This window comes from Vulpes vulpes, chromosome 12 (assembly GCF_048418805.1).
Source record: "Vulpes vulpes isolate BD-2025 chromosome 12, VulVul3, whole genome shotgun sequence".
Classification (NCBI taxonomy): domain Eukaryota; kingdom Metazoa; phylum Chordata; class Mammalia; order Carnivora; family Canidae; genus Vulpes; species Vulpes vulpes.
This window is the reverse complement of record NC_132791.1, coordinates 58,946,364-59,018,452: the sequence shown is the minus strand read 5'-3', so window position 1 is coordinate 59,018,452 and position 72,089 is coordinate 58,946,364.

Here is a 72,089-nt window from a genome sequence, read left to right as displayed (position 1 = left end):
ATTATTATTATTATTATTATTATTAACCCCAATTATTAAGGGTCTATTATGTCCCTAGCTAAGCACTAAGAGTAAATGACATTCAAAGTAAACATAAGTCTTATTTTAATATTTTTCTCAAAATCACGTAGGTACCAAGGGGGCACAGCTAGTATTTGAACCCAAGTCCATAAGAATACAACAGAGATTCTCAACTTTGACACTATTGACATTTTAGGCCAAATAATTCTTTGGTGTTGAGTGGGCTGTCAAGTGCTCCTACTCAGTGAATGCCAGAGAAACCCCTCCCAGTTGGGACAACCAAAAATTACTCCAGATATTGTCAAATACCCCATAGTGGGGGTGGGAGGGCAGGGGTAAAATCTCTCCCACTCCCTGCCTTTCAATGCCACACCTATCTCAACCCATCATCCCCATTCCCATAAAGAACCACTGGAACACAATGCCCAGTTTCTTTACTATCATTCCTTCCTCCATGAAGAAAGAAGCCTAAGAGTCCAGCATTCAAATTTTACCTATTCTTAGTATTTACTAAATTTAGTATTTAATCCTTTTTTTTTTAGTATTTACTAAAATTGTAAAAATTGATTATACATTCATATGTCAATTTAACCAAGCAAACTTCTACCTTAAAGAGATATCCCAGATAAACCAAACTTCACAAGGGAAGGTACTAAGTTACTGTGAAACTAAATTTCTCAGGCATTGTTTGGTAGTGCTTAAATATTGGAAAAGCAAAGGGGAAAAAATGGACAAAAACCAGAGTATAGTGACATTTTCATTTGCACGTTGCCTCTCTTTAAGGAATTCACGGAGTTTACTAGAATTAAATCTACGAGTTAAGAATGAGAAACAGAATTTGATTCATGGTTTATTTTCCAGTGATTTTTTCTGAAGTGGTGTTTACCCTGAAATAAGAGTCATGAGTGTTGTTTCTTCAGGTGATATATCTTCCACCACTTTTATCTAACATCTGAGGATCACAATTCCAAATGATTTTTCTAATTGAAGAAATTGATTAAAATGACACCTTGGAATTTTGAAAGGTAATTTCCCCACCTTTAATTTTTAAAAAAATTAACTTGTTTCTCACACACAGAATATACTGCTGTGTTTTGATTTTGCTTTTGTTTTTGGCAATCCTGATTCCCAACATTTGTATACAGTAAATGAATTTCAAAAATTAACTATCAATAACAGTGAGACTTTGGCTTCTCACCATCATGAAGGGACTGGTATCCATGAACCCTCCTGCAAAAACAACTCTAAAACTGGACAACATATGGCAAGTATTTTGGGGAAGTGGACAACACACAGGCAGCTAAGAAAAGGAAGATACGTGAAATTGCCTCCAGGTACTTTCTGGACAGTGCACAGAAAAGCAGCCCCAAGCACAGAGTGATGAGCTAGACAATCTGAGTTGAGGAGAAGAGGTGAGGTTTGGGTCTGCGGAAATGGCAGACTTTCTAAGATAGAAGAGCAAAAAAAGAGAAGGAAGTACAAATCCAAGGGCCCAGATATCAATGTGACAGGTTGCCTGAGGTCCTCAGCTGAGAGCAGGGCCATGTGTGTAAGCAGTGAGATTGCCCAGATAGAGCGATGCAAAGAGAGACTGGAGTGCCAGCCAAGCCACAGGCAGGAATGTCACCATGCACATTTGCCATTCTATGGAGATCCCAAAAGATCCCACCTTACAACTCAGGACCAGGCCCTAGATTGAAGGCCATGACCAAGGACTTAGGACAAAATGGAAATAAGCCTAAAACCAAGCCCAAAAGTCTAAGAGGATTCACTAATAACTGCCTGCTGAAAGAAGAAAAAGCAAAAGAAAAACACCAACATTCAAAGGAACACAACATAATCCAGTGGCCAGAGGAGTAAGGAATTCTAAATGTGTATAAACATACCAACAAAGTTCAAAAACTCAAAAAGAAAAAATGGAATCAAATCCAAAACATTGGTGGACATGCTTTAACTAATTAATGTATTATGAAATACAGAGTTTAAGTGTTCATTTGAATTTTGATAATTATGTATACCTACCCCCATTGTTGCCACACAGGTACACACAAAAAACAGGGTGTAGCACATGTTCATTACTCCCAAAATGTCCTAATACCCTTTTCCAGTCAAATAGCTACCTCGATCCCAAACAACCACTCTGATGTTGTTACCATAGATAAGTTTGTCTCTGGAATTCTTGTAAATAGAATCATGTAGCATGTACTCTTTCCATGTTCAGTTCTGTTTGCATAATGTAACAATTAAACATTAAATTCAAACACCTTGTTGCATATATCTATAGCTTTATTGACGTATATGCTTTTCCATGGGTGAACATATCACAGTTTATCCATATTCTTTTTGAAGGACATCTGGGTTGTATCCAGCTTTTGACCATTATGTACAAGGCCACTATAACATTCTCTTACAAGTCTTTCTGTGAACATGTTTTTATTTCTTTTGAAATATACCTAGGAATGAAATTGCTGAGTCATAGGAGATTTATGTTTAACTTTATAAGAAACTGACAAATATTGTTCCAAAGTTGTTGTATTGCTTTAAACTCCCATAAAAAAAAATGTGGGAGAATTTCAGGAGCTCTGCATGTTCACCAATATTAGGCATTTTTAGATAAAGACATAGTTACAGCCATAGATAAAGATATATAGATATGTTGTTAGATATATAGATATCTCTTCTTTGCTATTCTAATAAATGTGAAACTGTGGTTTGAATTTTTTATTTCCTTGGTGAGAAATGATGATAAACATCTTATTATGTGTTTAATGAATGTTCATGTATCATCTTCTGTGAAGTGTCTATTCAAGCAATTTGCTCATTTTTAAAATCTGGGACATTCATATTCCTATTATTAAATTTAAAGTGTTCTTGTATTTTTTATGCAAGTCAAACATATGTGTTATGACTATTTTTCCCAGTTTTTGGCTTTTATATTAGGTTTTTTAATATTAGTTTTATATTTTATATTTATTTCATGATATTTTTCAGTGAAACTTACTTTATCAATAATTTCATTGAAACTTTATGCTTTTTATGCATCAACCAAGAAATCTTGGACTCCACCAAAGTCACAAAGATATTCTCTCTTATTTTCTTTTTCTAGCAAAAGCTTTATGCTTATATTTTAAATTTTCAGGAAATTAGTCATCACAAATTATTTTATTATTTTATGTTTTTATTGAAATATAATGAACATATTACGTTTGTTTCAGGTATACAATATGATGGATTCAACAATTCTATACATTGCCCAGTGTTATCGAGATAAGCGTACTCTTAATCTCCTTTATCTATTTCACACTTCTCTCACCTACCTCCCCTCTGACAACCACCAGTTTGTTCTCTTTATTTAAGAATGTTTCCAAAAAAAAAAAAGAATGTTTCCTTGTCTCTTTTTTTTCTTTCTTCATTTGAAAGTTTCTTAAATTTCACATGAGTGAAATCATATGGCATTTGTCTTTCTCTGACTGATTTATTTCATTTGGCCTTATACTCTCTAGCTCCATTCATGTTGTTGCAAACAACAAGATTTCATTCTTCTCTATGGTTCAGTAATATTCCACTGTGTGTGTATATATACCACAACTTCTTTATCCATTCACCTATGAATGGACACCTGGAATGTTTCCACAGCTTGGCTATTATAAATATGCAACAATAAATATAGGGGTGCTTATATTTTTTGAATTGGTGCTTTCATTGTCTTTGGGTAAATACCCAGTAGTGGAATTACTGGATCTTGTAGCAATTCTACTTTTAATTTTTTGAGGAACCTCCATACTGTTTTCCACATTAGCTGCACCAGTTTACATTCCCAACAGTACACAAGGGTTTCTTTTTCTCTGCATCCTTGCCAACACTTGTTATTTCTTGTCCTTTTGATTTACACCATTCTGATAAAGTGATATCTCATTACGGTTTTGATTTGCATTTCTCTATTAGTAATGTTGAGTATATTTTCATGTGTGTGTTGGCCATCTGTATGTCTTTTTGTAAAAAACATCTATTCATATCCTCTGCCCATTTTTTAAACATTTTTTTAAATGTTACTTATTTATTTGAGAGAGGGAGAGCACAAGTCTGGGGGAGGGGCAGAGGGAGAGGAAAAGGCAGACTTGCCACTGAGCAGGGAGCCTGACACAGGGCTTGATCCCAGGACCCCAAGATCATGACCTGTGCCAAAGACTGAACCACCCAGGTCCCCCTGCCCATTTTTTAAACAGACTGTTTCATTTTTTGGTATTCAGTTGTAGAAATTATTTTTTTTTAAGATTTATTTATTTATTTGAGAGAGAGAGAGAGAGCACACATGCATGGTTCACAGAGGGTCAAGAGAGGAAGAGAGAGAATCTCAAGCAGACTCCCCACTGAGCAAGGAGCCCAAAGTAGGTCTTGAACCCACAACCCATGAGATCATTACCTGAGCCAAAACCGTAAGTCATTACCCAAACAACTAAACCACCTAGGAGCCCAAGTTGTTTAAGTTCTTTATATATTTTTCACTAACCCCTTATCAGATAAATCATTGGCAAATATCTTCTCCCATTCAGTAGGTTGTCTTGTCATTCTGTTGATGTTTCCCTTGTTATGCAAAACTTTCTTCTTTTTGCATAGTCCTAATAGTTTACTTTTGCATTTATTTCCCTTGCCTGTGGAGACATATCTAAAAAAATGTTGCTAAAGCTGGTAACAAAGATGTTACTGCCTGTGTTTTCTTCTAGGAGTTTTATGGTTTCAGGTCTCACATTTAGGTTTTTGATCTATTTTGAGTTTATTTTTATGTATGGTGTCAGAAAGTGGTCCAGTTTTATTCTTTTGCATGTAGCTATCTCACATAAATTATTTTTGCATAAAAATTTGAGATAGAGGTCAAGGTTTCTTTTTCTCATTGATATCCAGGTATTACAGCTATGTTTTTGACAAATACTTTGTTTTTTCATTGATTTAACTAAACACTTTGATCACATATCAATAAGCTATGTGTGCATTTGCACACACACTCATATTGTTCTATTTCTAGATTTACTTTTCTGTTTCATTGCTTTAATATATTCTATATTCATTTATATAGAAATGTATATTTGTATATATTTATCATACATATATATGGAATTGGGTGTGTATATCACATACATATGTCTTCTGGACTCTCTATTCTCTTCCATTAATCTACCATCTGAACACATACTAATGATGCATTGTCTTATCTCCCATAGACTTATAATAAATCTTGAGCCCAAGTGCAATTAAGGTGATTTTGGAATCACCTTATTATTTCTCCAAAATAGACTGCAGGGATTTTGATAGAAATTAGACCTATAGGGATCCCTGGGTGGCGCAGCGGTTTGGCATCTGCCTTTGGCCCAGGGCGCGATCCTGGAGACCCGGGATCGAATCCCACGTCGGGCTCTGGGTGCATGGAGCCTGCTTCTCCCTCTGCCTATGTCTCTGCCTCTCTCTCTCTCTCTCTCTGTGTGTGACTATCATAAATAAATTAAAAAAAAAATAAAAAAAAAAAAGAAAGAAATTAGACCTATAGATCAATTTAGGTACAACAGAGAACTTAACAATATGACCTCTCCAATTCATGAACAAGATATCATATATTTATTTAGGACTTTATGTGAGTGGGGGGGACTTTATTTCTCTCAGCTGTGTATCATAGTTTTCCATGTAGGGGTCTTACAAACCTTTCATTAGATCTACTCCTTAGAATTTTATGTTTTTAAATGCTATTATTTTTTTAAATACTATTATAATGGTATTGATCTTTTAACCTAATTTTCAAATGGGTTTTGAAACTGTATAGAAATATAATTGATTTATATATTAATATTATATTCTTGGACTTTCAAAATACACTTTTTAGTGTAATTATTTTTCTTATGAATACCACAGAGTTTTCTGGAACCACAATCATGTTATCCTCAAATAATGACAGTTTTACTTGTTTTTCAATCTGTATTTTGTTTATCTTGTTTTACTGCCCTACTGAATTTGTGTGGACTTCTAGCAAAAGTTGAATAAAAATAGTGAGAATAGATATTTTTGCTTTTTTCCAAAATTTAAGGGAAAAGGATTAATGTTTTAACATTTAAGTATGATACTAGCCATAGATTTCTCATAGATGACTTTTATCATATTAAGTCACTTCCCTTCTATTTGATGAGAGGTGATGTTTTTAAACAATATCAAATTTTGTTATATTCTTTTTTGCATATAATGGATGATTACATGGATTTTTTTATTGTATTCTGTTAATGAGATGAATTATAATGTATAATATTAAAATGGCAAATCAACCTCACTGATTCTTGGGATGAATTCATTCATCATGTTGTATTATCCTTTTTATGTGTTACTAGATTTGATTTGCTATTTTTTTAAGAGAATTTCGTGCCTGCTTTCATAACAGATATTTGTCTGAAATTTTATTTTTTTGTCTTTAAGAAGTTATAGTATTTAGGTTATACTGGCCCTAAAAAAAAAAAAAACAAAGAAAATTATTAAACATTCCTCTATTGGCTATTTTTCTTAAAAAGCTTATATATATTGTAATTGTATCTTTTAAAAATATTTGTTAGAATGCTTGGGGAAAGACATCAAGGATGGAGTCACCTGCAAGGAGGAAAGAGGGATTTAGTCATCAAAAATTCAACTTCTTGGATGCCTGGGTAGCTCAGTTGGTTGAGCGTCTGCTTTCAGCTCAGGTCACGATCCGAGGGTCCTGGGATTGAGCCCCTCATTGGGCTCCCTACTCAGCAAGGAGCCTGTTTCTCCCTCTTCCTCTGCCCTAAAAGAATTCAACTTTCAAAGTAAATAAGGCACTATTCATATTTTCTATTTCATTTTGTGTTAATTTTGGTAATATCTGCCTTCCAAGAAACTTGCCCATTCATCCAAATTGTAGAATTTATTGGCATAGAGTTATCCATAATATCTTATTATTTTCATTTTGACATCTATAGTTTATAAACCTATTGATGCCCTCTTTCTGATTCCTGATGTTGATAATTTGTGTGCTTTCCTTTCTTTTCCCCTTGACAAGTCTTGCTAAGGATTTAAAATTTTATTACTTTTTTAAAAAACACTTTTTATTTTGTTAGAAAAACAAGACTAAATTAAACTTGAATAAATAGAATGAAGTCAGCAAAGACAAGTGGAAATCATTGACAAAGATCATATAGAAAACTTTAATAAAGCCGTACGTTAATACTTTGAAATTTTTTAAATGATTAAAAAATACCTAGTAAGACTGATCAAGGAGAAAGGACAAAATTCAAATTGTCAGTATCAGGAATATCACTACATATATTACATATGTTAAAAAGTATCTTTATAATAAAATTGACAGCTAAGGTAAAATGAGCAACTCCTCAAAATACACAAATTACCAAAGGGACATAAGAACAAAGAAAAATTTTAAATAGCCATATGTCTGTTAAAAATGGACTTTTCAGTTAAATACTTTCCAGGTCCATATCTTTTCATCTGTGAATTCTATCAGATATTTAAGAAGTAAAAAGGTTAGTTTAAGTGGCTTCTCTAAAGAATTTTGTCAAATATTTGAAAAAAAATTAATTCTTATACATACTAGAAAAAAATACAGGAGAACATATTTCCTAACATTTTTGTGAGGATGATATAACCATGATACGAAATCTAGTGAAGATATTATTTAAAAATAACTATATACCAGTATCTCTCATGAACATAAAAATCCCCCAAAAAATATTACCTGATCATATCTGAAAATCTGTAAAAAGAATAACATAACATGACCAAGTGAGATTTATCCCAGGGATGCAAAATTAATTTGCCATTTGTATAAATTGATGTCATTCATCATATTGACTGAATAAAAGGAAAAACATGAATATGTCAACATTGTAGAAGAATTTTTAGCAAAATTTGGCACTCATTCACCAATAAAACAAAAACCCCATTATCAAACCAGAAATATAAAGGAATCACCATAATCTCATAGAGGGCACCTATTTCTTTCTTTTTTTTTTTTAAGATTTATTTATTTATTCATGATAGACAGAGAGAGAGAGAGGCAGAGATACAGGCAGAGGGAGAAGCAGGCAGAGGGAGAAGCAAGCTCCACGCCAAGAGCCCGACGTGGGACTGGATCCCAGGACTCCAGGATCGCGCCCTGGGCCAAAGGCAGGCACCAAACCACTGAGCCACCCAGGGATCCCCAAGGGCTCCTATTTCTTAAAAACATCTACAGCTAACATTATACTTAATAGTGAACCAGTGAATTCTTTCCCCTTAATTTGTGAATAACACTAGGATATTGACTTTTAAGAAGTCTATGTGGCACTGTACTAGAGATCTTAGACAACATGTAAGATCTTAGACAACCACCTAAATGAAATTTATGGAGACTGAAAAAAAAAGAAGTAAAATTATACTTGAATCCAATCTTTTGTTGTGGGATGTTGGAGTAGCCAATTATATTGGGGAATACTACCCATCAATAGAAAAACCAAACTGAGTATATATACAACATAAGTAAATCTCAAAAACTTTGTGATGAACCAAGAGAGGCCAAATACAAGAATATGTACTGTACAGTTGCATTTATGTGAATTTCAAGAATTTAATCTATAGCAAAAGATTTCGGAGAAGTGGTTGCTCTCAGGAAAAGGGTTGCTTTCTCTTTTTGGCTGGAGAAACAACAATGAAATCTGGGGTTATTGGAATGTTTTATATTTTGATAAGAGCTATTGGGTATGTGGTTGTGTGCATTTCCCCAAACTCATTCAACTGTACCATTTAAGATTTATTTCACTAGTGTGGGAAATATCAGGAAGGGAGACAGAACATAAACACTCCTAACTCTGGGAAATGAACTAGGGGTGGTGGAAGGGGAGGAGGGCGGGGGGTGGGGGTGAATGGGTGACGGGCACTGAGGGGGACACTTGATGGGATGAGCACTGGGTGTTATTCTGTATGTTGGTAAATTGAACACCAATAAAAATTAATTTATTAAAAAAAAGATTTATTTCACTAAACATAAGTTATACCTCAACAAAAAATATAAATGCACAAAAAAGTTAATAAATCAGGCAAAATGAATTTACTGTGGTAAAAGTCCAGATAGTGGTTATACAGCATATGGAATTGTGATGTGAGAGAGAAACGAAGCAGCTTATACAGGACTGATAATGTTCTGGGTCTCAATCTGGGTACTGTTCGTGCGGATCTGTTTACTTTGTAAAATTTCAAGTGCATTGATGATACTGGCATTTTTTAGCATGTTCAATATAATTAGCATTTCAAATTTTTGAGGCTAGTCATCACAAAAGGCCTCTCCATCAATTCCTAGTTAGAAATGCATATACTGTGTCATTGGTACAATGGGATGTAAAGAGGTTGCTAGCTGTACCACCCTATTGTGCATAATAACCTCTGAGTGGAAACGCTTTAACCTGTTACTATGACAGCATGCTTTGACTACGGCATTCACAGAGAATAAATCTTTTCAATTTAATCTGTCCAGTTGCTTTGTTATTAAAGATGACAAGGAAGCAACAGTGAGCATCACTAGAGAAATCACAGCAATATACATCTGTCACATTATAATACAGTGGGATCGGAGATCATTCAGGAGTGTCATAATTGTAATTTCAGAAAACCAAATACTATTTACGCGATAACATCCACCTGTATCTCTTTAACGTGTATTTTCAATTTGCTGCCTGTTTACATCTATTCAAAACTGAAGTGCTGCCTGTCATTAAATGCTATGTAAATAAGTCAGGCCTAACTGTGAAGCTAACAGGGAAATTTCAGCATCTGGGGCCAGAAGATTCTATTTTAACAACACGCATATGGTCCTTGAAGCAGAGCTCAAGCATTTGATAGACATGCCAAGATTCAGTGAAGGAGACAGACTTTTGCCACAGATGAAACTATCTCACAGTGAAAGAGAATGGATTAATGGAAGTGTCAAGGTTCTTTGGTTGCAATCTACAGAAACTTGTTCTGGCTAACACATGCAAAAAAAAAAGAGAGAGAGAGAGAATTCATCATAAATAGATCTCAGAATGGCTCATTAGGTGAGGAGGAACAACAAGGTATCCATGAGGCTTTGAAAAGGGGCACTGATGGAAATGTGGCTTAGAGATGACATAGCCCCACTTCACATCCTCTTGGGTCAACTTTTTATTCCAGTCATTGCTATAGAATACAACTACATAGGTATAATGTGACAGCCCCTTCTGTACGGGGGCTTCTCGGCTCCATAGTATGCTCGTGAGAGCCCACTCAGGCACATGCACAAAAATATGGAGATGTGAAAGAATAGCAATTCATGTGGCAAATAATGAGATGTGAACCGCTGAAAAATATGACCCTCTTCTATACCCCAACTGGGTAATTTTGAGCTGCTTCCCACATGGCTCCACATATGGTCCCTAGCAAGATTCAATCTCAGTCGCCTAAGGCAGTGATCAGGAGAAAATGCAGCTCTAACTGAACTCTCCCTCCTTCTGTCCTCTGCAACTTTTGCTGAGAGCCACCTCCTGAGACATACTTTCTGCCCACAAGCCCTGTGCTAGGTTCTACTCTTTCAGGGAAATCTAAGCTAAAACAAAAGTTATATGCAGGGTCCTGTGGCTGCCACAGGAGATAAATTTCAAATCTATTCAGTCATGTTTGTTCCTCTGCTCATGGTTCAAATCTTGAGAGAGAGAGCACACACTTGGCCAAGCTTGGGTCCCACGTTCACCCCCTTTCCAAACGAAGAAGAGAAAATTACCCTTCATGTACCTTTCTGTGTGTCCAAAACGTTGCATTAAAAACCTGAGAAGCAAAATCAGTAGAGTGAAATTATTTAAGTTATATTCCTAAATCACCAGCACATATAATGTCATATTTACAATGAATTTATTTCACTAAGTGTTTGAAATTACAGGTCTCTTATACTTATGGTGATTGACAAAAAATTCATCAAGAATCTGAAGATGTTTAGGTTAGAACCTCATAGCCTACTCACTTTTTTACAAAGTAGGATATACACTGCCACCAGAAAGGAACCAAGCCTTCTAGACAAGATGGAGTAAGCACATTCCACAGTGCTAATCTCAGTAATTACAACTCAACAGTCGAAACAAAACACACAGAGCAACTATCAGAAGACAGTGAGGGATAGATAAGGCAAACTACCTAAGAACCTGTAGCTTCAAGGAACAATGTGGTGGTGAGTTCCCTCGTTTGGTTTGGTTTGGTTTAGTTTCCTCTATTTCTTGGCCTTGACACTAGAGCAGCCTACACCCCAAAACAACCCAACACAAATGCAAAAGTTAAATGAGAGACTGCTCTTGCTAGCCAAAGCATGGGGAAGAAGGCACCCCTCAGGACAGACCGATTTAACCCATTAACCCTACCTCCCTTACTATAGGCAAACACCTCAAAAGAAACTGCCAATACCTCTTCCCACCAGGCATTGCAGAGGCTCTGCGGCAGAGCCAAGTCAAACACCCCACATTGCACTGATCCAGCAGAGGCTGCATTGTGTTCTCCTCCCTGCCCCTCCCTGGGTGCTGTGGATACTCTGGAGTAGAGTCTTGCCAACCAACCCTACTACGTAATAACTACAGAAGAGGCTGAGCCCTCTCCCCTGCCCTACCCAATAGCCCATCTTGCTCTACAAGAATATAAACAGACAGCATCACTCCTTCTTCTGCATCAGGCAGTATGAAGTCCCTGCCCTGAACCAAGGAAGGGTCAGCCAAAAAGAGCCTCTCCACCTCCTCCTGATCAGACTGGGGAGATTAGGAGATCAGATTAAGGAGAGAAGCCGGCTAGGGAAAGAGATTCTTCTGTCTTAGCATAAACTCACAGTCACACCCCCAAGCAACCCATGTGTGAAACTGACTAACATCAATACAGCTAACGCTTTGAAAAGTGAACTGTACAATAGCACTCAGGGGTCCACCTGGCCTCAGCAGCACAAGCAGGATAATCTAAGTAACACTGTAAAAGTCTCAAAACTAAATTGACATTGGAACTACAATTCATCTACAAAAGTAGGCCAAGTCATGCTTTCTGAACCTCAACAGGTCTGTTCCCTGGTAAAATACAAGATTTAAACAGCATCCAGAGCATCACAACCTAATACTTTAAAAGTCCGGAATGCAATCCAAAATTATGTGTCATACCAAAAGCCAATAAATTCTCAGTTCAAGTGAGAAAAGATTATCAACAGATGCCAACATTGAGATAATTCAAATGCTGGAATTATCTGACAAGAATTTTAAAGCAGTTATCACAAAAATGTTCCAACAAAAAATTACAAACACTCTTGAAACAAATGGAAAAATACCGAGCTCCAGCAAAGAAACAGGACATAACAAAGAGCCAAATAAAAATTTTAGAACTAAAAATAAAATAAAATACTGGGTGGCTCAGTAGTTGAGCATCTGCCTTTGGCTCAGAGCATAATCCTTGGGCCCTGGGATCGAGTCCTACGTCAGGCTCCCTTCAGGGAGCCTGCTTCTCCCTCTGCCTCTCTCTATGTCTCCCACGAATTAATAAATAAAATAATTAAGTAAGTAAGTAAGTAACTGAAATTGAAAAACTCCCTAAATTGGCTCAGGAGCAGAATGAAGATAACAGAGGGGAGGAACATCAGTAGACATAAAGATATATCAATAGACATTACCCAATTTGAACCAAGAGAAAATGGATGAAAAATGTAAATTACATAGCCTCAGGAATGGTGGAGCAATAATTAAAGATCTATCACTTGGGTCACTGAGATCCCAGAAGGAAACAAGGAAGAGGTTGGGGCTAAAAAAATATTTGAAGAAATAGTAGCAGGAATCTTCCCAAATTTGAAAAATGACATGAATCTATTTTTTAAAAAAACCATAAACAGGATAAATGCAAAGAAATACATCCTCTGATATATCATAATCAAAATTCTGAAAACTAAAAAAAAGTAGAAAAAAATGTAAAAACAGCGAGAAAAACAATATGTTACCTCTAAGCAACAATTCAAATCCCCAAATATTTCTAACCAGAAAAAAACAGAAGCTAAAAAGGAGTTTTCCAACATTTTTTTAAGTGTTTAAATAAAAGAACTATCAACCTGGAGTCCTACATCCAGTGAAAATATATAGGGAGTTTCACAAAAAAGGAGAGGAGGAGGAGGGGAAAAGGGAAAAGGAGGGGCAAAGGATGGGAAGAAAAGAAGAAGGAAGGAAGGGTGGGAGGAAAGGAGGGAAAGAAAGGGAAAGAGAGAGTAGGGGGAAAGAAGGAGGGAGGGAGGTAAGAAGGAAAGAAGGAAAGAAGGATCATATATTTCGCTTTGCATGAAAAATCTCAAAAACTGGTCATTAGGGCCTGAATTCTCACAGTGCAAAACAATGGTCTTGAGGTAGAGATGCTCCCTTTAGAGGACACATGCATTCCCTATATTCTCTATTTACCAGAACATCTATCAATAGCCTCTAACCCGGGGACTGTTTCAGCCCTCTAGTCTACTTGCCTGACTGTTGCAGGCATTAAGTTATGAAATCCAGACTATTAGCTCTAAAGTCTTCTAGAGACTCTATCAAAAGCTATTCATCCTCAGAAAGGAACCCATACAAATAATTTTGCATTTACTTTCAAAGGTCATCAACCCATATGTTCCCAAGATTCTCCAGACTCCACTTTCAGAACCCTGATTCCAGACAGCTCGAGTACTGTTCTACTTGCATACATAATGAGATCATTTCTGGGTTAGTGCTATTTAGAAATGACTCTTATATTGTCATATGTGTTTGCTGTATTATTTAGGGATATTCGATTCTATTATAGAGAGTAAGACAAACAAGCAAGGAACATAAATGAAACTAAATATAAAAGCAAGGACCTTGTGAAACATATTAGACACAAAAAGGAGTAAAAGGACCAAATAGCTACTAAATACTCATGAGGCATCCAACAGTTTTTGGCATGTAATTTATAGAATGAATGAATGAATGAATGAATGAATGAATGAATGCTCAGCTTCACAGGCTCAACTTCTCCATCACATGATACCTCTCCTTCTTCCTCTAATATATTACTATTTTTTCCTTACTCATTAGTGCATCTCTGCCAGGTAATAAATACATTTATTGGAGATAAAAGAGCCATAAATTATGTTGTGCACATGGCAGTAGTTAATAAGTATCTAAAAGCAGTCTCACACATAAAGCAGTGATTCTTAGACTCAGCAGTATAAGACAGTTACCTTGGAAACTTGTTTAAAAGGCCACTCCCAGAACTTTTGATTCAGTAATTTACAGATGTGATACAAAAATGTGCATTTTTACCCAAACTCCCACTACGCTTGGTGGTAGGGGCTCCATCCACAACATACTGACAGCTACTGAATAGGGAATGTGGAAAGGTTGGAGTACATGGTAATCTCTACTTTCTCTCATATAGTGAATATCATAAAATAGATTAAAATAAACATCAGAGCAGCCTGAAAGACACTGAGGCAAAGGTGGACTCAGCTCCTTCATGTTAGGTGCTGTGATTTGGGAGATGGGAAGGGAGGGATGGAGAATCTTGCTATCTCTATATGAAAGAGAGAGAGAGTGACCACCACAGAAAAGTGCAAGGGGATTTTTCTCCTTTTCCTTATTGTTTTACCAGCTGGTAGAGCTTCTATCCAGCCAGCTGCCTCTTTGTTACCATTGTATGGTCAGAAGAGAGGGAGAAGCAGGACCGACAGCTTCGTTCCTGAGGCACTTGCTCCATTTTGTCACCCCAAGGGTTGAACAGTTTTGCCTCTTGTTTGATTTCATACCACTCATCCTTTCAGCAGGCATTTACTGCATGCCTAATTAAAGTTAATAGCAGATGTAAAATTTTAAATTAATATTTAGATTTTTTTGAATTTAAATATTACCTTTGGACAGCCGCAGATTGAGGATGCACATTAAGATCATCAGAGATTTTTAAGGTGACGCTTGAAAAGGCAGAAAGAATTTTCAAGCTGAGCAGTTACTTTATGTGTGTTCTCAGAGGTAGTTGAAATAAGTAGCCTGTGGATTTTCTTCACTTCTGCTTTACTTTATGAAAATTTTGCGTAGTGCTTTTCAACCCTGCTGCCACCTAACAGTGGGTTTGAATCCACTTATATATTCTAATCCCTAACCTCTTCAAACGTTGCCAATCTAATATACTCAAGCTTTAATTTCTGGAACACATAACGGTCAATTTGGAATTCTGGATAATATATGTAATAATGCAATGTATCAGTCAATTAGGAAGAACTCTTCTACATATCTAGAAAATGTTTATTTACTGTTGTTGAATCTGCATAAAATTGGATTAGAATTCCAAACTTCTTGAGTCTTTGAAAGGCAAAGAAATCCACAATTAATAGAAAGTACCATAAACATTTGTATGCTAAGTAAAGGCAACTGTCATCTTGCACAAGCTCTTGTTTTCCCAAACCAAACAGCAGTTTGCAAAAAAACAGCTAACCTAATGATAAAACAGATGGAGCATTTACTGCCTCCTTACCTGACATGATACGACCCAAAAAATAAGAGCTGAGTTCAGTACTAAGGATCATTAAAACAGTAATAAAAATATACAATAGGTATAATTCTCTATTAACTGACTGGACCTTACTTACATGAATTACATAGGTGATAACTCCAACATTTTGATTTTTCATCCAATAAGACAGTATACAAAAAGAAAGGTAAAAATTGTAGTATTATTTAATGCTATACTGAGCCAGACCCAGGCAGCTATACAAAAGACAAATAAACCACTGATCTAATACAATAAATCAGCTTCAGGCTATACTGAGTAATGCAAAGGAAAGGTGCCCCCACCAGGAAATATTACCCTCCCACCTCATAGGAATCATTCAAAGACAATTACACACTGACATGACCCCTTTGAGGTTTAGTCAATGTTTTTACCTTGATTTCATACTACTTTTCTTCTTTTATATTTAGATAAAAGCTAGGGAAAAAAATAGTAAGTTTCTTTCAAGTTTGCTACTGATATATGACATAAGAAGCATTTTCCTGATTTCACTATTGATGACTTACTGAATTTACTCTTATCCTCATTGTGCGAGAGTTTTATCCCATGAGAAGGGTTATTTGTCTTTTCAAATGTTTAAAGGCCATAATTTATTAAAGGATTTTTTACTTTGTAAGACATTTTCAGATTATTTTATAGTAAAAGAATTTATATATCACCTTCAGTTACTTGAGGCCTCTCTGACTCTGAGCTGTGAAACATCTGACCAAAACTTTAACAGCACTTTTTTTTAAATGTTGTTCTGTAGAAGGAAATAAAGAGCCTAATGAGAAGACTGGATATTGTAGGATTCTTATCTGGATAAAGTGAACCCGATTAAAGAAAAGATCTCCAGAAAAATACATTTTATCCTCCTCGACAAGACAGCTAGCTACCGCATCATCCTAATAGTGAAGCACACCCAACCACACCAATGGGATCTCTCAAGATTAAGAATTCATGTAAAAGATTACTATACATGTGAAGGAACCTACATGAAAGTAATCAAGACAGCAAAAAGAACTAAGAGAAAACAGACAAGGTAGGAAGTGATAAAATTCTTTCATGTATCAAGACCAGCAATGTGGAGGTTGCCAGTGGCCCACCTCACATTATAAAAGTCTATACTCAGATCAGGCTGCACTTAAGGGAAGAATCCACCAAGAAAACCTAACATCCACCAAGCATAGTTCTCTGACTCAGCTCTTGCTAGCTTATCTTACCCTGGAAGATAAGACCTGCTAGGCTTATCAGGAAATCCTTGATCTTCTAGCCAATCAGGTCCTGTTTCTACATTGCCTCTGCTAACATTCTATAAAGCTCACTCTTGCCCCAGATCTCTTGGGAAGAGTGTTCCTCTGCTTGTGAAGCATTTTAGTCCCCCAATCCATAGACCATTTTTCCTTAAATAAAGGGGAGCAAACTTATTACTTAATTGTTTTAATTTTGTCATTGGCAGTTCTGGCAGCCCAGAAGGAAATGAAAGACAGCTGCTGAAGATTCCAGGGATGGCTCCTAAATACAGGCGAAGGTAGCCCCAGAGCCCTTTTGGTTGGCTGCCTATTCTCATACTTTCCCAGATCTCTGGTGGGCTTCTCTCAGATAGAGATCAGCTTATTTTGTGTTCAAGTTTACCTGCCCTGATCCTTCCGGGTGGAAAATTGGGGTGTAAGAGGCTCCAGATTATTCTGGGTGAGATTCAGTGGACCACAACATGTGCGTCTGTGGCCAACCTCATCTACGATGTAAACACCATTGGGCAGTCCTGACAGGTGTCAAGACCTGTACACAGGCAGCCAGAAACAGTAAGTCTGGTTGAATTAGGGACGGCTATTTCAACAAGGGAAAATAACATATAACCCCCAATCTAAGAAAACAATATGACTTACAAAGCCTTAAGGATAGTCCATAGCATAAACTGCTAGGGGACTTGGGGAAATAAAACAAGAAACTTGAACTATTTTGACCAATGGCACATAAAAATCTAAGTAGGCTTTCCTCAGACTATTAAAAGCCATTAGGGAATCTGCCATAATAAAGACATCTTCTCATAAAAGGAATAATACATCTATTGTTTATGAGACTCTCAGAAACTAAAGTCACAAATTTGGTGGGACGGATCGAGCACTTAAGAGCAGTTAAAGTGCTGGCCACCTATCTCCAAGATACCATGCTAGGCTAAATTGGTCACAGCATGGGTTAGATTGATACTAGGTCACCCATCCATCTCAAGAAAATTTCTGCGCAATGAGGTACACTGTAAGACACCACAAAACTCTCAACCTATGGGCACATCCCTGTTAGTTATTAATCTGCTTCCAAGAGACCCATGGCTTAGCTAAAGAAATAGAATCCTCAAGTTTCAAAGAATTAAGTATGCCACCTTCCCAGCATCTTACTTTATGTCTAAGAACTGTAATCCTGAAGGCTGTAGATTTCTACAAAAATGGCAAAATCTGAGGCATCTGGGTGTCTCAGTGGTTGAGCATCTGCCTGTGGCTCAGGTCCCGATCCTTGCGTCCTGGGATCGAATCCCACCATCGGGCTCTCCACAGGGAGCCTGCTTCTCCTTCTGCCTAGTCTCTGCCTCTCTCTGTGTATCTCTCGTGAATAAATAAATAAAATATTTTTTAAATGGCAAAATCTTACTAAGAAACCTAGAATTACAAGGACCATTATGGGGAATGTTCCAATTTGATAAGATTGGTCATTTAAGTGTACCTGAAAGCAAGTGTTCCCAAATCAAACACACAGAATAGGGTATCTATTTTCATTGGCATGCAAGACCCTCCAAAAAGTTGCAAAATATGAAAGTATTTTCATTGAAAGATTCGCCACAAAAGGCTGATGAAAAACTAAACCGCTATAGGTACCTAAAATAAAAGACGCTAAGACTAATGTGACTCCTATTACTCATGTCTATCCTCCTTTACTCTTACTAAGAGCACTTAGTCTACTGATCTTCTGTTTGAACTGTCTTTCTACTCTGAAGAGATCACAAGATCATAAACAAAAGTCCACCAGGTTAGTGGACTTACCGATACCCCTATATGAACCTCTCCCAGGACTGGCTCCTGGGAAGAGATAGAAGGATTCTCCAATAAGCTGCTACCAGGTATTCCCTTAAATAGCCAAGGTGAAATTAAAGTTAAAACCTAAGCAAAGTCTGCTAGATACTGGAAATACTCTCTACTTGAAACCTCACTTGCTCAGGGCCCTGCAGATGGGATCCTGGAAAAATTGGCAGAAGCCAGCAAAGGGTGAGGATTCTTGAGAGTCAGTTCTTGCAGATAACTATCCATTATGCCCATTTGAGAGAGGAAGATAAAATGTCACATTGTCCCTTCCTTTCCAAACCCAAGTCCATAGGGTTTTTTTTTTTTTCCATCTTTTTTCTCCCAGGAACAGTAAATGTCTTTTTGTTTATCTCATTTTGAGTTCAGAGAATTTGGCTTGGCAACTGTCAGATTGAGGGCTTTCAAAATATGGCTGGGAAGAAATGCGGGTTGAACCCCAGTTGTGGCTACAGATGGCCAGACTATGTGAGCTCACATCATAAAAATGAAGCCGTCAGATTAATTAATTTTTTAAGTGTCCCTTTCATCTCTAAAATTATTTAATCAGATGAATTTGAGTGACTTCCCATAGTCCAATTATTAAGATCAATCCAGCAGTCTAAACTATTGAATTGGACAGAAACTCTAGTTCTAACAAGCTTAAGAAGGGAAAAAAAATTATTGATTCACTTAATTGAGAAGGCCAGAAATAATGTTGGCTCCATATATGATTGGATTCAGAGGTCCAGTGATGTCATTAGAACTTGGTTTCTCTCCAGCCCTTGACATTATCTTCCAGTGAGTTGGCTTCTTTCTCTGGCTTTACATAATGGCCCCCTGACAGCTCCAGGATTGTAATCTCCCAGGATTATCTCCAACTGGGCTATTTTGGCTGCCATATATAACCCTGAATCACTGCAGCCTGAGGCTGATGCTCAGCCCTGATTGAATTGTGGCTTGTGCCCCCATTGCAAAAGTTCTGTATTTTCAGTTGAGAGCGCTTTAACTAACATAGATTTTAATACCAGGGAATGAGGCACTGCAGAAAACATACTAATTTAATAGAAGATGATAGGTAAAGAACTGAGAAGAAAAAGAAATATATATATTTTTAAAAAGAAATTTTAAAAAAGAACAGAGAAGACCCTACTATTTACTCTACTCTTACTTTCTGGCAATTTTATCATACCATTTTGAAGGCATCAGTTAACTATAGTCTCTATTATGTTGAAACCCCGACAATGTGCCTAACAAGTCTATAGCAATGAGGGGCTTGGTAAGAAATGTGTTTAGAGTATTTTTTAACATTTCTTGAGGAAATCAATGAGGTCTTACAAGAAAGAGACAAACAGGCTGAATGTGGTCCACTATAAACACATAAGGAAGAAAAAAAATAGTTTCATTAAGAAAGGCCCTTTCTGTATTCCAAAATCATGGAATTTTGTAGCTTGGAAGAACTGAATTAACTACCTCAAATATAAATCCTTGTAAAGATTGGGAGGTAGGTGATTTGGAAAGATATAAAATTGAAGCACAAGAAAAACATGAGATTCAGACAACTCCTATTGAGTATTCTCTGCCTGATAAAGAATAAAACATATTGGTGTCCGTTAACCCAAAGCTAAGGCCTCAAATCTCTTCCAAGGACAAGCCAAACACAGATGGGAGGCATTAAACTAAGATTCTAGGAAACAGAGACTTGTTACTAGGAGTCCAAGATCTCACACTCAAAAACCAGGACCACACTAACATCTCCCGGTATGGTACTGCACAGTGAAAATTACTGAGCTTGCCCATCAAGAGCTACAACTTAAATATTAAATCCCTTCAACACACGTTTATCTGGAGTGAATCACCTAAAGTTGTACAGCCCTACAAAATGTATCATACCCAATGTTTATCTCAGATGAAAGACAAAAGAGGGATCTTCCTGGGGCACAACATGAGGCACAAAACAAGAAGAGAACTGGTAAGTGAGTTTATTCGGAGGCTGCTGTATGTAACAAATGAAGTCACTATACTACCATGTCAGAAAACTCTCATCGCTCCCAATCAGCAGGCTATGTATGGTTTATGCTGGGTACCAGTGAGCTGTGTGTACTAGTGCCCTTTTCCAGAAAGAATTTTCATTATGCTTCTCCTGTGCTTTCTCTACTACTTTCTACTGAATGTGAAGACAGATAATAACTGTGTTTAATATTAATACAATGAGGAGCTACACTTAGATGTGATGGGAAAAACATTGACCCAACCATAGCTCTGGAATCAAAACACTGGAGACTTCGAGCTGTCCCATTTTGGGGAAGACTGAATGTATTTCATGCTGGTGCAAGCATTTTCAGGGTGCATATTTATTTGAAAAGGAGCTAATTTTGAATGTTGATCAGTTAAAAGGGAAAACTATATTTCACATTTGCTTAAATCTTCCACATCCATCCCAATCTTTCCCCACTATATAATAGGAATAGAATTTGATTTTTGACCCTGTTTCAGAAATAATTCCTGAATTGTCCAAGTCAATGAGGGTAATCTCTTCTTGCTTGCTGGTGATTAGTTAAAAACCCAGGGTCAAGCCAATCAGCAAATTCCTCTTATGCCAATGATTTGGGATGAGGGTGTCACCTAAATTGTCTCCATGGAGTAAAGCTAAGATTTATGTTTTATGTTGACATTTGTTGGAAAGTTGTTTACTCTCCCACTGGACATGAATAGGAAGTCGGTGAGATGAAACCAAAACAGAAGATGATAGAGTAAAAATAGGAAAAGTTCATCAGTTTCTTGTATCCTTCCTGAGCCCTAGAACAACTAGTCTTGGAATCTCTTAGAACTGGAAATCTTGTAATTTCCAATTATACAAGATTTAAAATGTTATTAAGTCATATTTTTCTTGCTTACAGCTCAAAACACCCTAATTTGCTATCTCTATGCTAATGACATCCTCTATCAGTAATGAATGTAGTCAGCTACAAGGGACAGATATCTAACACTAGATTAAACACATGAGAGGTTTGGCTTTTCTCTGGAAGTAGGACATCTGGGGATACATAGTCCAGGGTCAATACAATAACTGTATTCCAGGCTTGCTCAATCATTTCGTTCAGCCTTCTGTAACAGGCACTCTCTACCTTGTTATCAGAAGTTAGCTGTGTTAGTATTTCAATCAGGAAGAATGGAAAAGGCAGATAACCAAAGGCCAATGAATCTGCTGCTCTTTTAAATAGTTTTCATCTAGCTAGTTCACAACAATTGCAACATACATTTTATTGGCCAGAACTGTGTCATGTGACCATGCTAGGTGCAAGGAAAAATGGGCAGTACAGTTTTCACAGGTGGACCTATTTCTATTACCAAACAAATAAAAATTATATCCATAAGGTAGAAGGGAAGATTGCCAGTAGGTAGGCAAACTAACCATCACCACCACATTCTCAAATTTTTGCCTCCAGCTCAGACCTCACCTCCAATCTCTTGACTCATAATATCAAACATGCAATTTAAAACCCATACTTGTAGATTCCAGATACCTCAAATTGAATATGCCTAAAAACAAAGCAAGGAAGGTCCAAATACAATCTGTTCCTCTATAATGGTTTTTTGTTTGTTTCTTTCTTTTATTTTCTTGGTTTTTTTTTTTCATGGGGGAGGCTAACCAGGTTGGTTTTGATCTGATAAATGCACACATCACCCTCCTCCCCACTTTGAGGGGTGTCAGCACCTATCAGCATGCATTAGCTCTTATGATGGTTAATTTTATATGTCAGCTTGATTGGGCCACAGATGCCCAGACATTTGGTCAAACATTGTTCTGAGTGCTTCTGTGAGAGTATTTCTGGATGAGATTAACGTGTGAACTGATAGGCTAAATAAAGCAGGGTATCCCCACTAAGGGAGGTAAGACTTGTCCAAATCATTCGGAGATCAGAATAGAACAAAAAGTCCAAGTAGAAAGGAATTCCTCAGGACATCTGAGTGGCTCAGTAGTTGAGCATCTGCCTTTGCCTTAGGCCGTGATCCTGGGGTCCTGCGATAGAGTTCTGCATCGGGCTCCCCATAGGGAGCCTGCTTCTCCCTCTGCCTATGTCTCTGCCTCTCTCTGTGTGTCTCTCACGAATAAATAAATAAAATCTTAAAAAAAAAAAAAAAAGGAAGGAAGGAAAGAACCCTTCTTGCTGGATGCTTGAGAGGGCCATCAGTCTTCTGCCCTTATACTAGAATTTTAACATCACCAGCTTTCCTTGGTCTCTGGCTTGCTGACTCTAGAACTTGGTACTTCTCATGCTTCATAGTTACATCATTCCATTCCTTAAAATCAATCTCTCCTTTCCCTCCTGCCACCCTCCCTCTCTATTTATATGGTTCTCTGGAGAATCTTCCTCAAGTCATTGCCATCTCAATGAATGGTACCACCTCTTAGTCATTGAATGGCCTGACCAACTACCTAAGTATACCTACAGAAACCTAGAAATCATTCTTCATTCAACTTTTATGCATCCCCTCCATGTACTGAATTTATCATCAGATTGAGTCAGTACTTCTTTCCAGTGTATTTCAAATCAATCCACTTCTCTCCATCTCCAATGCCACCACTTTAGCAAAGCCACTGGACTCTGGAAATTTCTAATTGACTCTCCTGTTTCTACTCAATCCTTTCCAATACAATTTGTATGTAGCTTTTAGAATGATCTTGGAAACCATAAATCAGATGTCATCTCCAGCTTAAAATGCTCCTACAACTTACCATTACAATTTATCATGTGATGGTCCACACGGTCTCATAAAGTAGTTCACCTACACCTCTCCAACTTCATCGCTTTTACCTCTTTGCTTACTTGAAGTCACATCAGTCTTCTCGCTGTTCCTCAGATACACCAAGCCCTTTTCCCCTTTGCAATTTTGTGCTGTCTAAATGATTGACCTTTCCCTTTCCATGTGGCTAGTTTATTCTCATCACTTAGATCTCCCCATTTGGCTTTGCCATCCCCTCCAGGTAATCATTCATCATTTAATCAAATAACCCTTCATAATGGTAAATCATAATCTATAATCCCAATCTGTATTTTTCACTTACTGTATCTCATGCCCTATCTAAACTATATGCTCTATCAGGACAAGAAACTAGTCTTTAGAGTTAATTGATACTTCCAGGTTCAAGCAAAATATTCAATGTTCAGAACATTTACTGAATGATTTCATTAATTCATTCAACAAATATTTATTGAAGTCTTAAAAGGAATTGTTTGACATACTAGGAATATAGCAGTAAATGAAAGGGCCAGAGTTATCACCTTCATGGCATGTTTCTTCTGGAGGGTGCAGGGAGCCAGAGACGAAACAAGTAGTATATCAGAAGGAGACTATTTTTTTATGAAAAGCCTGTTGGGCATTTGTTCAGAATATTTTCTCTTTCTTAGAACTTAGACAAGAACCAGATGCCCAGAAAACACTAGGAAGTTTGGCATACACTATCCTTTCCAAATAAGCCCTTAGAATGTGCAGATGCTGTCATATACATCCTGGGAAACTGACTTTAGTGTCAGTTACCCTGACATATATACAAGAGGCCATGGCATCCACGGACTTCCTGCGGCGGGGGGGAGGAGTGCTAATCGGTTATTGACTGAGATAGTGATCAGACAGGCAAATAGACAATAGCCAAACTCACTGTGAAGATTCACAATCTTAATTATTCCAAGGCCAAAAAAGTCAACAAGATGGAATGTGACGGACTGAATACAAATGCCAAAATGCTAAACCAAAAGGAAGCTGAAGAGAAAAAATAGAATAAATGGGATAGCACATTAGATTACTGCCTATCAGCAAAGCTCATGACAGCACTGGCTGCCAGCTGTGGAAATGCTGTGAACGAATGGCATGCCATCCCAAACCATCACACCCGGTCTTGCCAAGGCTCCTGTCAACACACAGCTGGGCTTCTCTTGGCATAGTGGTTGATGTTCTCTCTCAATTTATTAACAATTGCTTCATTTTGGTTGATTCTAAGGATGAAATAATTCTAATATTTTTCACAGCTGATGAAATTAATTGCTGAATTCAGACTTTGGGGATTATTTTGCCAATAATTTCTTGCCCAGATTTAAGATAATATCCATTTTCAATGTGACTGCTCACAGACTCTAATGATAACTGTGAGTCACACATTTCAGCCTCAGCGTGTTACATGCTTTAAGAGGTACTACTTGGCACAGGGTGAGTGGAAGCCGCAAATGGAGGAAAATCATAGCAAATGTTACAAGTAAACAATAACAATAATGATAATAATGTTTAAAAAACTAACAATTATTAAGCCAGGAACTTTAGTAAGCACTTTATTATGCATTATCCCAGGCAGTCCTCACAACAGTTTTGCAAGATAGGTACAATTATTTTCCTTATTTTACAAAAACAGGAAAGGCAAGGAGGAGACACAGCTCTCTGAAGTCTGTACCTCTTGTTGTTTTGGAGGAGGCAGCAAAGCCAAGCGTTCACATATTCACAGCATCCTTATGTGAAATTGCAAAAAACTGGAACTCACCCAAATGCCCATCAACACAAGAACATGTATCCCACTGGAGTATAAACATACAATGTAATACTATTCAGTGGTAAAAGATTAGAAATGACTGATGTTATAAACAACATACGTGAAGCAAAATCAACATGCAGGACGAAAGAAGACACAAAAAGAGTACATAAAACACAATTCTATTTATACAAAATTTTAGGAAATTCTGACTATTGTATACTGACAAAAAGAAAAAAAAACGATCAGGTACTGCTCGTGAATGGGAGAAGGATTGCCAAGGAGACAAAGAAAATTTTGAAAGTGATGAGTGTGTTTGTTGTCTGGATGGTAGTGGCGGTTTCACAGGTATGTTCATATACCAAAACGTCAAATTGTGCACTAGAAGGTGAGTAGTTTATTATAGGTCTATTATACCTCAATAAAACTGTTCCTCAAAAATAAGCAAAAATTGCCATGAGATGTCCCTGTGCTTTGTGTTCACATTTCCCTTTGGCTTTGGATGACTCAAGACAAAAGACATGACCCTATTCTAATATGGCTGGCACCTAGTGACAAGAAATATTGGCAGAGACACTAAAAGGCACAGCATCTCAGCATCAGACTTCACCCAGGAAAGCCATAGAAGAGACTAATGGTATGGAGCACCAATGCTAGGCTGAATTGTCCTAAGAGATGCTTTGCTGAGATTCTCTGGGTAATTTGCCTTGCCCCTTGCATCCCTCAGATGGCAGAAGTGTGTCTTCATTGATTCTCATTGAATTCACAGTTACCAATTCATTCTGTACCCAGAAAACCACATGAATCTCAATTAAGTGCAAGTTCTTTCATGAGATATGTGGAAAGTCAAATTTTAAGAGTCATAAAATCATCATCTTCTAACTTTATCACACTATAGAGCTCCCTTGATTGCCACTGAATGTGTAAAAAGAAAATCAGGAGATCTGCATCTCGTACCAACTTGCAATGCATTTCCAAAATGGCATATGCTGTGTCACTCTGACACTTAAGGGAAAGAGGGAGGAATGAGCCACAGAGAGGGACCTGAACAGCATTAGGTTTGCTGAGTCAGGGGCTGTTGAACAGCAAGTGTTCTGGGACCCATCTGTACACACTACAGGGATTTGGAGTGGGGTTAGCTTGGAGGCATTTTGCAGTAACCAAGTACCTGCTTGTTTAAACCCTGTTCATTACTGTTCTGCTTTTTTTTCCTAGGCAATACAGCATAATGAGCCTGAAAGTCAAAGCTTAGAGCCTGGAGGAGCATAGGAGACACACAGAAATTTTGAAATAAGACAGGATTCCTCCAAAGGAGCTGAAAAAAAAAAAAAAAAGATGGTAGCCCTCCCCTTCCCCTCCACAAAGGAAAGCTCACGCAAAGGTTACTTTCCTTGTGATTAAGAGTCTACACAATTAAAATTTTTAAGTGGCTGATTGAAGGATAATGTAGCAGATTTTATTCAGCCAAGTATACCTCAAGGGAAATTCAGCTTTCCTTTATTACTTTTACTGCATGCACACATTTTCCCTTAGAAATAAAAATTAAACCTTTGCACAATTGCTTCCAAATGCAGTTTCTCTTCACTCTAATAATGGTTTTCAGGAAACATCTGTAGCAAATTTAAATGCTCCTTTTTTAAAAAATGCATAGAGTTATCAAGAAACTGATGTAAAATATGAATATATGTAAGACTGAATAAACATCTGTTGCTAACCATCCGTCCTCTAAGTAACAAAATGTGCTTACTCCTCCTTGCTATGTGTTTACCTTTCAGGTGATTACCATTGTCGAGACCATTCAAGAATGAACATACAGAGGGAGGGGGTATGGTAACCTCCAAGCAAAATTTCTTCTTTCTCTTTTTCACATGCTCACAGTCCCTTACAGTGCTAAGGATAATGAGAAATTAGGATGATTTGCTGAAATCCTTAACGTCCTATCTTTGGAGGAGTTCATTTATTTTTGCAGGCTTTGAAATGCAAAATAGGTAGGAATAAGGAGAGTACTGAAAGAATGCTGGCCAGTGTGGTTAGACGTAGTACGCACAATAACAATGGCTAACATTTTTTTTAAATTCAAATTCAATTTGTCAACATATAGTATAACAACCAGTGCTCATCCCATCAAGTGCCCTCCTCAGTGCCCATCACCCAGTTACCCCATCCCTCTACCCACTGCCCCTTCCACAACCCTTTGTTTGTTTCCCAGAGTTAGGAGTCTTCGCGGTTGGTCTCCTGCTCTAATTTTCCCCATTCACCCATCAGAAAAGACTAATACCCATGATTTGCTTCGACGTGGATGGAACTGGAGGGTATTATGCTGAGTGAAATAAGTCAATTGGAAAAGGACAATCATCATATGGTTTCACTCATATGTGGAATATAAGAAATAGTGAAAGGGATTATAGGGGAAGGGAGGGAACAATGGCTAACATTTGGTGCCTGGCTCCTACTTCCCAGGGAGTTCACCCATTTAATACTGCCCTCCTACCTGCGCTTGGCATTTGGTTCTTACCATTTAACAGATACCAAAATTGGGGTTCAGCAAGGGCAAGCTACTTGCCCACAGCCTATTATTAGTGACACAGTCATGAAGGACAACCAGGTCTTCCTAAAGAAGCTCATGTTATTTTTTAAGTGAGAAAAAAAATACAGAATATTGAACTGAAGCATTCTAACACATTGTCCACTCTTATATAGAAAAATAGCTTGATTTATCTCAGTGAGGCCAATCTGAAAAAAAAAACACCTCTTTAAGAATATTTCTATGCCTCAATTGCATCTAAATTCTGCCAATCTACTTAGGGACAGATCGTCTTTTTCTGCACTATCGAACAGTTAACAAGGAGCCTACTTGTTACTTTCCTTGCCATCGTGTCCCTGGAAATCCAATTTGAGAACCTGATTTTAGTCTTTAATGCTGTCCACTATTCCACTGTGGATCTGAAAAGAATACTTGAAATCTTCAGATTTTGAATAGGAGTATGGAGATCTAATAAGATGTCAGCAAGAAAAAAGCTACTGCAGTATATTTAACAACATACAAAATCTCTTCTGTAGGGGCATCTGGGTGGCTCAGCGGTTGAGCATCTGCCTTTGGCTCAGATCATGATCCTGGAGTCCTGGAATTGAGTCCCACATCGGGCTCTGTGTGGGGAACCTGCTTCTCCCTCTGCCTGTGTCTTTTCCTCACTCTGTGTCTCTCGTGAATAAATAAATAAAATCTTTTTTAAAAAAACCACATCTTCTATAAAGTTCTGGAACTACTAAGTCATTATCCTTTTGGGTGGACTTCCTTATCCACCTACACACATTTAATTTTATATCCTCATTGCATAACACATTCGTTTATGTCACATGCCCACTGGACATTATCCCATTCAATGAAAAATATGATACTTTATTGTTTGGCTCTTCTTCGAATTGGATTACTGAAGAATGTTTCAAAGTTAATAACTCTAACTATCTGAAATAAAACCTGCTTACTCGCCCAGAGAAAAAAAATCATACATGCATGCACATACACACTCACTCATAAATTCCCCAACTTTGGATCCCACGTCCTGATATTATCATGAAGAAGAAAGAAGTTACAAGATTAGAAAATTTAAAATTCAAAAAACTATCACCAACATACAGGAATGATACCACTAATATTATGTCAACTCTAGGCCTAACATTCTTCTGGGTCCTCCAACCTCTGTTATTTCATTTAATCCTCACAAAAATCCAACAAGATAATTCCTTTTACTTTCCCTGTTTTATTGATGATGAAACAGAAGCGCAGGAATTAGCACAAGACTATGTAGGAAATACAGAAACCAGATCTAAACTGAAAGGGACTAGTTTCTGAGTATGAGGCTTTTTTTGTTGTCCCTATAACTGTCTTCCTTTCTCACCCACTAGTACAAATAGAATCTAAAACTAGTGAGGGCAGCCAATTTTTTACAATAACTAACATTTTTGATGAAGTGGTCTGTGGCATTCTAAATTACCCACATTCAACTTAGTCTTCCATTATCAGCAGGACCCACTGGAGTGGAATTAGTGAATTAAGACCTCCTACCTAAAGTATAAAAGTATTAAAGACCAAAAAGACATAAAAATCTGTCTCCTTCATGTCTCTGTCTACTCGGTGGATTTCATTTTATTCTTTTGGAAACGTGCACACCTATTGAACCCAAGTATAAAAGGTAATAAGAGAATATTTCTGCTGTGAATGGAAATGAAATGTGACTATGAAAACATTATTACTAGGAAAGTATTACTTAAGTGGAGAGAAAAAAGAGCATCTTCATGTCAGTCCTGTGTGGCAGGCCACTCGGAAAGGTGGTGAACAATTTCAACATTTATTTGCTCTAGGTAAGCAGAATTCTCTGATAGGTGAAGTATTGCCCGTAGACTCTCACTGAGATCTTGATGTTCTGAGCAAAACCCAATGAATACTTTGCGCTCTAGAAAAAAAACTTGTTATCAGTCTGGAGCCCACATGTGGCAAGGCTGCCTTTAGCTGTAGTTCCTGACCTTTTTTTCTCCCTGAGAAACTATGGCTGTGAAATGTTCCATCCATAATATTTTTGTCACCTATAATATCTTGCTTCGTTGAAAGCTGTCCCACCTGAAAAGCTTTATTTTCAAAAACGTTGTTACTGCCTTAACCTTACCATCACTAATTCAATAAAAGTTATTAGCACTTGCTTAGGTGCAAGGTATTACATTCAACACTTCTAAATAATAACAAGGACAGAGCAGAAAAACACAGCTTCTACTGAAGAACCCCCAAATCACGTAATTCAGGAGAAGGGAAATATTTACGTTAAATATTCGAGCTGGGAGTAATTTTTAAAATTTAATCACGGATAAAGAAAGTTTAACTAGAGAAGGAAAAAAAGAAACTTGACAGACCAGTGTGCTCTATGCCCAACGCGGTGTTAGCCACAGTGCCAAGTTACTTCAGTCATTCCTAAAGGCACACCCAGGAACTAACTCTTGTTCTTTCCAACTAACAAAGAGAAAGTTACCTGGGTCACCCCTGGCGCCTGGCTGATCTCAACTTTCAAGGTGGTGGAGGATCTCCCAGCCCCCAGGCCAAGCGACAGTTCACATGCCCTACATTTTGAAGAAATCGGTGGGCCTGGAAAATGAGAGAATAGACACCTGTACCTGAGAAGGACCCTGACAAGACCCAATGTCCCACAAATAAGAGCTGGTGATCATGACAATAGTGACAGCAGAAACAGAAGCCAATGAAGCCATCATCTGATTCCTCCACTGCACCAGTCAGCCTCTCTCCCACACCCTTCCACTTCCATTTCCACACAAAATGCTGGCAGACTTCCCGCTGCCACCTGCCTTTGCATTTGTCCTCCTCTTTCTTATCGTGTTATTTGCATAAAACGATTCTCATCCCTTTCTTCTTTCTACTTTATTTCCTCCCAACCCACCTGATAACCTCTGCCAGCAGCAACCAAGATACTTCTCCAGGGCTTCCACAGTGACAAACTGAGCATTTGACAATCACCTAGGGCTGTGGGGTGTTCTGGAACTCACCTCCACCTCAATTATTTTAAAACTCAGCTCCTAAACAAAGGAAAAAATTTTAACAACACCAGGTCCACCTCGATGTTATTTCTTCAGTCACACAGAGATTGCTGTAGAAGAAGGAAAGAGAAGACAGAGAAAGCGGTTTCCCTTTCTAGTTAAACTTGTTTCTTCTTCTTCTTCTTCTTCTTCTTCTTCTTCTTCTTCTTCTTCTTTTCACGAAGTCTCCCTGGTAGCTTGGCTGCTGGAAAAAGAAAATAATTTTCATAATAAAGTCTAGCTGTTCTACATATGAAATGCCCCCTACAAAATAACTCCTCTTCTGTAGGATGCTAAAACACAGATTTTCACACCAGAATAACAACTTTAGACTGAAAGGAAGGAATTCTTTCCCGCTTTAGCTTTCGTATTCTCTCAAGGTCTATAATCCAACAAGACAGTATTATCCATTCAAAATGTGATCTGGACCTCTGATGACCGCTAACTTTTACCTCCTTATATAAGCAGGGGATTCAGATCCATGAAGTCAATATATTAAGCAGTGCTAGACCATGGCAGTCCCTGGCAACCACTCAATTCACTGAATGAAGCAATTTGTGTCAGATTCATATGGCTTAGATTTATTTACACAGATTGAACCATTGAGGGTCATTTGATGTTCAAGCCTTATTCTGAAGATGGCACATAATTCAGGAATGCTGAATCAGAAGAGCCTTCCCCAGGGACTAATTCTCAAGAACCAGCATAACATGTATCTGCTTTGTCGATTTCCACTTAAGCAGAATTAAAGGTTACCCTACCAGATGCTCTAGAAGCTAGTAACAAACAGCATTTCCCTCTGTGAGTATTATAATAAATTCAGAAAAGGTCCGGTTCTGACACCCAAAAGGCAGCAACATTATATCACTGACAACATGCTATTAGCAGTCATTTTCACTTATTACTGTTTTTCAAGCTTATACTGGGCTGGCTTATGTTTTGTTTTATTGTATCTTCATAACATTTTCCAATGGAAGTTCGAGAGCTATATTTTTTTGTGTACACACTATAATTTTTCACATAAAATATAACAATAGCTTCTTGTGGATTCTATGCATTAAAGGACTCAACATCAACTGTATTATCTTCCCAACCAGTTTCTGGACAGAACAGCAATATGCTCAGAGTCTAATGGAATTGAACTTAACCTTCACCCTCTTTTCCAAAGAGCTTCCTCACAAAAAACTACCAACATACCTCTTCATTCCCATGTCACTCTCATGTGTACCCAAGGTATACCTGGACAATTCTTTCCAATATTTCCTTGCCCAAGCCTTCCATCCCCAGTTCTGAACTTCTGCATGTGGTGCTTGTGATAAATAACATTTTCTTTAATTATTGTAGATATCTGAGTACATTCTTATCCAGGTAATTCACAGATAACATACTTTGACTTAAGGCTCAAATGTTACAAGTCAGTTGGTAGTAGTTGATCAAAGAGAAATAACTTTCTGATTTATTTATTCTAAAGACTAATGAAGAAGAAAAGAGAAGGAATGGAAGGAGAGCACAAGGGAGGGAGGGAAGGAGGAGAGGAAAAAGAGATTGTTTCGGTAGAAATTAGAGGTAAGCAAAGAGAAGTGGCTTTAATCATCGGGGAGGAGGAAGGCAGTACTAACAAGGAAGAGATACACAGACTTCTGAGAGAGCTTTAACCTGGGACAGGCTGAAGCCCTGCACTTCGATAGAGAAACTCTCCATCTCAGAACAGAGTATTTGTCTACTAAGCTGCATAAAGATGACATGGCGGATATTTGCAAATTTTCAGAAGCCTTACTTACAGTTGGGAATTCCCAACACCACAAGTCCCAGTAGGAGACAGGACCAAATTCCAGATAGATGTCAAAATTTCTAGAAACTCACTGCTGGGGCTTCTCCAGTAGGTATGGTATGGGCATGTGCTCTGGGCCACAGCCTTTACATTGGAAGACAGTGTGCAAAAATGCAGAAACTGGGGGAATTCCCATGGGTTGGAGAAGGGGTGTGAGCAGACAAGCTCCTTGGGTAACAGTGGCAGTGGGACACAGTGAAGGTCTAATGCAGAGGAAGTGACACCGCTGTTCTTCTGCAAACTTCTGGACAGGCCTGCTCTGTGACACCATATTGGGCATTTTTGAACCTATCTACAGAGACCCAAACTGGCTTTCAAGCTCTCCTATTGATTCTGTAACTTATCCAATATTGTTTTATGAAATTACTTCTCTCCCCAAAACAGTCAAAGTGAGGGAGTATATAACTTCACACATGATATATATAAAATATGCATGTGAAATTATATATGAAATACATATATATGTCTATATACACACATATGAAATTCCCTTCTCTAGAGCAACAGATTTCTGTCAAATTCCCATAATCTTACAACTCAATAGAAAGGAATAACACCATTACCATTGGTGTACATTGGATGTACACCAATACATCCAATCCCATTATTGACAGATGAGGAAGCCCATACCCAGAAGAGTTAAGGAGATCACCAAAAGCCAATCAACTCAAAAAGCAGAGTGAGGCCTAGAATGATTTCTAGTTAAATGCCCTTCACGCCACACCATGAAAGTACCTTCATTATTGGGTATTTCAGTTATAGATTGCCTTCATATGGATTGAGTTACATTTTGTCTTAAGAAAGATCATTCTAGGTTTGTATTTGGTTGATTGTCTGTATTTGGTTATCTGTTCACGTATTAGTATTGATATAGGTAGATGATGATGCAGACCTCAGAAAAAGGTAGTTAACCTAGAGAAAGGACTCAATGGAGTAAGAATCAGAGGCATGAGGATATGACAAGCAGGTTTCTGCTATAACACTCCCTGGTTTGGAACATATACTTAGTTAGAGCAACATCCTTTTGTGTGGTGCTGCTTAGCTGGTTTTGCTGCTGTAGAGGCCAGATTTTGAACACTGACACATATAACTATAATAGAATATTTCCTCAACTCTAGACCATATGAGGAAAACAAAAGGATTCGTTGAAAAGAAATGAACTCAATATACAATGAGAACTTTCTACATGCACAATTAGCTTAAACACAATGACACATAGCAAAGTTTTACCACCACATTCAAGTCTCAATTTCTGATTTCTCAATGCTTTGCAACAGCTTATAGTCTAGCCTCTGGACTGAATCGGTTTGAAAACCTTTCCTTCTGGAATTGTCCAGGGCTGTAGATATTCATATGTATATGTGAAGGCACTTTTGTCCCATGCTCCCTTGGCTTTATGTTGCCTTCATATATCAGGACCATGATTTTTTTATAAAATAAACTCTTCTTCCCTATACCCAGTAATTGTTGAAATTCTTTGTAAAATGCTGATATTCCAACAGGATTCCTCAAGAGATTTGCTTCTCTCCAACACACTTTGCAAAATTCTTGGCACTAATATACCACCTATTTTCTCCAGAACAGCTTCACTGACCTGAGCATTTTGCACACTAACTCATCTATATCTTACATTTCTTATTTGTCATTTTCTGGCATGACAGGAAAATGGAAAGTCTTGCATACTAATCATACTTTGACAAGTAGCCTACCTTTTTCTTGTTAGGATTCAAGTTAAAATCAGATTCACCATTATGCATAAATGTGGACTTCACATATAGACACACACACACACACACACACACACACACACACACGTACCAGTTCACACCCAGGATCAAGTGGCTGCAAAACCAAAACAGGGAGCCTACCAGATTGGCACAACCTTTATCCCAAGATGCTCTTGAAACTCAATCTTTTCCCTAAGCAGAAGGTATTTACTCCTATCTCCTTGAGAAATCCAATTTTAATGACTTCCCCTTCTCTTCCAAAATGAAGCTGAACTGACAGCTCACTTCTAACATCCTTTAAAATTACTGCAAATTATCTACACTATAGAGGATCCATTGTATGGGTTATCCAAACTATAAATAATCTAAAAATGACACATCCTAGGTTTTATAATGCATTGCTTTTTTGAAACCAAATTACAGCATTAATTATATTTGGCTTCAGCAAATATTAAAATTTCTTTACATGCCCTAAGCCCAAACATCTAATGAAGAGACTGGAGTATAAGCTAGAATCACGCAGTTCCCTAGAGAAAGCCAAACTTAAAGTTTAAACCACTAACAATAACCTACAGAGCAGTTCATCCCCACAGGGCAGGTCAGCTTTAAGCTAGCATCTGTCCTGTCCTTTCGATACGGCAGGTCTGTCCCTTCCACCTCGACTTAGATGATCCTAGTTCGCCTTGCTGGTGGCATAGTCCTTGATACACAGGGGCACACAAACTGCTTTTAATGATATATTTGTGGCTCTCAAAGTGGATAATCAAGGTCTGGAAATGCTATTATTGTAACAGCTGCAACACTAACCCTCTATGAGAAGTTCACTTTCTAGCTGCCTGATGTCTAAGGGTCCAAGTGTTTCAAGTCTGGAAGGTGGGAGTGGGGGTGAAGGGAGGCAAAATGACGATCACAGCAGGATCCCTGAAAACATCAAAACACTGTCTGTTCTTGCCTTTTGTGAAGTCGACCCTTGAGCTATTTGTTCGGGTCTCCCTACCAACTTCATGATGAATGAGGTTTTCCAAGGGCTTTTCTGCACAGCGCTGTTATTTCACTGGGGTTCGGTGAGTACTTTAAACAGATGAAGACAAAGAAAGCCAGCCATATAATTCAGTGTCTGATTGCTTTTCCACATGTCAGTGGTGAAAAGTACAACTCTGCCTTGAGCAGCTCTGAGTGGCTGCCTGATTGAATCCAGTAAAGGCTGATAAATTTTGGAATGCTCTTTCAACACAAGAAAAATAGCATCTAGATGGAATATGGAGCTGCGGTGCTTTGCACCTTACAAGAGAAACCTCAAAGAAATCAGGGCTTTTCACCATGGGGCATGAAGAAAGAGAAGCAAAAAGGCATTTCCCACCCCCCTCTCCCAGTCACATCATCAACATCTGGAGGACAAGAGCTGACCCACTTCTTTTTTTAACCTCAAGTGATTTTTTTTCTTTGAAGCACTGAGTGCAATTGCAGCATGTAAGCAATGGGTTATTAATTTAGAAGCAAATTAATTTCAATACTAAGTGTTTCCAGAAACAAAATTTTACAAGATGCAGGGAGAAGTACAGAGAAAGCTTATTCTACTTTTATAATACATTTTCTACTGCCTGGGGAAAGAAAAGTGTCCTCGCTGTACTCCAACAACTTTCCCCAGATGGGGTGAGGAAAGAGACATAGTACTAAGATCCACGGGGGCTATAACTGTGGAGTCTAAGCAGTCCCTTTGTCTCTACAGATAAGAAAATCTGATCATACTGGAGCTAGTTGACCAAAAACAAGGGATAGAGAGCAGGATCAAACCCTAGGATACAGTTCAGTGCAAAAGAAGCCCTGGGCTAAGCACAGAGTCACCTCCTTGACTCAGTTGCAGAAACATCACCTCTTGGTGCCTCAAAACCTTCCCTTGAGGGTAATTTTTGCTTATATATTGCTTTGCAAGAGTCGCCATAAAAGGCTTTAAGTAACACATCCTTGAGTAAAAGCTTTCCCTAGGACTCCAGGCACAGTATATTCCATATAGCTAAATAACAACAGCTCACAGTAAAATTACACATAATCAATAGTCTGTCCACTGATCCAAATGCCCCAGGGGCCCATTTCTGAGGATTTTATTGTATATCTATCCCAGGCGTGCATATGGTGGAGCCTACTGATTCACACACAGCTGTTTTTCTCCTGTTAGTGCATGATTATTTTCAAGTGTTTTACTAGAACAGATGTTTTAAGAGCATGCTGAGTACATGTCTTTCCTCAACTTTTTTATTTACGTACACAGCAGATTGCCATGCTGCTGTCCTTTTGATACTGGAGGGGTGGGGATGTGGTGCAATCAGCAAACAACGTCAATTTTCTTCAACATTCTCGAGCCAAGACACTTCTGGCTAGCTCCATCTCCACAATCCTCGTTAGCAGAGACCCTCTTGGTCTCCATTCCTCTGTCACTTGTTCTTCCCCTGATCCTTTCTCTCATCACACTGTTTGAACTTGGTTTTTCCACACTGAGACTTTTCATGCCGGAGCCAACTGAATACACCAACGTCCTATATAGAATGCAATTTTCTCTGTTGGGTTTGTCCCTGCTCCAAATCGTTGAATTTAGATAACAGCATATTTCCTGAAAGTCACCATGTACTTCTGCTTGAACCTACTGCAAAGTCAATCCTATCCTGGTGCTACAAATATCTGTTACCATGGAAAATAATATTCTGCCTCACATTCATCAAAAGAGGCTGCCAACCTTGTCGATTGTGCATCAGCAGAATGTACATAGCCCTAAATGGAAGAGTTTTCCCACCTAAAGAACATGATTTCAGGTCTTTAAAGCAGAGGCCACAGATGGATTTGTGCCTTCAATAGGATGTTAAGTGATTCTCCAAAATATCTTGGTAGGAAAGTAAAGGTACTTTTCTGGTGCTCACTCCTTGCCAGTTTATAAACTGTTTCTTTCAAGATTAACACAATTGTTCAAAGCACTTTAGAATATTTCTAAATTTAGAATATTTGAGGAAGCTAAGTGGAGGTGGGAAAAGAATGATGAGCCTTTTCAATCCCTCTCTGCCCATCTAAAGAGGGCATTTCCCTTCACAGGACTTAAATTCAGGACAGCTTTATTCTTTCCACAAATGCATCTTCAATTCAGAGCTTTAGGAATTGTCAAATGTCAAAATCAAATGGCCATTTCATGTCAAGCTCCTTTTCACAGCGAACCAATCATCTCATAGTTGATAGTTCTACCAACATTAACAGAGTTCCAGTTATAATCTATGTACTACATGCTGGGGACCTTGGTGGGAGGACACATGGCCATTTTCTGGTAGAGAAGTAACATGGAACCCCCAGTAATTAGACTCTTGAGCCACAAGAGCCTTGCTCAGAGGGCAGTACCAAGGTCACTAGGGAAGTACTCATTTTCTATCCACACAAATGAACTGACTCACTTTGAAGTAGGATTTCTGTAGAAGAGAACTTCTCTTTCCCTCCCTTCCATTCCATTGAATATTTCTGACTGAGAAAGAAGGACTAGCATTGGTGAAAACAAATATTAATTATCAAAGCAGTGTGATAAGATGCTAAATGGAACTTTCCTTGTAATTGTGGCATGTCAGTTGAAGTATCAGGACTGAGGACACCGGATGAAGAGACATTCCTCTTTCTAAGGAGAGATATTAGAGTGGTTTTGTTTTGCTTTGTAGATTTTATTTATTTGGGACACCTGGGTGGCTCAGCAGTTGGGTGGCTGCCTTCAGCTCAGGTGATGATCTCAGGATCCAGGATCGAGTCCCACATCTCCTGCGAAAAGCCTACTTCTCCCTCTGCCTGTCTCTCTCTCTCTCTCTCTCTCTCTCTCTCATGAATAAATAAATAAAACTTTAAAAAGATTTAGATTTTATTTATTTATTTGCGAGAGAGAGAAAAAGTGAGAGAGTGAAAGCATGAGTGGGGTAGGGGCAGAGAAAGAAGCAGCCTCCTTGCTGAGCAGGGAGCCTGATGTGAGGTTTGATCCCAGCACCCTGAGATCATGATTTGAGCCAAAGGTAGACACTTAACCAACTGAGACACCTGGGCATAGAGAGGCTAGAGTATTCTTGTAAGACCTATTAAAGTCTTACAAGACTTTGGCAGGACTTGCCTGTCAGTGTCCATCTCCCACTTACAACCCACATAAGAGAAGGCTAGAGAGTCGTTAAGGAGTTTATGTGAAGGGAATTTATAGAAGTGGAAAAGGCGGTGGCATTATGCTCCCCTCTGCCTACCATAGGTACTCGACCTGTAGGAAGGGAAGTAGCTTTTCACAAGCAGATGGTTTCCTGATAAGTATATCGGAGGCCAGCCCTAGACCACCACTGAAGTGGAGTGCAAGAAAATTCTTGGGAGAAATTAACACACATTCTTAGATTGGGGGAAATTCAATAAGCAGTCTCATGCCTGTAAAAGCATTTATGTAGAAGCATAAATATAGGAGGCCATCTAAAGCAAATGGCTATGCCAGAAAAAATCATCACAGGGCAAGAAGGGAGCACAGCATTTGTTCAGACTTGAACAGAAATAAATTTGAAATTTCTGTGGCTGGGCAACACCTTGGAGAGAAACAAGGTATGAAATGCCTGAAGGGGCCTCACTTAAGAAAGCTAACTGTAGCAAAGTACTCCCAGCAGGAAGTACCCTGTAGGGTCTGGGCTATCTGGGGAAGGGTCACAATGTTCATTAACTCCCATGAAGGAAGAGTAGAGGGTGGTGGAGGGAGCGAGAGGCACTGGTTAAGTCAACATCTATGCAACAGAAGAGTATAGAGAAGTAGAAAACAACTCAAAACCATTGTAGGGTCTACATTGGTTAGCATGAGCCACCATAACAAAACACCCTACACTGGGTGGCTGAAACAACGGAAATTTATTTTTCACCATTCTGGAGGCTAGGAAGCCCAACATCAAAGTGCCAACCAGTTTGGTTACTGGTAAAAGCTCTCTTCCTGGTTTGTAACTGACCATCTGGTCACAAGGTCCTCACATGGTGGAAAGAGAGAGGGAGTTCTCTGATGTCTCTGTACATAGGCACTAATCCTCTCATTTCAGGGCCCCATCCTTATAACTTCATTTAACCTTAATCACTTCTGCAAAGTCCCTATCTCCAAATCCAGTCACATTGAGGCTTACGGCTTCCACATTTGAATTGTGGCAGGAAACAATTCTGGCTACAGCAGTTTCATTTAAAAATAAATAAATAAATAGGCTATGGGAAGGCATCTGACGAAAACAAAATCATAAGCAATCTCTACCCACAAGCAAAATATCTTAAGAGTTGGGAGAAAAAGTGACTGATTTTGTGCTTAAATCTTCTCTGAGGAAAAGAAATGGTAAATGATCTGTAAGTACAAAAACGTGCCAGAAGGGAAATTCATTAGAAAAGCAAATCACAATGAGGAAAAGAGGAAAAAGAAACAGGGAGCATGAGCCTATTGTGTTCACAAGAAACTATATAACTAATTGAATGCATATGGAGTCTTTGGTTGATTTATGGTGGGAAATAAATTTAAATATAAATGCCATGTTAAAAATGATGTAGGATCTTAGACTTTAAACCTTTGAGTTTTTAGAATACATAAGTATGTAGAAAAGTTTAAAATAAAACTGACTTGAAGAAACAGAAATTATAGAAAGGAAAAATTCAACTCTGCATTTACTGCATTTATAAGAACCTGATTTATAACCAAATATTTGAGGAAAATGTGTTGGCTTGCTTGAAAGAATAAAGGAAAATGTAAATATACTACATAAATGTGTTGGTTATTTATTATAAACTCTAAAATCGTCTATGCTTCCTGTAGGGAAAAAAAACTACAGCAAGATGTGAATTTAAAGTAATAAAGTTCAAGATGGTAGACTCTGCATATGCCTTTGCCTCTTCTCCTTTGAAACTCATTAAAATGGCAGTTAAAAAAGACACAAGGAAGTAAATTCATAAAAGTGCTGAGAACATATGGGACACCAATGGACCAGATATTTTTGCAGATTTCTGGATGACAGAGCAGGGAATAGAATGGTTCTATGTATACATGAAAGCAGAGGGAGCCATCACTCAAACCATGATCAGAAGGGAGGGCTAAGGCAGGAAGTTAATCATGGAACCTTCCAGAAAGAGCAAGTAGAAAGAGCAGGAGAACCAATTGCCAAAATTTTTAAATGCAATAAAATGTTTGGAAAATAAAGTTGATACATCCTACAGACCATAGAGCAGAAAGGACGAAGAAATTCAAAATGTGAGCAAAAAGATAAGAGACATACAAAATCAATCTGTTGGCCAGCATCTGATTAACAGAAATCCTATAAAAATGAAACACAGGTACAAAGGAAAAGATTCCATTGTACCCTGATGAGTGGCCTGGGGGCATGTAATAGAATCCAGAAGAAAAGAAATGGAATCCTCACACACTACATGTCTCAGCAGTAAAAAATAATTACATACTTATAGTAATATAAAAGATTGATTATTTTTAGCCTCAAAGGCAACAAACATAGTCAGAGAGCACAGAAAGTATGGTTGTAATTGCAGAACAGACTGTAAATGTTATCAACCTTGACAATATAAAAGCCAAAATTAAATTGAAGGAACGTGGGAAGAAAAAAAAATGTAAAGAAAAGGCAGGGGAGAAGGTAAAAGAAGGGACTAAAGTTTTCATCGTAGAGCAAAATCAAGTCAACTGATTAAAGTAAAGGGAACAAGAGATAAGATTATTTATATATTTTGTAAAGTTATGAAAAGGACCAAAAGTAAAACTGAAAATACTAATGTAACCACCAAAGTTAAGGGAAAGGATGAAGGAGCCAAATCATCATCTCTCACAGCAGGGAGTAATAGGAAATTGTACAAGGTCATTGAATTAAGAAATCGGGGTTGATGAATTTTTTTCAATAACTACCAGAATTTCTTTTTAATGCTTAAAAGAGATGCTGGTGGAAATGAACCTGAGAATGTGAGAAATAGGGCAAGAGGGTTTCCCTCCTCTTTATAAGCTCGCCTATATCCCCGATGTCTTACCTTGTGTATGTATCACTTGGACAAAAACAAATAAGAACAAATTCACCGGGGGGATCCCTAGGTTGCTCAGCGGTTTGGCACCTGCCTTCTACTCAGGGCATGATCTTGGAGTCCTGGGATCGAGTCCCACATCGAGCTCCCTGCATGGAGCCTGCTTCTGTCTCTGCCTCTCTCTCTCTCTCTCTCTCTCTCTCTTTCTGTCTCTCTCATCAATAAATAAATAAAATCTTAAAAAAAAAAAAAAAGAACGAAGTCACTAAAGCTGAAGTATTAAGCCAAAGCCAACTGTCTCCTTTTTCCAAATGCTGAGTGAAGTCAGGGCCATGGCCAGGTGTGGAACGCAGATTTTAATCTTGGAAGGAACTGAATGACATTTTAAAATAGTCAATGTAAATAACTCAGTATATATAGGAACTGAAACCGTCCTGTGTCTTTTCTCTCTCTGTGTATCCCTCTCTCTCTCTCTCTCTCACTCTCTCTCTCACACACACACACACCACACACATGCACACACCCCACAGAATTTGCACATATGATTGTACCCCTGTCTCTGTTGAGACACACAACACACTGTAATGACTACTTCTTCATAGAGTCAAATAATAAATCCTTGGATAAAAATTAACTCATTCTAAAAATACATTGTGTGTTCAAAGACACAAAGTGCGTAACAAAAGGTAAACAACTTTTTACCAGCTTCCCCAAGTAAAATGATCGAAATAGGCAAATACCGCAACCAGGCTACTACACTCCTAACACACTTGATTTAACCAAAGTGTGGGTTAGTAACCTCTTTCTATAAAGGCCAGAGAGTAAACATTTTAGGCTTTGTGGATCGTACTCAACTCTGCCACTGTAGCATGGAAGCTGCCATAGACAATATACGAATGTGCGTGGATGTGTTCCAATGAAACTTATTTACAAAACAGACTGTGGACAGTATTTGGCCACAGGATATAGTTTGCCCACCCTGAACTAAAGGATCAAGAACATTAAGACATTTTCCAATTATTAAAAAGAAAGCACATATTCCATAACTTAAATAACTTGTGGCTAAATTATAATAAAAACAATATCCTGGGGCAACCCAGGTGGCTCAGCGGTTTAGCGCTTGACTTCAGTTCAGCGCCTGATCCTGGAGACCCAAGATCGAGTCCCACGTCAAGCTCCCTGCATGGAACCTGCTTCTCCCTCTTCCTGTGTCTCTGCCTCTTTCTCTCTCTCTCTTTCTCTCTCTGTGTGTGTGTGTCTCTCATAAATAAATGAATAAAATCTTAAAAAAAAATATCCTTTCAATTATTGTTGTATATAATTCCTGATGTTCAAATGCCTTTTGAATAAGTTCTGGTAAAAAAAAAAAAAAAAGCTAAAGCATATTCTCTTTCCTTCCCATAATTCACACATCAATAAAATAAAAAGACCCTTTTAGCTAGCTAACATATTTGATCTCCTCTTTCTCCATCAAAATGAGAAGCCCAGTGGTTTCAAGTTTGGTTACATTTTAAAATATTGTTAAAGGAAAAACTGTGGCTCTCTCTCAACATCAGTGGACAATGACATCTAGCTTTAGATTGCTACAAGGGATGTTTAATGCCTTCAAATAACCGACATCAGGTAAACATAAAGATGAGCACCTGTCAAGGACATAGATGACTCCCTGAAGCCTGTAACCTTAATCACAATCAAATCACATTTGTTAAGCAACTTGGTGTTCCTGGGGCCAAGTAAATATTCTACTAAGTTTGTTTGTTTGTTTGTTCACTGAATTGGCAGTGTGGATAAAAAGTAAAATTCAAATATCATATCAGCTTCCACATGAAAATCCTGATTATATTTCTGATGGCTGTGAGCAAAGTAGTGTCCTAAATAGAATTCTACAGAGCTTTAATGATGGATCAAAAAGGATAAAAAATCACAAGTGACAAGGAAAAGCTCATTTGATATGTGACCAAAACAAGGGATATTGAGATATCTTCCAGCCACACAAAGAAATCCTCAAAACTAACTTGGGCAGTTCCTATCAGATCCTACATGATTATAATTATAATGCCAAGTGCAAAGGGGAAAAACACCCAAACCTTACAAATCATGGTGTATCTAAGAATGAAGGAGACTGTCAACAATAACCCTTGGCACGTGTACAAAAAAATTTAATTCTAACTAAAATGAATGTTGTACAACAGCAGAAGACAGGTTTGGGAAACGTGAATTTTGTTTTGTGTCATTTTGTGTTTTGTTTTGTTTTGGCAGCTTTAGAGAAAAAAGAGCTCATGAACATACCCAGTAAATACACACCTGAGTACACACCAGCATGTATACACACAAAGCAAGGGAGGCTATTTGAGATTCAGTAAGATTTTTTAAATGATCAATTCTCTCTGCAGCCACTCCAAATCCTTCATAGACAAAGGATATTTCCCAATTCTAACCAGAAGAAAAATATAAGATCCGCACACAAAGATTATTTGTTCAAATCCCGCCTCAATCTTCACAGATACTTTTTAATCAACATGCAAATGAGGCATGCTTCCCTGCAAAATTACTGGTTCCTTATTTAATTTTAGCATTAAAATAATAATTGGCACCTAAAGACTATTCCTTAGCCCAAAGGCTTTTAACATTTGAAAACTGTATAAGCACTACTCAGCTGAACATACACATTCATTGTAAGAAATAGGAAAAAACCATTGTTATAAATGAAGGCTTCTTTTTCTAGGAAAAAAATGCAAAGTAAAAGCAGGTCTAAAGGAAAACCCAGTCCTCTTTCTTGTCAGTTCTGCCTTTGCTTACTGTGTTTAGATACACACATATCCTATGAAATGACCCAAATTCTTGATATTTCTTATTCCCTATCTTGTAATCAAAGCTGCCCATTATCCAAGTCTGGGGTGACCAGCTAATGATCTGCAAAAGAATTACAACCAAAGCTATCAGTGACTGGTAAAGAGTATCAGCCCTTCCCAAATAAAAATGCATTTGACAGGAACCCTCCATGCTGTGGGCTAGTGGCATCCTGTGTGTTCTGTGACTGAGTCAATGGGACAAACAGCTCAGGGCCAAGGGGCCTTAAGCATCTGTGGAGTGACACCATCTATTCCATTTTCTAGCTAACCTACACATAGACCAGCAATGTCCACTTAAATAGACTCATCAATGTGGACTCTGGTGACATGGAAATTCACAATAAAAGTCCAGGGAAAAGAGTTCTCCATGACAAAATGCTTCAAATACCCAAGCAGATAACTCAATCTGTGGAAAGAGTGGTTGAGATCACTGGTGAACTGCCATCTTTAAGCAAGACATCTCTTATACACTGTCAGTTTGAAGTTCATTTTTAAATCTCCATGAGGCTATATGCTGATGCTTTCTAAAACATACTAAATGAATGTTTAAAAGTTAATAGGCTTGGGGCACCTGGTGTCACAATCGGTTAAGTGCCTGACTCTTGGTTTCGGCTTAGGTTGTGATCTCAGGGTCAGGAGATCGAGCCCCACATTGGGCTCCGCACTCTGTGTGGAGATTTTCTCTCTCTCCCTGCTCCTTCCTGCCCACTGTGCATGTGTGTGCCCATGCACACGTGCATTCTCTTTCTTCCAAATAAATAAATATTTTTTTTTAAAAAGTAATTATGTTTGAGATATATGAGTGAGATAAATTGATTGATGGTGGATAGATGATGGATACATTTCATACACTTATATATTTATACCATTATATGATAGAGAAGAGAACAGAATTAGTATTTCTCAAAATGGATCCAAGAACCACATGTATCTGAATCATTGGCTATTTCTTTTAAACACATATTCCTGGGCCCCACCATAAAATTTTTGGTATAGAATGTTTAGACAAGCCATTAGATCTACACTTTTAGTAGATTCGCCAAATGACTTTAATGGTGGTATTTCCACAGAATGCTCTATTATATTATTTCCAGGTCTATTGATGCCCAACTTCATAGCAATATGCGAAATATCTTCAGAAATAAGATAAGAGTTTCAAAATCAACAATCTGAAAACAGTAGTCATCTCCTCCTAGGCCACCAGGATACTTGTCTTGGTGACAATGATAGCACAAGAGATAAATGAAAACATCAAGTCCTCTTTATTGCCCAGGCTGGAATCTGGTATATAGTCACATCTCCCTCATTTTATTGGTTAAAGGAGTCACAGGTCCAAACCCAAAGTCACACAAATAGCACTGTCTGTTTTATAAGGCCATCTACCTTAAGAATGTGTCAAATATGATCAAGTAAGTGTTGACAGAATAGGCAGAAACAGGGGTGGGGGTTCTGAGCTGAAGGGTAATTAAGTGAGTAAATAAGAAGGAGCCTTCTACAGTGAAAATAATGTTCAATAAATCAAGTAATGTAACTCAATAATCAAGTAACTCAATATTGTGCAAATGAATTTTGCATGCATTCCCCACCCTCCCCCCCAGAAAAAGAAAGAAAAAGAAAACAAACATCTTCCAACTGTTGCAGCAACTTATACAAGTGACTGACTTCTCTAGATGAAGTTACTTACCTACTAATGATGCCTGAGCTCAGGCTAGAAACCATTCCTTTTCCAGTTATGCCTTGTGGATTCCTCTCTAAAAAAACATCCACCAGTCCTGCAACCAACACTGAAATAATTACAGTCTATTTTTAAAACAAATTAATTTTTATTTAACAAAATATCAACTGAGTGCTTAAAATATTTCCCATCCTTGAGTCTGATCTGATGAGCCTTCAGGAAACTTACTATGGGAATTTAGATATGCAAGATAAGCCAACTATGTAAAATGGAGAAATAACATATCATTCATATTTAGTATAATTCAATTCAACAACTATCCTTTTCTTTCAGCCCAAGTACTAAGCTCTGCAAAGAAAATGAGTCATGGAAAGGACCCAGAAAGAGATACAAAGTATAAAGCATTTCAAAGAAAGAAGAGATCACCTTAAGGAAATCAGGAAAGCTATCATAGGGAAAATGGCACAAATGAGCCTTAAAAGATAGGTAAAATTTCAATTGGTTCAGATCTAGAAAATAAAAAAGGGGGGAAATCCAGGCAGTGAGAGCAACATGAACAAAGATAGACAAGTAGAAGTTAGAAGTAAATTTTGCACATCACAGCACAGAAGTTGAAACCATCAATATATCAAACATCTCACATGAGTTAACTGCCATATCAGGTGCTGGAAATACAAAAATTAACATAAGCCGAGTCTCCCTCTGGAATTCACGGTATGGATAGAAGCTGAGTTCTCAGTGGACAAGCTCAGAGGATAATAAGCAATGTGACAGCAGAGCCACAAAGCAAGACTGCACATTGGAAGGAGAAGAAGGAATAGCCAAGGTAAGAAGGTTGAACAGGAAGGACACTTGGAAAAAAAAACTTGGAACCTTCATTTACATCACATTCAAAGGTCAAATACTCCTCCCAAAGAATTTCTAAAGATTGAGGATAAAAGGATCAGCAATCCAATAGAAAATGAGTCAAAGATATGGACAGTTCACAGAAGAGAAAGTGGAAGTAGCCCTTACACATAGGAAAAGATGCTTACCCTGGCTGTTGATAAGAGACGTGTAAGTTAAAGCTATACCAAGATACTATTTCTCACCAGTCAGACTGGCAAAAACTTATGCTTGGCAGTTCAGAGTATTGTTGGCAAGGCTTTAAGGAAATCAGTGCTATCATATGTTGCTGGAGGAGATGCAAAAATGATACCCCTCTAGAGGGGAATTTAGCAATATCTAAGATACTTTTTTTAAAGATTTTTTTTTTAAATCTTAGAGAGAGAAAGAGGGCAAGAGCAGGGGCAGGAGCAGAGGGAGAGAGAGAGAGAGAGAGAGAGAGAGAATCTCAAGCAGACTCTCACCTGAGTGCAGAGCCTCACGTGGAGCTGGATCCCAGGACCCTGAGTTCATGACCTGAGCCAAAATCAAGAGTCAGACACTTGCCAGACTGAGCCTCCCAGGTGCCCCAAGAATATAGTAGATTATATATGTGGCTTGCATTCTATTCCACTGGACAGTGCTCTCCTAGATCTAATTACTACTTGACAAAAAATTTGCAGGAGAGAAGGACACATTGAAAACACCCAAGGATACAATTAGCTAGATTCAGCATGAGTAAAATTCTAACAGACAAATGATTCCTATTCCAAAATAGATGGCATGAACAGGAGAACTGAATTCAGACTGACTCCTGAATAATTCTAAGGAATTATCATTAATGCTTAGATGTGCTAATGCCATCAGGGTTATTTTTTTAAGTTTTTATACATTAGAGAGACACACTGAATTATTTATCATTCAAATAATATGCAGTCTGAGATTCACTTTAATCTCCTTAAAAATAAAGTATGGGGAGATGGGAAAATCAAAGCAGCAAAATGTTGACCATTATTGAAGCTGGCTTATAGGTAAACAGGGATTCATTATACCATTTTTGCTTCTCCTGTAGATATTTGAAATTTTTCACAGTTGAAAAGTTTTCTAAAAAGGGAATTTCTGAAATATAACAGTATCCTCTGGAGAGTTCCATGTCTTTGATGCTACTAGGAGGGAAAAAGTGAACATCAGCCTCCAGGACTACAGAGAGATCCAAGAAGAGACCACTCAGTAAAACCACTGGGGCTTACCAATTTCCTAGGACAATCACAGTCTCCCGAAAGGTGATAGAAAAACCAGAGTGCAAAAGCCTGGAAGAAGTGGTCATGGGATGAGATGGCAAAAATATATGAGATAATTTTTATAAGGCTTTCAAGCCATTAACGAAAAGAGAGAAATTTGATATAGAATACAACGAAGTATCACAATGATTAATAACTAAATACCTCAGTATCACTGAGTCAACTACATATTTCTGCAAGTCACTAAATCTTTAAAAGTATTACAATATGGAAATGGCACTAGGTTAGAAATCAGAAGATCTAGATTCTTATTACAAACATTAAGTGTAAGAGCACATCCATCAGTGGAAAAAAAAAAAGTAGTCATTTTGAAGATGTAAAACTATAGGAATGTGGTTTGGGTTCATTGTTCCCTCAAGGTACCTAAGAAGTGGAGAGGGTATAGACCATAAAAAAAAAAAAAAAATAGCCAGGAGAGTGAAATTCAATGCCTTTTTCAACCAGTGGGCTCAAGACACAACCATCATCTCTGCTTTGTACATGAGCAGAGAGTTGGAGGGATCCCTCAAACCAGAAACAGAAATAAGTCACCAGGCCCAGACTGGAGTGTGTATCTGCCTTTAGTTAGTGCAAGGAAGTAATTTATTACCATCGGGCTACAGGGAAAGTTGGCGCTGACTTGGTCCACATGTCCCCTACTGTGAACTATCTCCAGATGTGAGCTAGAAATGCTGCACATCATCAGAAAGTTGAGTAAGTCTGAAACATCTCGTGAAAAAGCTCCAGGCAAGTTTGAGGGAAGAGGTCAAGTGTGAGGGCAGGAATTCCTAGGGCCCACAGCTCTAACCTGCTGGCTCTTTCATCTGACTCCAAATAAATAACTTGTAACACAAAGTATATCATCAGTGCATTTATTCATCAAACATTTCTTGAGGCCCCAGTATGGTTCAGACTCCACTCTGGGTATTAGAGGTGGAAAAGTAAATGTTCTTCACCACAATAGTGTTAACACTAAGGACAGTATCAGGACAGTTTTGAATGTAATGGGGCTTTCCTTACAGGTGAGGAGGACCGGAGAAGAATCAGTATGAGCCAACATGAAAATATCTTCCTGACCCAGAGGAAGTTGATCTGTTTACCCACACCTTGGGAGAGACCTAGGAAGCAGGTTCTATTAGAAAGCGATGATGAACAAAGCAACTGCAACCTGTAAAGAAATACAGAGAAAATAATTTCACAGAAAACTGAGAGAGCAGGGTGGAGGAAGTGGGGGATGCACGCAGAGAAATACAAAGGGAAACAACTGCAACAAGATAATACACTTTATCAACACTTCCCATTTTGAGTAGATAACAACTTCCACTGGTCATAGCAAGAGCCTCTCTGCATAAGATTCAGAATTTGGAAGTAGTTAAAACACACAACTACTTCAGGCTAGAAGGAACACTGCCAAATTTCGTCTGCAACTAGACAGAGCAGAATATCAATCAGAAAATTTCAAGTGTGCTCAATTTTATGCTCTTGTAAGCTCTAGGATACTTTCCCTTGGCTTTTTTCAGAAAGTACACTTTATCTTGAGCACTACAACTTTATCTTGATTAGACCAGGCAAGTATGTTCTCACCTTGGTCAAAAGTCACAAAGGGAACATAGGATGGGGGTCCTACCTCTTCTCCAAAGTAAGGTCCTGGAACTGGAGTAGCTCAGAGACGGGCAAGAGGTGACACGTTTTATGAAGCAGGAAATTCAAATCAGAGATGGATAAAGTTGGATGCTGCTTCCAAATTATGAAATTTCCTTAGAAATTCACCCTATGAATAACCTGAGTAAGAAGCTCCTTGCTCAACTGCTCCTTGGTCTCCACCGCCCAGAACAAAGCCATCACACAGGTGCCTAAGTCTTGCCTCCCTCACTAGGGACTCTCACAGGCTCCACCTGACTTGACAGGATTGGTTTGATACGTAGTTCCTCCACCTGACAGCAGAGGGCAATGTGGAGCTTTTGGCTTGCACGGGTTCCGCCCCTGTTAAGCTCAGTGTTAATAATTGTGAACACAAACGCGCAACTATGTGTTCTCTCATCCAGAAGCACAAAATTAGAAAAAAGTTTGGCATATAAAGAAGACAAAGATGGGGAGCACTCATGTAAAAAGGAAAGAAGAAAGAGAAAAAAACCCACACACAGTATCCTGTCTCAATCACATGTTCATGTGCCTCTTGAACTCACTATGACAATGTCATTGGTCCATCTTTTGTTTATTTCACTTCATGAGCTCCTTGTCATTTAATTAATGTTTTTACATGAAACATGAAATTTCTTTATCAATTCATTTTGAAAATATATTCTGACTTGTTAATCTCTCTCTTCTTTAACCAGAAGATTTCTATAGCTTACATTACCAGAAATGACAAGGGCAATTATCATTAAAAACTGAACAGAACAAAGCTATGGTAATGAGGAGCGCTACAATTCATTCACCAAGACGTTAGGTGATAAAAGGATAAAATGAACCTACCTCTGTCTTTCTGATAACAAAGCAATTACAACTTGTAAAGTAATACGGAGAAAATAATAATTTAATAGAAAACTGAAAGAATGGTAGGCACAGAGAAATACAAAGGAAAACAACTCTGCACAAAAGATAATTCACTTTATCAAAACTTTCCATTATGAGTTGAAAAAAACTTGCCAAAAATGTCAGGATGCACGGCAATATTTTTCCCAGGAAAAATAATTTTCTCTTATTAGTATTCAGAAGGCTGCTAGCAGAGTGATACAATGAAAAAAGTTCAGTCTGTCTTTGAAAGTAGTAAGCAATAATGCACAAGGAGAGGTAAAGCAGGGATAGTATAATACACACACACGCATATACACATACACACACAGACATGCACAGATATATACACACACATACACACACACACAGAGAGATACATACATATAACACCAACAAACATACAAGGCTTAGGTTGGCATTCTAAGAATCACAGACCAGAGACGCCGGAATTAACATTCTGGACAAACAAATGACATTTGGACAAAGTGAGAGACGGGAGCCCTTGTGACCTTCAAAGATGTGTGGGACACACAGCCAGCTGCTGGGACAGGATGAGCAGTCCCCGTGCAGGGTCACATACGCCCAGGCTGGCGGAAAGCATATCTGTAGACCAGTGCCAGTTAAGACTTGCTGGTTGAAAAGTGTTCATTAAGGAGCTTAAGCATAAAATTGACAGCCAAGGCATCTAAGCTTCTGTGTGTAGTCCTGAAACTCACTCCTGGAGTCTTAAATCACCCCCATTGTTTCATCTCTAAATTGGGAACGGCACTGCTTACCTGTCAGGGATGCAGTGCAGATCGGGTAATGATTACAAAGTACTCTGGAGCTCAGTATTAAATATTACAAAATACAACACAAGCTAGAATCTGGCCCACACAGCTGACACGGCTCCGTACTGCTCATGTCACAAATCATGTCACTCTCCCTGGTGTCGCTGAGTGCCAGAGAAGAAGCCTGGAAGCCAGGCTTTACTTCCCACGTTAGGGAGAGTTGTGTCTTCCCACAGTGGCTGTGATACGGTACTAAAGCAGATATAAAGAATGTGCATCCTTTATGAATGAAGAACAAAAGCTGAAAGCTGGAGTGTTTTCTGCTTCTTACACACAGACTGCATTTCTCTCTCTCCTCCCCCCTCCTTCTCCCATGCTCCTTTTCTCATTTCTGCGTTTTCGTGCTCTTTCACACATACACTTATTCTTAATGGTAGCTTCTTAGCTTTACTATGAAATAAAGTTAATGTCCCATTTATGCATAGCATAACATGTCAGCCCTTCCCAAAGCCACAGTCCCGGAATGGCCCAACACCATGATGACCTGTAAACTTATGGATGAGGAACATGTGATAATTTAGTGCAGTCTCTCATCAGATGCTTGAATCCTCTCCATGACATGCTTAACATGCCTCCAGTGATGATGAACTCACTCTATTCACAGCCTGTTGCACTGACAAAATTCTTATTTGACAGTTGTTTTGTACGTTGTTTAATCTGTTTCCCAATCATTTTCATCCTTGTTTTAGTTCTGTCAAAATTCTACAAAGCCTGGCTTGGAATTCTTCAAAGCTTTACCCTTATCAGCATAGACACAGAATACTTGATCTTTGCAAAGGACAGCCCTATTCTGACAGCCACGGGGTGATTTTTTTTTTAAAGATTGATTTTAGAGAGAGAAAGAGTGAGCAGGGCAAGAGCCTCTCTCTGTGTCTCTCATGAATAAATAAATCTAAAAAAAAAAAAAAGAAAGAAAGAAAGAAAGAAAGAAAGAAAGAAAGAAAGAAAGAAAGAAAGAAAGAAAGAAAAAAGGAAACAGAGAATCCAGAAGCAGACTCCCTGCTGAGTGTGGAGCACAACGTGGAGCATGATCCCAGGACTGTGAGATCATGACCTGAGCCGAAACCAAGAGTTGGCCACTCAACAGACTGAGCCACTCAGGTGCCCCCCACTGCCGGGTCATTTTTAAAGGAATCAAGATCTTACTTCAATATTAAGGGCTTTAGTAATATGTGCTTATTTATAGAGACACAGTCAGATAAGTGAGGAGAACAGAAGTGGGCAGGAGTTTCCAGGGGTATCATGAACAGCAGAGATGCACTGGTCCATGCCACACAGCTAGCCAGCAGGTTTGCTTGGCTTGAGAAGAGAGCCTGCACTGTATGAATAGAGCTGCAGGTTAGTGGGGCAGGAGTGGGATGGATATCAAGGAGAATGAAAAGCTCATGAATGGTTTGAAACTGGTGACACGTGCAATAAATTACAAATGCCTGCTCTATTTGGTTGTCACTAATTTTCTAAGGTTTGGGGATACTATAAAAGTCATTATTTAACCAAATATTTAAGGAGTGTTTGTTAATCACCTTCTCCAGGCACTGGGAACTCAATGGTAAAAAAGATAGACCGTTAAAGTCCTTGCCCTCATGGAATTTACATTCTAGCAAAGGATATGGACAGCATACAAGTAAATAAACACAGATTACCACATGGTACCCTCTAGAAAAAGAAAGCAACTTCCAGCCATATTATCTTCGATCTTTTTAGAGTCTTTTATCTTTATGCTTCTTATCTCTAAAAGGAGCATAACAGTCTTTAAAACATAATCCTATTTGAAGAATTAAATTAGGTAACATAACTAGCACCTGACACAAAGTAGTTGCTCAACTAGTAACTAAGGTTGTTTCGTGACTTTGGCCATCTACTTTTTTCCCTGACCCACAAAGGGTTTGTTCCCAGCAGTCTTTGGGATGGAAGAATTTAGGAAGCTACACCTTACCGGCTCTCCAGTTCTGTCCTTCTGCAGCCAGATGAGTCCTTGTACCAAGTAATCCACACCAAGAGACAGGCTGCTACCATCATGACTCTGGAGAAGAGTACGATGGGTATTAATGTTTCCTCCTGCCCTGTATCCACTCTTCGCTCTGACTTTACCTTGGGAAACTACCCTTCCTCACACTCAGCCTATTTGTTACCATTGAAGCAAGTCTGATGTAGGAGCCAAATCTCTCATCCTCTGTGATTGTTTGGGGGTAAGTCCAAAGACCAGGCATGGCCCCCCAGATAAAACCCTGGAACCTGCTATGTATCAAGAAGTGGTACATTTTTTCCACTGAACTTAAAATAGGGTGAATGTGAACTTGGATCTCTGAGAGGTCCTTTGTTCAGACAACACAGTGGGAAGAAGAGCCAAAAGAGGGCAGGAGACTGGATCTGGTGAGACATCTGGGGCCCCTAAAGTCACACTTGAAGCCAATGAATATAAAGACCATTAAACTTTTTATTAAGTTTTTTTTTATTTTTTTATTTAAGTTAGTTTGAATTTCAATGGGAGCTTCTGGCACTTGAGGGGCGAAAACATACTTCTTCCATAATGAGCTACAAGCTTATCAAATTTTCCTACAGAAAACATGGCCCGGACTTGGATGGAAGAAAGGTTAAGTGGTTCTTCAGAGACTTTTAGTAACTGTTCCAAAGCCATACAAAGTTCAGGGTCGGGTGGCTAGGGTATTGGGGAGATGTGAGGCACTAGCCTTGGGTCCACTACTTTCCCCTCTCAATCCCAACCAGGGCAGACCTCCAGGGGTGGGGCATCAAGACAGATGCCCTCCAAATATTCTGTATGCACCATCATCATTCTCTCCCTTCTCTTTTTGCTTCTGTTCTTCCCAGAACCATTCATCGACCCACCTCTCAATGCCAACATTGGAAGTATCCACACCACTCCTCACTCCTCCTTTCCCAGGATGCTTCACAACTCTCTGTGCCAGGGTCCTTCTCTGCCTTCTTCTTTCCTGCAAGTCTACTACTCCTGGCTTCAAATGTCAGTGGCTTTTCTTGCTTTCTTGAGTTAGTGAAACTCTACAGAAAGTAAGGTTTATCTAGCCCAATATCCACTAAGGAGAGAAGCTACAGCTGCTTTCCCCAGAGGATTTAAAATCTAAAAACATTTGGACTCTGAAACTGAAATCACCTTAAAAGTACAAGCCTACCTTTTTCCATTAGAAATTCCTACTACTATAAGAGACACTGGGTGGCTCAGTTGGTTAAGAATCAGACTCCTGATCTCAGCTTAGGTTTTGATCTCAGGGTAATGAGTTCAAGCCTCAGGTTGGGCTCCACATTGGATATAGAGCCATGGAAGGAAGGAAGGAAGGCAGTTACCTGGGTGGCTCAGTGGTTAAGTAATGATCCTGGGATTGAGTCCCAGATCAGGCTTCCTGCAGGAGAGTGTCTCTACCTCTTTCTCTGTGTCTCTCATGAATAAATACATAAAATCTTTGAAAGAAAGAAAGAGAAAGAAAATCCTGTTACTCTTATAAGTTCTACTGCATTCTTTGAAAAGTAATACTTTACAGTCTTATTGTTGTTCTCTTGACCTCTCCCTAACTTTCATCATCAAGCATTCTCCAAGCCAAATTGCTTTTCTCTGACTCTTATAGGGGACAAGGCACAGGTCATCTCCTCACGTTAACATTATTAATTTCTCTTTTGCAGCATAGAAATAGTTCACCAGATGTTTCTCTGGACTAAGGGAAGTACTCCTCAAATGGCGTAGGGCCGTTTGGTCTGCTACTATGCTCACCTGGCAACCCTTTGCCCCTCCTTCAGATTTCCTGGTTTCTGGGGTGCCCAGAAATGATACATTCTGGTCTCTGGAAAGGAATATCCACCACCGTCAATTAATAAGCTGACCTTATGATTTATACACCTGCCCCTCATGAGTTTGGACAGTGTGAGCTAGTGTCTCAAAAACTATCAGCTTCTGGGCATCTTGTTGGATGAAGTTTTTAGATCAACAAAGCTGGAATCAAGGTTTAGATGTAATAACTCACCAACACACCACCTTGTGCTACTTCCCGCATTATATAGTCCAGCCAGCAGCCCTAGAGGTATCTGTACATTTTAGCTCTCTCTAACTACAAGACATAGTTTTAGGGACCTGTTGTTGGGAGAGGGAGAGAAGAACCAAGGGAAGTGAATGACTGAACACCAATATAAGTACTCACAAATGTCTTAAACCTCTCTGTTGTGATGCTCAGGTGAGCTTTCTTTGGAGATTCCTTTTCACAAGGAACGTTAGACTTCAATGAGCCCTGATGTCCAGGAAGAAGTGTATACCTGGCATTCATCTCCTTTTGCCTACATCATCTATTCTCAAAACACTCCCACTTGTCTTGCTTTAGTTTTATTTAAGCTCCTTACCTTTGATTTGCCTTTCTTTCATTTTTCCACTTGGATTTAAGGATAGTTGCTCTGGCTGTTAGATATAAATGTACTCTGATACAATCTGACAGCTACTTAATATAAGACAGCAAAGAAACCACCATCTTGACCTCATCACGGGGAACATCATTCTTGCCCAGTGGGAGGTGTATGTTCACTGGTAACAAGAAGTTGGCTGGACAGAGAAGCCATTCAGTAGTGAAGTAAAATTAGAAGAACAGAATGAGCAAAGATAAGAATTAAGACCTGTCCATAGGGTCTATGGGAAGAGAGAGACCAGTGTACTAGTGAGTTTTCCCAACCAGTTCAGAGGTTCATTTTTTAATAAGTGGAGATTGTGTTGGATTACTAAGACAAAACAAGGTCACAGAAGCTCTACAAGCAGATCAAAATGCATACTCCACCATCATAGACAAGAAGAACCAACTGTGAGTTCTTGAGAAAAGAGTCAACAAATTGCAGCTACAAATAGGAATCAGGTAACAATAAACAAGAAAAGTTTGGAAAGAATGGGCCTAAAGAAGAAAAGACACTCTCAGAGCTGCTGCAGGCATCCAGATCTTCTGGCTTCTTGATGGATAAAACAAGTGGTGTGATTTTTTAAATATTAAAAATAAATAAATGTACAGTGTTTATCTATAAGAAGAAATCAAAGATTATTCTGATGACTTAAACCTAAAACACTAGGTGAATGACCAGTACCACACACATCTTGCCCTCTACCAGCAAACATCACCAAGGAGGGGATGGTAGAAATTTGCCAGCAAGCTAAACTCAGATATGAATGCAGCTTTTCAGGTTAATCCTTTGTAGCATGTGTGCCCAGGCAAGAATCACAATTAAGATATCTCAGATTCTCTAACCCAGTGTTTTCTATGTTGTGCTCATAAAGAATGTACTCTCAGATGGACATAGATGCTAAGGAAATTAAGGTTGTTTTTTTTTTTTCCTTCTCCATATGTGGACCATTTCATTTTTCTTTTTAAATGACAAACCCACTTAGGGACAATGAGATCAGTGTATTAGTGCAGCTACAATAAAGTCAATAAAGTCTGTAGGTTCTCTATATAATCACATGGGGCTAAGGATGATTTCAGAACCCAGGTACTATTTAGACATTCTTCCTATGTCATCTCTAGAGCGATTTTTTGGACTAATCTAAGAAAAACTGCTGGAAAAGTAACATTTCACTAAAAGGCACTTTTTTTCTTCCTCTTGTCAAGAGTGTTAAAATAAACACTATACTTTCAGCAGATAAATAATCATTCCAAAAGACAGAAAATACTCTTGACATTTTTACAATAACAGGTTATTAATATAATTCACTGTGGCTGAAAGCAGACAGGATACATTTATAATGCAGGCTGAATAAAGGTGAAGTATATTTTGTGTTTTATTCTGCATCAGACATAAATACCTGTCATACCAAAGCCTAGAGTAGACATAAGAACTTTCTTAGAAATCTATGGATCTCAGAGGAAGATGAGCCATTGAAAAAAATTCCTCTTCTCTAGATGGATCCCATATCCAGTAGACCTAGAAGCCAAGACTAAAACAAGAAAAACAATCGCAATCAATTCCAAGGTAACGTCTGCAAAGAATCACCCTGGATGTGCCAAGGACACAATCCCACCTCAGAATCACATTGCCTTCAGGCTCTTACATCGAATGCCCAAGAACGAGTAATCTGGGAAATCAGGGCCATCTCTTTCCACAAATACACAGCTCTGGGTGTTGTTTTGTTTTGTTTTTTTTCTGGGCAGCTACTTAAGAAGAACATGAACAAAGAATAGTGCACGTCTTGAGAAATACAGACACCTGCCCTGTTCTTCTGAAAATATCTCTTTAGAATTCTCAAGAAGTTGTGATCTTCAATTAAAATGAAACCAGAAAAAAAAATGAAACCAGAGATTATTTTTATCAATGAGCTTTCTAAATAAAAGCAAAATGACGGAGAGATTGGGCCTTCCTACTAAAATATTTACGGGCTAAAGAATTTGAAGGGAAGCAACTCTTGTTTTCCAAAGAACTTATTTGCTCATTGTCGAATCCTAAGTATATATGAATATACATGCCTCCCAGCAGACTGGCATACACTTCCCATCCACTAAAGGAGAGATTTACAAAACATATTTGTTTTCCAAAAAGATTCTGTACTTTATAAAAGGATGCACCATAGGTTTCCTTTAAAAAGCATACTCCCTGCTGTGTTTAAAATTAGTCAATTTACAAAAATGTGAATTAGCCACAATTCTCCAGAAATACATTTGTTGTCTCAAACAAGGAGACCTTACTAAAAACTGCAGGCCTGAATATTAGCTCTCAGGAAACACTTGTTTCAAGCTCTTCAGTAAAATAAAACAGCATTTAGAGTTAATAATCACTGACTTGTATTATTAACCTGGCATACGACAAAACAACTCCTGAAATCTTCAATTTTCCTTCTGCATGCACCGACTGCTCCCTGCCATTCACACCCATAATCTGCCTTTTTTGTCTACCCTACAACACAGAAAAGGCAGACCTCCCCTTAACACTAGACTTTTTTTGGCACCTACAACAGGCCATGCATGTACAGGCCCACCCCACCTCCTGCCAACACCCCCCACCCCAGGACTGTTCCATGCAGCTATGCTGTTCCTCTAAGCTTCTCACACCCCCACTCTTTTCAGCTCTCAGCTCATTTCTTCACAATGCATTCCTTAGACTAGATGTCTCTCATATTCTCTCATGGCCACATGTACTTTTTTTCACAGCCCTTGTCCAGAGTTTGTATTTAAATAACTGGGCTTCTCTGATAAATATCTGTCTTCCCCATTCCCGGTTTCCAGGGGCAGAGACCATCTGTTTTGCTGATCATTTCATCTCACTGCCTGGTGCCAGACATAGCACACAGTGGGCTAAATAAGTGAGTTCTACTCTCTCCTCAATTTTCCTCATGATTTTTTCATTTTTTTTTTAGTATAGTTGACATTTTCTTCATTACTTTTATCCCTTACTTTATCAGTAAAACTTTACTAAACACACACACACACATTATCAATCACACTTCTTCAAAGAGCTATATACCTTACTGTCTATGCTCATTCTTTTCTGCCCTTCTCAATGTCCTTCTGCACCTAGGTTTCCACTGAAACCAGTCTCCCAAGGTTTTCCAACAACCTTCTCCTTATGAACAAATTCAGTGGCCACCTCAAGCTCATCCCCACTCACTTTCCTTCAATAGATGTTGATGTCATGCCCTCTTTCCCTTGATTTCTTACTCCCTCTTTCTCGACACTTTCCTTCTTCTTCTAGGCATTTTCTTAAGATTATCTTCCCTTCCATTCCAGCCTTTCCTTTTGACTGACTTCCCTATCTCTGTTAATGATTTTATCATTCTCCCAGTCCCCACATTCTAGAGCTGGCATTTCCAGATATTCATTTAGTCAATGCCATGGGTTGTCCCACCCCCACCCCCCCACTCCAGGAAAGATCCCCACTGCCCAAGTTCCAATTCAGGTTCTCCTTAAGACTCCCAGAGCACTTCACCCTGCCTCCTCACTCTTGTCTGTTCTATGCACCACAATCTTTCTCAAACAGAGCCCAGCAACATCATTCCTCCTTAACATGACATCAAAAACCAAATAACAAAGCCTCAGCTTAACTGTCATGGACAACATTACATTGCCCCCTAGAAAAACTGAATGATTCCTTTTTTTTTTTTTTTTTAAACTGAATGATTCCTAAGCATGCCTAGCTGTTCTCTGCTTTCTCACTTTTGGTCGCCCACAAACTTATAACTACATCTTCCCCATTTACTCCAGGTTAGCTAAGTTTTACTCATATTTTTTCTGAGAACATTGTAAATACCTCTTCCTCTGTGGAAGTTTTTCTGATGTCTTTCTTTTTGTAAAGATTTTATTTATTTGAGAGAGAATGCACATGAAAGCATGAGCAAAGGGAGATGGAAAAGCAGTCTGCCAACTGAGCAGGGAGCTCAATGCAGGGCTCCACCCCAGGACCCTGAAATCATGACCTGAGCCAAAGGCAGATGCTTAACTGACTGAGCCATCCAGGTGCCCCAGTTTTTCTGATGTCTTACATGAATGGAATCTCTCACTCCTTCACCTTTCATAAACCTTGGCTTAGTATCATAATTATTTGTGCCCCAGAGATACCATCCTCTTATAAAGTTCTTTAAGAATGAGAAGTATGAAAAAAAAAAAAAGAATGAGAAGTATGTCTTATTTACTTGGAAAACTTGAGCACAGTGCCTTGAAATCCCAGATTATACTGGAAATCCTCCTTCAAGGACTGTATTTTCCCTAGTAAAATCATTCTCTGAAGGATTTAAGAATTTATTTTGTTAGGGCTCTTAATTGTACATGTAAATTATTTTGGAGAAATTATTTAAATTGTCAATTGGCATAAATTGAATTTTTCAAGGGTATTTATTTTGATGGCTTCTAAGAGCATGTGATGTTTTTGAAAGTGAAGTAATAATAGTGCAAACAGATGAAGGGGTTCAGAACATCTCACCCCCAAAATATACCACTTCGGTGGAAAACACTTGTGAAATAGCTGGAGCAGAAAGAGTTGGAGCAGAAAGAGTTCTATGACTTCTCCCTTCTACCCAAAAGCAAGTCATAAAATTTCCCATGAGAAAAAATGTCTTCCCTGGATCAGGACGAGAAGAATATTTTCATCACAGACACAGTTGATGCCAAAATAGAACTCAACAAATCTACTAAAATAACCCTTTTCTCCATTGGTTTCTTCATCTCACCATCCCATAATGTGCTGTCCTCCATCAAAATTCCTTCGGTCATTTTTCCACAAATGTATCATTTCTTTGCTTAAAAAGAGTATATAAGCTTTTGGTTCTACCCACTTTTTCAACTCTTCATTTCTCTTATAAGGACTCTTCTGTGCATATAAAACATTAAATAAAATTTGTGTGCTTTCCTCCTGCTAGTTCCACTTCTAGGCCCAGGCACAGAACCTAGGAGGGTAGAAAAATGTTTAATCTTCCTCTCACAGGATAAAAGGATTTAAAGTTTTGAAGGTTTGGTACTGATAAATTGAATACAAGTGCATTAAAAAAATTTTTATAAACCATCAGGACCATCTTTCTTAATTAATAAAGTATAAGCCAAAAGTGTAATGCTCTCATGAGAACATTCTTCATGTATTCAAAAGAAAGGAACAGTCAAAAAAAAAAAAAAAAAGAAAGGAACAGTCACTTGAAGAGAATCACTGGAGACCTGATTGTCTATTACTGGAGAACTACTACCAGTAGGGTCTAGGGTCTTGCAAGCTGTAAATAAATGACAGGAACCTCCCTCTCAATCATTTTTCTACACCTACTATACAGATGAATAGGTAAAAAGTATGTTGTGAGCTGTGCTAAGACCTCCCACATAATCATCAAGGATCATTATTTATAACCAGTGGGTGCAAGCCATAAAGAGTACGTGTGTATGTGTGTGTGTGTGTGCACGCACTTGGTATTGCTAATCAGTTACACAATACCCAGAAGAAGGAACACAGAGTTCAGTCAAGAAGAATTATGCCTTAAGTCTTCAGTTTGCAACAAAAACTAAAACATTTGCATAGAGTAAAAATAAATATGTTCATTGAATTTTAAAATTTACAAATCATTTGAAAACATCCACAAATTAACAATGAATAATATTCTAAGAGTTATAGAAGTTTATGGTGGATCCAAAAACTGAGTTTGATTTATGGCAAAGTTTAGCTATAAGGGTGGTCTAGCATTATTTAAAGTGAAGACTAGAAACAAACTAGGTATACAATAGTAAGGAATATATTGGGTAAATTATACCCTACCATACAATGGTTTAGGTATAGTTTAGCTATAGGGGTGGTCTAGCATTATTTAAAGTGAAGACTAGAAACAAACTAGGTATACAATAGTAAGGAATTTATTGGGTAATTATACCCTACCATACAATGAAATGGACTTGAGGCATTAAAACTGATATTGGAAGTTTATTTCTTCAAAAAAGCTGATAAAAACAGAAGTGAAGGGATGCCTGGGTGGCTTAGTGGTTGAGTGTCTGCCTTTGGGTCAGGTTGTGATCCCAGGATCCTGGGATCGAGTCCCACATCAGGCTCCCCGCAGGAAGCCTGCTTCTCTCTCTGCCTGTGTCTCTCTCATAAATAAATTAATTAAATCTTAAAAAAAAAAAGTTAAAAAGTTCAATATAATCAATTTTGTATTTTCTATGTGATTATATATATATGTATGTATATATACATACATATATATATATAAAAGTTCTGTAAAATAAAACAAAAATGTAATACTGTCCACTGGGTCATACAAATTATTATCTTTTTTTCATTTTATTCTCCTTAGCTTACATAAATTTTATATATATTCAGTCATTCTACAGTGAACATGTATTTTTTAATCTTTTCTATATTAAAAGGAAATAGTAGGACCAGTACTCTTTAAAAGATGGGAAGGAAGGAGTAAAAGAGACATACATAACATAAAGACTAAAATCACAGCTACAAGACATTCTGTGAGGTAGAAAAAGGAATAATATTTCAAAGGAAAAGTTATCCTTATAATTGTGTAAGTATTTTTTTAACTCCCACATACAAGATTTTTTAGTAAGACATTTCAACAGGCTAGCAAAGTACAGAATCAGTGATGAGAGAATAAAGGTGGAAAGCAAGAGGGATTACCTCTAGAAAAGATAATGGTTCACTGCTAACAAATCACTACAATTCCCAAAAACACTTGCTCTTTATTCTGATTATTTTATGAAGTGATTTTTTGGTAAGTGAGGAAAGGTTGTAGTGCTACAATTGACGTATCCAACACACCCAGAATATATTCAGGAAAACAAACAAATTTATTCTAAAGAAAAGAAAATTTGTTTTAATTTTTTATTGGACTATTTCTTGTGGATTTGAAGCTATCAGAAACATTAGCTTTTGCTGTGCCCAACTTTCTTGTGATACTATCACCTTTAAATTATTAACTTTAAGGGAGGGACAGGACATTGCTCCATGCATTTTCCTAAATCAGCTTACTCTCCAGGACAACTGAGATTTCACAGTTATTGTTTAAAGGTAACCACACTGGAACAATGAAAATGGCCTGGAGCCCAGTGTTTACTGTTTGTTACCTACCTGTCTTACTGCAATGGACCAGAATGCCTGAACACAGATCTTTTTTTTTTTTTTTTCAGCTGAAAGGTCTCACATTTATTACTGAACCAACCTACTGGTATAGAGGCATAGTAACAGAGAACATCATTTCCTTGATAAGACATGTCTATTGGCCAGGTAGGAAGGATGTTTCCATATTGATAGGATAGGAACATGTGATCTCCATGCGGCTTAAATATGTGTGCCAATTATGTTTGCTATTTCATGATGTGCGATGCTTCCTCATAGACCCAGCTTGGTTCTTCTCCAGTGCCTCCTCTTGGAGTTGTACCTGGTTTTATTACTAGTTTTCATCCAAATCCACTGGGGAATGGGATGATTCTGGCCAGAAATTGCTTGATTCTGAAAGTCTTGTGAGAAGACATGGCGATCACAGTCAACCACACGCAACCAGGATGGTGGCGAAAAGGAGAGACCTGAACACAGATCTTAAGGTTGTCTTTCTGGTTTCAGTTGACCAGTTATGTGGGCACTGTTGCTGCTTTAATTCAAGTATTGTCTAATCTAGTACCTGCAGTTCCTTTGATAGTTTGCATGCATTTTTTTTAGAACAATGAAATAATCGTCACAATTATCTCATTTTTCATATGAGCCAAGTAGTCATTTGCTCAGGCACAGGGGTTCAGAATTAAGAAATAGGTTCTATTTTCCATGTTAGAGTCCACAAGCTGAGCATTACTACCTTTCTGCCTTACAAAAATCAGTCGAATATTTTAGGTGTTCTTTGAAGCTAGTTGACTGTCATTGCTCCAATATTCTCCAAACATGAAACCTCTGTAGGTTTCACAGCTGCATGCATTGTGGTCTCTCTGAGGCAAGGACTCTGAGATTTGGTGATGGAGAGATCCAAATCCCTTCCCTATGGAGCCCTCAAGCTCTCTCTTTCTTCTCTCCAGGCCAGGGGTTCTCAAACTGCCCTGTGATCCACAATCACCAGAAAAGCTGTTACACATCAATCTGCCTAGACCTGACCCAGGCCTGTTGAAGTCAACTCAGAGGTGACCTGGTGAGTAATCCCCTCCCCTTTGTCCCTGGAATGGGGCACCTTGAAGAGCTGTGGTTTGGGGAGCCTCTCCAACGTCAAGAGAAACCCATATTGCTGCTAGTTTCTGATATTCCAAGTGCATTAAAAAGGGAGAAATCTGAAAATGGGATTTCAAAAATGGTAAGATATTTTTAAAACTTTAACACCTGCAAAATATATATATGAGTATATATTCACATATATTATCATATGTATATATTTGTCATATATGTATATATTTGTATATATTTGTCATAATTATATACATGTACACATAATACATGTATATAATTGTGCTACTCATATGACAATTCCAGGATGTATTAAAAAAATTCCTTCAGGGGCACCTGGGTGGCTCAGTTGGTTAAGCATCTGACTTGGGATCAGGTCACGATCCTGGGTTCCTGCGATCGAGCCTCACATTGGGCTCCCTGCTCAGCAGGAGTCTGTTTCTCCCTCTCCCTCTGTGGCTCCCCCTGCTGTGTTTCTCTCTCTCTCTCTCTCTCTCTCTCTCTCTGTCTTGTCAAATAAATAAAATCTTTAAAATAATTCCTCCAAATTGCACTCCAGGCAGTATGGCCTATTAGTGGACCAAATATATAAAAATCACATTCTGAGTACATTCTTAGATTCTCCTGGTGTGTCACTGTGCCTGTGAGTAGAACCTAAATTGCCCATAACATCAAAAGTCAGAATCTGAGATCCTATGAATGAGAGTGAAAGAAGGCTAAATGGTGCCAACTTCTAACACAGCCTTGAACTTAGAGATATTGAACAGAAGGCACCTATTCCAGCACCCAAAACAATAAATGCTGGCTGTTATAATTAGTTCCTACTCATTTTCCACAATGCCATAGGGGTAAATATGCAAATTAAGAGACAAACTCCTGTGTTCATATATAAAAGTCCCAAGATGATCTCTCCATCCACCAAATTCTAATTTTTTTTAATTTTTTTTTAAATTTATGATAGTCACACATAGAGAGAGAGAGAGAGGCTGAGACACAGGCAGAGGGAGAAGCAGGCTCCATGCACCGGGAGCCCGACGTGGGACTCGATCCCGGGGCCCCAGGATCGCGCCCTGGGCCAAAGGAAGGCGCCAAACCGCTGCGCCACCCAGGGATCCCCCCGCCAAATTCTAATAACCATTGTTTTGTTAAATATGAATTTGATTAAATCACTTGCTCAGTGTCTGTTTAGCTATATTTATTCTTGCTTTTTGAGAGTGAAATTCTACAGAAGGAATTTTTAACTTTGTATCATAAATCCCCTAGAGAGATTGTGAATGCCATAAAATTCAATGTAAAATGTTGTATGTCTATGTGTGCGTTCTCCTTACTTTGAAAGATATCAGTGGCACCCGTAAGATTTTCAAAGGGATTTATGACCACCCAAATTTAAGATTTTCAATATAAACTATTGGTACGGCTCACACTCATTTCAAGTTGCACGCACAGTGCAGCATCTCAATACCAGATTATTGACATGCTTGATGACGAAGGACAAGCCACGAGCTAAGCCAGAATCTAATCTAGAATGCCTTGGACTAGCAGGTCCCCTTGGACTCTGTATGTATTTTCAGGGCTGCCATGACAAGGTACCACAAACTGGGTGGCTTAAAAAAACAGAATTTTGTCTCTCACAGATCTGGAAGCCAAAAGTCTGAAATTAAAGTGTCAGCAAAAACACACTCCCCACAAAACCTCTCAGGGAGCATTCTTCTTGTCAACTCCAGCTTCTGGTAGCGAGCATCAGTTACTCCTTGTCTACAGGAGCAACTCCAGTCTCTTCTGCAGTCTTCACATGGCCACCTCCTTTGTGTGTCTGCATCCACATTTCCTTCTTCTTATAAGGACATCAGTCATACTGGATTAAAAGTCCACCCTACTCCCATATGACTTCATCTTAACTAATTATATCTGCAACAACCCTACTTCCAAATAAGGTCACACTCTGAAATATAGTGAGTTAGGACTTCAACATGCCTTCTGGGAAGTACAGAATTCAACCCATCGCAGGCTCTATTCATCCACTGACTTTGCTGACTGACAAGAAAGAAGGAAGGACAACCAACAGATATTGAGATCTTCTCTGCCTTCAATCTGTGCTTAATACTTTAATTTTCACACAACCCATTTTTATCAATGAGCTCAATGAGACTCAAGTAAATCAGCTAACTTATTTAGTGATAAGAACTCAAAAAAGGCTAAACTTGAAAAAGAATACAAGTTCCTCTCACAATCTAGTGCCATTCAGATGTAGTTTTAGATAAAATTAATGCAATATACAATAACAAATCCGAGAGGCAACTATGCTATCTGGGAAAATATAATTGTGTTGCATGTTATAATGTTATAACATTAGAACTTTTAGAAATAGAATAATATAGTGACATCAATAAATTAAATTAAACATTTATCATCTGGGTGAAAGATAATCATAAGTAGAGCAACAATAAAGTAAAAAATCTTACCACTGAAAGTTCTACAACTAGTATACTTATTTCTGGTTTATTCAGAATCTATAATATAGCAATTTTTTCCAAGTTTCATATTCTACTTTTGGGATATTATGGTGTTCTGTAGCAGAAAATTTGTTATAAAGAAATATACAAGGGGATGCTCTGCTATCTTTTTGTCACTGGGAAAAAATATGTGTATAACATATTTATATTTTTATAATATATTATATAATGGCCATAAAATGAAACATGGTAAAAGAAGATTCTGTTATATGAAATCAGTATTAGTAGTTTATGATATAACAAAGTATTAAATAGCTAAGCTTTTGAACAGTTCCATAAGCATTAGAAAATTCTTACACATTTATATGTGGAATTTAAGAAACAAAACAAATCAACAAAGGCAAAAAAAGAGAAATACAAACCAAAAAACAGACTATTCTTTTTTAAGAGAGAGTGTATGAGGGGGAGGTGGGAGGAGAGGCAGATGTAGAGGGAGGAAAAGAATCTTAAGCAGGCTCCATGCTCAGCAGAGAGCCCAACATGTTACTACATCTCATGACCCTGAGATCATGATGTGAGCCAAAAATCAAGAGTTGGTCAAACCAACTGAGCCACCCAGGCAACCCTGCACCAAGAAACAGATCCTTTAAAAAAAAAAGAGAGACAGAGAGAGATTTTACTTATTTATATGAGTAAGAGAGAGCACAATCAAGGAGGAGGGGCAAAGGCTAATGGAGAAGCAGGTGGAGAAAGAGGTGGAGAAGCAGGCTCCCTGCTGATCAGGGAGCCCGATGTGGGGCTTAATCCCAGGTCCCTGAGATCATGACCTGAGCTGAAAGCAGACACTTAACCAACTGAGCCATCCAGCAACCCCCCAAGAAACAGACTCTTAACTACAGAGAACAAACTGATGGTTACCAGAGGGGAGGTGGGTGGTTCGATAGGTGAAATAGGTGACAGGAATTAAAGAGTACACTTATCATGATGGGCACTGAGTCATGTATAGAATTGTTAAATCACTATATTGTATATCTAAAGCTAATATAGCACTGTATGTTAACTATAGTGGAATTAAAATTTAAAACTTAACAAAAAAAAAAAAGAAGAAAAAGAAGGAGTGCCTGGGTGGCTCAGTTGGTTAAGTGTCCAACTCTTGATTTAGGCTCAGGTCACGATCTCAGAATCCTGAGATCAAGCTCCATGTTGGGCTCTACAGTCAGCAGGATTCTCTCTCCCTCTGCCCCTCCCCCTACTCTCTCACACACTCTCTCCTCTCTCTAAAATAAACAAATATATTTTTTTTTATTTAAAAAGAGAAAGAAAATTCTTACACAGTTACTCTTGAAAAAAGCCATTTGATTTTTTACTGGAAGAGAGCATCTGGATGTATTAATTATCTTGATCTTGGTAATCATTCCACAATGCATATGTATATCAATCATCATGTTGTACACTCTAAATATAAACAATTGTATTTTTCAATTATTCCTTGATAAAGATGGGGGGGAAAAAGAGTATTGCAACACATTAGAAATCAAAATCACATGAGTTTCTCACTTTCCAGACAATGCCCAGAGACAGTGGAATTGTGATCATCAATGATGTCCATGAAAAAGCTAAAATTAAAGGATTTTAATAAAATGTAATTTTACTTTATTACATTTTATGCATAATGTTTTCTTAGTTCAAATTCTACAAAGGCCAGTCCTTCATAATTCATAAAAGAAACTGTGTGCAACAGCAGAAAGAGCATTAATCTGAGTGGAAGGTCGAGCTTGAGCAGTAAGAGGAGCAGAGTAAAGAAAAAAAGAAACCACAACACAGATTAGGAGATGAGCGCACCTGGCCCACACAACCAAAGCTCTCCCTCAAACCTTCACATATTCAGATTCAGTCCTGGGTAAACCATCAGGGGAACAACCAGCACTCAGGTGTTTGATCACAATGAAGACTTGGTTCAAGTCTACTAGACTCCAACCCAAGTTGTCTCCAGAATTCATTCTCAATTGGTTTAAAAGATAAGAAATAATATTTTGGATTGATGTGGATTATAGTAAGCATGTTGATTTCAAATAAGACAAAAAGAGTAAGTTTCATCTCCAATGTATATATTTTTTGTGACTGTATGTTCACTTCATAGGACATGTATAGAAGAAGCCCTGTTGTGCCACAGAAAGAGCATAAACCGGGTACCTGTTGAGCGGTTGAGCATCTGCCTTTGACCCAGGGCGTGATCCTGGTCCAGGGATCAAGTCCTGCATCAGGCTCCCTGTGAGGACCCCGCTTCTCCCTCTGTCTCTGCCTCTCTCTGTGTGTCTCTCATGAATAAATAAATAAAAGAAAGAGCATAAACCTGAGCATAAAAAGCCAAGGTGAGGTCTCCCATCCACCAGATATGTGAACTTGAACACTCATTTCCCCTTGGAGCTGTCTTTCCAATAGATACTTTTCTACCAACACTTTTGCTTTATACTCTTCATGTTGTCATGTTGTTCACTATTTTAAACTACCTTTTTTCTTAAATTAATAGTACTTTTAAAAAGGTAGGGATGTGAGAAGGCATGGTCAAAAATTATATATTTGATGGGCTCCACACTGGCTGTGCAGCCTACTTAAAATCACATATTCGAAAGAGCAGTTACTAGTCTTTCATCAAAACATGGTGACCCGGCAGATGCAATTAAGACCAAAAAATAAAATACTCTCTCTTAACAAATTCCAACTATCAAATCACTGTAAGTTTATCAAAAATGGAGGCCTACAGAGAAAACAAAATATTAGCATAAAGTAATCTTTATTTTAAAAGGGCTATTAAGTCATTGTGGCATATAATCAAAGAACTAAACTGGTTTTATGAACAAAAACTGATCAAACTCCAGAAATGTGTTACCTGCCACGCTTAAACATCTCTTTGCTGAAATATAAAAATGGCATGGGATTTAGAATCAGCTGTATGACCAGTTTGCAATAAATATTGCTTTGAATTAGATGTGATTTAATTTGCCATGACTTCTGCATCTCCAGAAACCCACTAGGAGTTTAGCTGTTAAGATGAACTCAAGCATATAGTTCTTTTGTTAATCATTAATGGCCCTGTTCCACCAAAATTAAATTTCCACAGCTGCCACCACAAAAGTTTGGTTGTCTCCTGGAGGCTGGAGCTAGAGTCTAATCCAATACTGGACACTGTAGCTCATCTTCAGCTATAAACAATCACTCTGTAACCCTTAACCCTGCAGATAAATGGATCAGAACCCATTAACCAGCATAATGTAATCAAGAAAACTACTCACAGTTTTTCTGTTATGGTATCAGATTATCAAACACACTGATTATCTCTAAAGACAATGCAAGAAAAACAGTCTATCTCCCCTGGTCCCCTTACCTCAATCCCAACTCATTCTTTTAATTCAACTTGTAAAACCAGTCAAAATACCAGTCATATTTGATGGATATTATAATAGCATTTATGTAATGCTTTTATGTGTTAGATGTTTTATAAGTACTATTTTATTTAATCATCACAACATATCCATAAAGGAGGTAGTGAATATTAAGTCCATTTTATAGATAAAATTACTGAGGCTTAGTAAGGCTAAGTTCACAGAACCAGAAGAGAGATTTTAATTGGTCAGACTCCAGAACATCTATTATCAACATTAGAAGATCTCATTTATTTCTTTTTTGGTGAAGAAAGAAATTTTTAACAGCAAGATTATATGTTTTTAAATATGTATGTGTGCATAAAATAATCTATATTTACCCATAGAAAAATATCTGAAATGACATAGCAGAGGCATTAGTAGTCCTCATTTTTTAAGAACAGAGTCATAAGGGAGAATTCATTCTTTTTTATCTATATTTTCTATTTCTTTTTAAAGTAGCCACCATGCCCAACACAGGGTTTGAACTCATGACCCTAAGATGAAAACTCATATGTTCTATTGACTGAGCCAGCCAGGTACCCCTGTATTTGCTAATTTTTCTACAATGATTTATATTGTTTTGATAATTTTTAAAAAATAAAGTTATTTTGGTTATAAAAATAACATGCTAGAGTTTACATTATCAGAGAATAAAATCAAAGATTTGACATATTTTAATGATGAGTTTAACAGAAAACAGAAAAACTGAAGGTCTGGATGAAAATTAAATGACTGTAAAATAGCATGAAAAGATGCTCAACATCACTCACCATCAGGGAAATGTAAATCAAAACCACAGTGAGATATCGCCTCACACCTGTCACAATGGCTAGTATCAAAAAGATAGGAAATAACAAGGGTTGGTGAGGATGTAGAGGAAAAGGAACCCTTGTGCACTGTTGGTGGGAATGCAAACTGATGCAGCTACTATGGAAAACAGTATGGAGGTTCCTCACAAAATTAAAAATAGAACCACCGTGGTTTAGTGCTGCCTTCAGCCCGGGGTGTGATTCTGGAGTCCCGGGATTGAGTCCCATGTCGGGATCCCTGCATGGAGCCTGCTTCTCCCTCATCCTGTGTCTCTGCCTCTCTCTCTCTCTCTCTCTCTCTCTCTCTCTCTCTCTCTCTCTCTCTCATGAATAAATGAATAAATAAAATCTTAAAAAAAAAAGAATGAAATCTTGCCATTTGCAACATGTATGGATCTGGAGGGTACTATGCTAAGTGAAATAAATTAGATGGAAAGACTAATACCATATGATGTTACTTCAATGCCAAATCTAAAAAATGAAACAAATAAGCAAATACAAAAGAAACAGACTCATAGACACAGAGAACTAGTGTTTACCAGAGTGTAGGGGTATAGAGGGATGGGTGAAAAAGGTGAAGGAGATTAAGAGGTACAAACTTCCAGTTATAAGATAACTAAGTCTCAGGGATGAAAAGTTCAGCATAGGGAATATAATCAATAATATTGTAATAACGTATGGTAAGAGATGGTGACCACATTTATTACGGTGAACACTTAGTAATACACAGAACAGTTGAATCACTATGTTGTACACCTGAAACTAATAACATTGTGTGTCAGCTATACTTCAATAATAAAAACAGTTTTTAAAAGACTGTGAAGTTGGTATGGATTTTAAAAAGTTATATTAGAAAATTCTTATAGTTATTTGATACCACCTGGGGAATCCAGTATTTTCTGAGGAGCATTTTGTGAGTCAATTTCTTTACAAGTCACAAATGAAAGACAAGAAGTATTATTATGCTAGCCATGCCAAGAGGAGACTTCATTCATTCTAACAAGAAATTAACATTCTTGAGCAAAAATGATCATAGGATCTGACCTCTTACCTCCCTCTGGAAGGAAATTATATGTTCCAAATTCCTCTATCTCTGGATAACATAACATTAAATCAAACAGTTGGAAATAGGGAAAGATTTGATATCTCTGATTAGAAACTTTTATGAATCCAACAGTAAATCTCCCGAGTTCCACAAACGCATCAATTTCAAACTATCTTCCTGAATCCTCTATTCTTTTAACTGCTTGATTTTATGACTGATTGAAATTTATATCAGTTAAGATCATTATAGCTATTGCATACTGTAATTCTTTTGTAATTTTAATAAGTCAGCCTATGTCATTCCCCACATACAATAACTTCCTAAAATAGAGTAAGGGAGTTAAATATCAGGGATATGATATTTTTGGTGTAACTGCAGATCTGGGTGCACTACTCATTTTTTTCTGAATATGCCACGTCTCAGAGTGGGCCCTTGCGT